General features: G+C 50.5%; 4 protein-coding genes, 2 long non-coding RNA genes and 2 pseudogenes across 20 annotated transcripts in view; 3 read left to right on the top strand and 5 right to left on the bottom strand.

Moving 5' to 3' along the window:
- The window catches only part of EPS8L3 (EPS8 signaling adaptor L3), a 13031-nt gene extending 209 nt beyond the window's left edge, over window positions 1-12822 (top strand). The window contains exons 2-20 of one of the 6 annotated variants that reach the window (XM_077905784.1): window positions 450-693; window positions 3251-3309; window positions 3453-3517; window positions 4873-5031; window positions 5277-5426; window positions 5548-5603; window positions 5996-6138; window positions 6220-6335; window positions 6563-6683; window positions 6774-6835; window positions 7086-7160; window positions 7497-7645; window positions 9847-9928; window positions 10181-10215; window positions 10743-10932; window positions 11123-11251; window positions 11548-11621; window positions 12090-12222; window positions 12497-12822. In XM_077905784.1, the coding sequence (XP_077761910.1) occupies window positions 3279-3309; window positions 3453-3517; window positions 4873-5031; window positions 5277-5426; window positions 5548-5603; window positions 5996-6138; window positions 6220-6335; window positions 6563-6683; window positions 6774-6835; window positions 7086-7160; window positions 7497-7645; window positions 9847-9928; window positions 10181-10215; window positions 10743-10932; window positions 11123-11251; window positions 11548-11621; window positions 12090-12222; window positions 12497-12508 (1782 nt within the window). In that variant the 5' untranslated portion in view covers window positions 450-693; window positions 3251-3278 and the 3' untranslated portion in view covers window positions 12509-12822. Of the gene's footprint in view, window positions 1-130; window positions 694-3245; window positions 3310-3452; window positions 3518-4872; window positions 5032-5276; window positions 5427-5547; window positions 5604-5995; window positions 6139-6219; window positions 6336-6562; window positions 6684-6773; window positions 6836-7085; window positions 7161-7496; window positions 7646-9846; window positions 9929-10180; window positions 10216-10742; window positions 10933-11122; window positions 11252-11547; window positions 11622-12089; window positions 12223-12496 lie in introns of those variants that run through there. The other 5 variants (XM_077905786.1, XM_077905785.1, XM_077905782.1 and 2 more) reach the window with 5 other exon arrangements.
- An 11457-nt stretch (window positions 12823-24279) lies between these two features.
- GSTM3 (glutathione S-transferase mu 3) lies at window positions 24280-27414 on the top strand. Of its 2 annotated transcripts, XM_077905777.1 has the most exons (8): window positions 24457-24617; window positions 24858-24933; window positions 25215-25279; window positions 25998-26079; window positions 26173-26273; window positions 26617-26712; window positions 26800-26910; window positions 27217-27414. In XM_077905777.1, the coding sequence occupies exons 1-8, from the start codon at window positions 24567-24569 to the stop codon at window positions 27313-27315; spliced, it is 681 nt and encodes a 226-aa protein (XP_077761903.1). In that variant the 5' UTR covers window positions 24457-24566; the 3' UTR covers window positions 27316-27414. The 2 variants fall into 2 exon arrangements, with proteins under 2 accessions (XP_077761902.1, XP_077761903.1); XM_077905776.1 differs by lacking the exon at window positions 25215-25279 and having other exon boundaries at window positions 24280-24617.
- Window positions 27415-29290: 1876 nt separating this feature from the next.
- Window positions 29291-44041, bottom strand: LOC144318645 (glutathione S-transferase Mu 1-like). 4 transcript variants are annotated; one of them, XR_013384704.1, is made up of 12 exons: window positions 43881-44041; window positions 43526-43601; window positions 43015-43079; window positions 42647-42728; window positions 42446-42546; window positions 41504-41599; window positions 41307-41417; window positions 39119-39272; window positions 37919-38108; window positions 32448-32531; window positions 30502-30716; window positions 29291-29497 (listed from the first exon to the last, which is right to left on the bottom strand). XR_013384704.1 is itself a non-coding variant. In XM_077905778.1 (8 exons), exons 1-8 carry the CDS (start codon window positions 43914-43916, stop codon window positions 39183-39185), a joined length of 657 nt encoding a protein of 218 aa, XP_077761904.1. In that variant the 5' UTR covers window positions 43917-44041; the 3' UTR covers window positions 38765-39182. The 4 variants fall into 4 exon arrangements, 1 of the variants encoding a protein (XP_077761904.1); XR_013384703.1 differs by lacking the exon at window positions 32448-32531; XR_013384702.1 differs by lacking the exons at window positions 29291-29497; window positions 30502-30716; window positions 32448-32531; window positions 37919-38108 and adding an exon at window positions 38765-38912.
- On the bottom strand, window positions 29291-63292 carry LOC144318646 (glutathione S-transferase Mu 4-like). 2 transcript variants are annotated; one of them, XM_077905779.1, is made up of 10 exons: window positions 63132-63292; window positions 62777-62852; window positions 62266-62330; window positions 61898-61979; window positions 61697-61797; window positions 60534-60629; window positions 60337-60447; window positions 37919-38108; window positions 30502-30716; window positions 29291-29497 (listed from the first exon to the last, which is right to left on the bottom strand). In XM_077905779.1, exons 1-8 carry the CDS (start codon window positions 63165-63167, stop codon window positions 38064-38066), a joined length of 612 nt encoding a protein of 203 aa, XP_077761905.1. In that variant the 5' UTR covers window positions 63168-63292; the 3' UTR covers window positions 29291-29497; window positions 30502-30716; window positions 37919-38063. The 2 variants fall into 2 exon arrangements, with proteins under 2 accessions (XP_077761905.1, XP_077761907.1); XM_077905781.1 differs by lacking the exon at window positions 37919-38108.
- Window positions 31125-32771, top strand: LOC144318647 (uncharacterized). The gene is made up of 2 exons (XR_013384705.1): window positions 31125-32209; window positions 32310-32771. It is a non-coding gene; the product is annotated as an uncharacterized LOC144318647 (long non-coding RNA).
- On the bottom strand, window positions 54477-55058 carry LOC144318181 (nucleolar and coiled-body phosphoprotein 1-like; annotated as a pseudogene).
- On the bottom strand, window positions 55181-59547 carry LOC144318176 (uncharacterized; annotated as a pseudogene).
- Window positions 63293-65353: 2061 nt separating the features above from the next.
- The window catches only part of LOC144318643 (uncharacterized), a 14514-nt gene continuing 12380 nt past the window's right edge, over window positions 65354-67487 (bottom strand). Inside the window, exons 5-6 of one of the 5 annotated variants that reach the window (XR_013384698.1) lie at window positions 66726-66885; window positions 65354-65911 (exon numbers count right to left, since the gene is read on the bottom strand). This is a non-coding gene — a long non-coding RNA (uncharacterized LOC144318643). Of the gene's footprint in view, window positions 65912-66021; window positions 66886-67487 lie in introns of those variants that run through there. The other 4 variants (XR_013384699.1, XR_013384700.1, XR_013384697.1 and 1 more) reach the window with 4 other exon arrangements.

The following is a 67487-nucleotide window of genomic DNA, read 5'->3' as shown; positions in this document are numbered from 1 at the left end:
CCCTGCGGGGTGGGAGGAGACAAGAAAGGACAGAATGGTGTGGCCCTGCCAGGAAGAGTCTCCACCCTCTGTAATGCCCGTGGTGGTCCCAGCCCCTGGTCCCCATCTGCTTTTCCGAGATCCAGGTCCTGCTCACAGGCACCACTGGGCACACGTAATCATGCATCCACACGTGCTGCACTACACCCGCTCGGGCACACGTGCCAGTCCATGGCCTCCCCAAAGCCTGGGGTCCACCTCTAGCCACCTGTCCCCGGACCACAGAAGCCAGACCTCCCTGGGCCAAGACAGTCCTCTCCTTTCGGCCCCAGCCTAGTGCCTGATGTGGACCTGGGGCCTCAGAGGGGGCACCAGGCGGCAGAGGGAGGAGAGGCCACGCCCTAAGCTGGAGGAAGGCAGAGGAGGAGGCTGCGCAGCAGGGTCCCTGGCTAAGCCTGGCGCTGCCACAGGTCCAGCTTCCTTGCTGAGCGGGTGGTGGCCTCCGAAGCCTCCACGCCCACCGGAGTCCAAAGAGCACAGGTGTGGCTGCCTCGTGGCCTCATCATCATAAGGCCCGCCTGCTCCCCAGGGCCCACGGCTCAAGGGCCCCTGTTCACAGCCGCTAACAGAGAAGCGCTGCCTTCCCACCCCCAGCACCAGACCACCAGCTCAAGCACCGGCCCCCTCAGGGGGACAAGCGCCTCTGGAACACAGGTAAGGGCCTGGCCCACAGGAAAATCGGGGCTCCGCCAGCTGCAGGTGATCCCAGGCCCAGGTCTCCAGCGCATTCCCTGCCGGGAAGAGCATGCCCCAGCAAGGCTTGGCACTTGGCTGCAGCTAGCTGGCTAGGAAGCAGGGGAGGGGGAGCCAGGGCTCCAGAAGCAACTCTGGGCTCCTTCTCCCAGTGTCTGCGATGCAGACACCCCTTCCCTGCTCCAAGCCCCTAAGTTCAGAGGATACATCTGGGAAACCAGCCTGCCACAGCTCTACTCCCCCAAGGGCAAGGCAGGCCAAAGCCAGCCGCCTCCCCTCTCCTGCTGTTTGGGATCTTGACAGTTCCCTGGACGTACCCACAGGAATCATGCTGGCATGGGGGAGGGCAGTAGGGCCAACCAAGGCAGAGTTCATTTTCTCTTCTTTCTCTTCCGGATCTAGAAGCAGGAAGTGTTGCAGCCTGGGGGGGTAGAGTAGGGAGGAGCAGGCTTCCAGCATCCTCCTCCCCTTGGAGGGGACAGAGCCAAATTCCCCTTAATTCAAGCTCCCAAACAAGGAAAATAGAGCTAACCATCTCCTCCACAATCCCTCAGTTGTTTCCTAGCAACTGATCTCCTCATCACTGACTCATCTTATCAGACCCACTGTTATTTTCATAACAGTCCTAATAAATGGGTGTGGGCTGCCTTCTTACACTTTGCCCGGGCTATTTCAGGGTTTCTGTATGACGCAGGCACATCATGGGGATGCATGGCACCCACAAACTTGACACCCTATTCATGAAGCATACACACGTCATTCAAATGACACTTACCCCCTGACTCACATGTTCAAGTCACTCCCACCCCACCCTGCACCTGTACACGCACTGCACTTACCTCCATTCCATTTCAACATGTGTGTGCATTCTGGACACACACATACACACACACACACACCCTGTGCCGGGAAGGCACTGGGGAGACAGTGGTAGCAAGACAAGTCTGTCCTTAGCATGTTGCAGCCCCGTAACAGAGACATATATACACAATTAAAGCATGGGGTTTGCAGCCAGACTGGGCTAGGCTCATTTTCCAGGAAATCCTCTCCGGTGACCTCAGGCTTGTTACCCTCTTTGAGCCTCAGAGGCCCCATCTGGTTAATGGAGCAATAACAGCACCCACTGGGTGAGGTTGTTTTGAGGATTAAATGAGCTGATGAGGGTGAAGTCCATAGAACAGTGTTCAACGTGTAGAGCCAAAGAAGTACGAGCAATGGTAGTGAAAATTAAATAGGATGTTTGTAAGGGGCACAGCCCCAGGCTCACACGCTAACCAGAGGGGCTATCTTTGTTAGAGATAAAACTACAAGGCTGGGTGTAGCATCAGGAAGGCACTCTGGGCAGGGGAGAGTGTGGTGGTCAAGGGGGGGCTTCACTGAAGAGGTGATCCTTGAGCTGGATTTAAAGAGCTGGGTAAGGGGCACCTGGGTGGCTCAGTGATTGAGCATCTACCTTTGACTCAGGTCATGATCCCAGGGTCCCGGGATCAAGTCCTACATCAGGCTCCCCTCAGGGAGCCTGCTTCTCCCTCTGCCTATGTCTCTGCCTTTCTCTGTGTCTCTCATAAATAAATAAATAAAATCTTTTAAAAATAATAAAACTTTAAAAAAGGCTGGGCAAGGGGGACCTGGGTGGCTCAGTCAGTTAGGTGTTTGCCTTCAGCTCAGGTCATAATTCCAGAGCCCTGGGATCGAGCCCCACATCAGGCTCCCTGCACAGTGGGAAGCCTGCTTCTCCTTCTTCCTCTGCTTGCCACTCCCCCTGCTTGTGTGCTCTCATTCTCTCTCTCTCTCTCTCTCTCTCTCTTTCTCAAATAAATAAATAGAACCTTTAAAAAAATAAAATAAAGGGCTGGGTAGAAAAGGGCTCTGAACAGAGGGTTCAGTGTATGGACAGATGAAGAGACAGGAGTCTTGATAAGACATTCAGGGAAGTGTAGATCATTGACAAACCCTATAGAGCCACATCATAAACATGCATTAACACGTGCATGCAAACAGATACACACACACAACACACACCCCTCCTGGGTAGGTCTGCAGCTTAAGAGGCAACATGGACCTCCTCCCAATTTGCAGAACTGAAACAGGCTTGGACAAAAGGTTTGCTTTGGCAAGAAAGGCTGTTGTACCTGACACTTTTCCTCCAGAAGCGAGGCATCTTCACATCCAGGCCCAAGACAGGATGTTTCCAGGTGCCTGTCCACAGAACTTTCCTAAGTCCACAGGAATGGGCTTTACTGAACAAATAATAATAAAATAAAGGAGGCCAGGAGCCTGCCTTGAGGCCTCCCAGGCCCAGCCAAAATGGGGCTCCTCAGAGGAAGGCAAGGCTGAATATGGTTCCAGAAAGGCCCCTGGAGCCAGGTTTGGGTTTGATCCTGGAGGCCCCAAGTCAGAGTCTGGCCCAAGCCTCCGGCCTGGGTGAGTGATGAGCTGCAAGAGCAGTTCTCCTGCCAGGGTCTGTCCTGGTATTTTTCTCCCCAGCCCTGATGGCTGTCTCTTTGGTTCAGTGTAGATTCTCAGAGTCATCTAACAGTGCCAACATGTCCCGGCCCAGCAGCAGAGCCATTTACCGTAAGCTCCCCTTCTGGTCCCCTCTCCCCTTCCCTTCCTGAACCCCTTGCCAACGGGCATCTCCCTCCCCTCGCTGACCACCCCCTGTAATTGTGTCTCCCCGGCCTGTTCTGTCTCCATCCCCTTGCTCCGCACCCCTACAGTGCAGCGGAAGGAGTACTTGCAGAACATCTCCTCCGAGCCCACCTGTCTGCAGCACAGGGTGGAGGTGAGTGGGTCCAGCATGGCAGGAGGAAGGAACGTGTGAGGATAACCTTCCCTGCAAGCACTTGAACAGACCACTGTCTCAGAGGTGTCTGGGCTTGAGTTCCCAGGGCAGGCACGGGGCCGCTTGGGGGCTGGAATGAAGGCTCTGGCCCTGCCTGGGCAGACAACACCGCGAGCTCTGGTTGCCCAAAGGGCTGCTGACACCCCAGGGGAAGCACAGGCCGGAAGGGTGTTGTGGGGAAGAGCAGACACCTGATCAGGCTGGCACATCCAGGGTAGACACCAGCCCTGGGCAGCAGCCGATCCAGGCTCTCAGGGAGAAGAAGCAGAGGAGGACACAGGGCCAGTGGTCTGGAGGCTCACGGGGCAGCGGAGGCCAGGCTCCTCCAGGCAGCCGGCTTGGGGCCAGGAGTCCTGGGCCTCGCGGTAGAGGTGGGCGTGGGAGCCGGCTCCGTTTAGGCCTGGCAGGTGAGGTCAGGAGGAGATGTGTCCAGGATGCCAGGCATTTGCTCATGAGATCAGGGGCCCCTGAATATGTAAGCAGCGTGAACTCCCAGAGAGGCACTGAGGGCTGGGCTGAGAGCAGGGCAGGGGATCAAGGAGCAGGAGACAATGGGAGCCCCCCAACAAGGGCCTGGAGGGGGGGCAAGGGGGACTGTGGTGTGTGGGGGTGGAGTTTGGATGGGAAGAGGGAAGGGTCTTCTCAAGGAAGGAGAATAACAGCAAAAACCTGCCAGGGCGATGGGACTAGCAGCGGGCAAGGCTCTGAGCAAGACCGAGATGACCGTGGACCTCATCGGGCAAGAATCAGGGGCAGGGGGTTCTGGATCTTCCTGGGAGACTGGGAAGGGACAGACTAGCAGAAGTGGGAAAAGCATTCAGGGTATAGGGAACAGCATGAGCAAAGGCAAGGAGGCAGGAGTGCTGAGTCAGAGAAGAGAAGGACCAGGCTGGGGTGGTAGATTCCCAAAGGGGGCAAAGGCAGCCAGGGACAGAATTGGAGGGTCCTATATCCCGCCCAGAGGAGTTCAGACCATTTGTTGGGTTATTAGAACCCACATCTACCACCATCCAGCCCTGTCTAGTGACCTGGACTGTTAAGGGCCATGACATCCTTCCTCCAGGGTTCTAAACCCTCTAGTGCAGCTCATCAGACTCTGCCTCCAGGGCTCTATCCCAGCCCAACTGCTTCCAGCCCTCCCACTGGCCCAGAAAGGCTGCTGTGTGGGGATGGCCTGGGACCTCCTGAGCAACAAGGCTAAGAACGTGCCTTCCCCCTCTGCTGCTTTTCCCCCCACCCCTACCCCATCCCGCCACCACCTGTGGGCCCCTGATCCAAACCTCCTTTCCCCTCAGCACCTAATGACATGTAAGCTAGGATCTCAGAAGATCCAAGAACCCAAGGATGCGCTGAAGAAGCTGCAGGAGATGGATGCTCAGGGCCGGGTGTGGAGTCAGGACCTGTTCCTGCAGGTCAGAGACGGCTGGTTCCAACTGCTGGACATCGAGACGAAGGTCAGCCCCCCCTGAACTTGGCAATGGATAACAGCTAACGTGGGGTGTAGAAAAGCAAGCACCTGGCATGGGCTTCACCCTCCCTGCCCCAAAGAACAGCCTGTCCCAGTATACAATACACATTCAGGCCTAGGAAGAGAGGGGAGACAGAGGCACTGGGTCAGAGAAGGTGACACCCCTGCCCGAGGCCATGAGGAGCCACCATGACTCTCAGGGACCTCACCGCCAAACTCTGTGTGGCGCAGGAGGAGCTGGACTCTTACCGCCTGGACAGCATCCAGGCCATGGACGTGGTGCTCAGCATCGGCTCCTACAACGCTATCCTGTCCATCACGGTGCAGGAGTCCAGCCTGCCAGCCACCAGCACTCTGCTCTTCCACTGCCAGGAAGTGAGGGTGAGTGACTAGGGGTAGGGCTGGGAGCGAGAGAGGGTCCAACGCCCATCACTTCCCCCTAACATCCCTCACCCCCCAACATAAACACACACACAGCCTGCCTGACTCCTGCTTCCTCCAGGCAGAGCAGCTAAGGAACAGCCTGAAGAAGGCCCTGGAGGAGGAGCAACAGCAAAGGTAGGCAGTCTCTGCCCCAGCCCACCTGCAGGACCTCTGACCTGGGGCCTGGGTGGGCAAGGCCCTGGCCCCACTTCTGGGGGAGCCCAGAAGCATGTGACCCAACCAACCTGGGCCTGGAACTGGGGAGGGACCAGCCTGGGGCTAGGGTGCAGATGAGCGTGGGGGAGGAGCGGGGGCCAGGCCCAGGGAACACTGGAGACTGTCCCTGGAAACTAATATCGGACTGAGAGGGCCTACAGGGCAGGCACATGCGGTGGGGTGGAGTCCAGATGGAGACCAGGGAGCAGGGCAGGTGGATCTTCTAGAGAGGGATGGTAATACCCTTTGATCTGGGGCAGAGCCTCTGTCCCAAGAACCCTGTCAAAGCTGTGTCCCCATCATGTGCTCAGCAGACCCCACTCTAGAGCCCGTCACCCCAGCCAAGACAGATGGAGGGGGCCTTCTCCAGAGAGGTCATTCTCTAAGGAGCAAGTACCCCCACCAGAGCAGGGGCTCCCTCCAGAGCAGTCCTACTGGATGACCCCAGAGCACAGTAAGTTTGGGGCACGAGGGCAGGTGGAAAGGAAGGTTTGAATCAAAGATCAGAAAGGCTCATGGTCCCCCTACATTGTAGGTACACCGCCATCCCCAAGGCCCCTGCTACGCAACTCCAGTACCCAAGAATCAAGCACCCTCACTTTGCCTCCTCCAAGGCGGACCCCATCTCCCGAGAGCCCAGAGAGGGATGAGGTAACTGTAGATCATCCTAAGCTGGCTGAAGCTTTCCAGCCCAAGGGAAGACCGGGTCCCAGGATGGCCAAGGCAGGCCCGGGACTGAGGAGGGACAGGGAGGCTTGGTCAGACCCTGGGCTGGGCCTGAGGCTCTGGCTGGAGGTAGGGAAGGGTCGGGGGCAGGGTTGGGAGTTCCAGGGTGGACCCAACTGCCCACTCAAGGGCACGGGTTGTTTGGGGTCCAGGAGATACTAAGCCACGTCCTTAGGGATATCGAGCTGTTTGTGGGCAAGCTGAAGGAGGCCCAGGCAAAGAGCAGTCATAAGAAGAAGAAACTAGGGAAGAAAAAAGGCAAGGATCAGTGGGGTGAGTGCTGAGGGCTGGGGGGGAGGGGGAGGATGTGGGGGTGTGGTCTTGGGATGATGAACAACCCCCCACTGTCCCCCTCCCCTATAGGAATGACACAGGCACAGTACATTGATTGCTTCCAGAAGATCAAGTACAGCTTCAACCTCCTAGTATGTGACTCCTCACCAGTTCACAGTCTTCCCCTCACCCCTCCCCAGCCACCGCTTCCTCTCTGGTCTCCTAGAACCCCAAGTCCTTTTCTTCTCCAGCTTCTCCCCCTGGAACCTCCCCTCCTCCACTAAGCACTTTTGGAGATCTCCAGGCTCCCAGCCAAGGCCCTGAACAATTATAGGGTCCTGGGGTCCTGGTGAAGGTGGGGAAGAATGATGGGTAGTAGCACATAATGCCCTGTGTCCCCAGGGCAAGCTGGCCATCTGGCTGCAGGAGAAGAACGCTCCCGAATTTGTGCACATCCTCTTCCAACTTCTAGACTCTGTGAGTTTGGGGTCGAGAGGGTGATGAAGAGGGACAGGCTGGAGTGAAGATGGAGCAGAGGCCAGGGTGGAAGGCAGGGGACAGGGAAGGTTGTGGGGTCTGCCCCTTGCTCATCACAATACAGCCTCCTCATTGACCCCAAGACACCATCCTTGCTGTCTACAGCACCTCTCAACAGACTAGAGGGGCTGGGGTTGGTCCGAGGACCCCAGGGATCTGAGGGAGACAGGAATGTGGCATTACAAGAGTTGGAAGCTCGGAATTCCGGGCCCCTTCCCACTCCTGTTTGGCCCTGGGAGACCTAGGCTGCCTGACGCCTTGCATTCCCTCCCCTAGATCCTGGCCCAGTGCCCTGAGCCTGGTCTAGCAGCCCGAGTGATTTCACCCCTCCTCACCCCCAAAGCCATCGACCTGCTGCAGTCCTGTCTCAGCCCGGCTGAGAGCAACTTCTGGAAGAGACTGGGTGCGGCCTGGACCACCAGCCGGTGAGTGAGGACAAGGCCTGAACTGCCCTGGGTCAGGACATTAGAGATGGTAGGCTCTGTTGTTGTCACAGACCAGAAATATCTCAAAACAAATTTCGGGGGGACCTCTCCGTGGAGTTCCCAACTTTTTATTAGACTAAGTACAAACAATTAAAAAACATTTTTTTAATTAAAAACCCCACCAGTCACCATCACTCACCACTGAAGGAAAAAAAGGACAGCTCTTTCCAAGAAAGTAGAGTTGGCTGCCTGCTATGAGAAATGTTCACATTTTGGTCAAGGACAAAGTGAAAACATTGTCTCACTCCAGCCAGAATTTAAGAATTACTGACATAAGAGATGCCGATGTAACATCAGTAAGACTTGGCAACCGGTCAAAGGGTTGAGGGAGAAAGAGATATTCCACGCAGTGTGATGGTGAGATAGGCCACAGCTGAGCTGGCTGATGGGAGCTGTGGGGAGCAAGTGAGGTGGGGTGGGGGGTGTGGACCAGTGGGGGTCGGCTGAGCTGAGGTGTCAGTGAGACGGTCCCCAGGTACAGGGGGACCCAGAACTCTGTCTGAGAGCAGTGGGCACAGAAGTGGAGCACTCCAGAGGGAGCCCCAAGGACCCGCTTAACCAGCGAGGCCCCCTTGAGCCCACGGGATAGGAAGGGACACTTTCACGTGTAGGTAGCAAAGGGAGCAGAGGGTCAAGGAGGCAAAGAGGAATTCCAGAGAGTTCAAAGGAGCAACCAAAAAGCAAAGGCATGAAAACCAAGAGAGAAGAGGGTTTTAGGAAGAGAGAGAGGAGTCAACCAGGAAATAAGCCAGTTGGGCTAGCGAGTCCCTTGCCTACCAGGGTGCTCTTCTCAGTACAGACTCATTAAAATAATTTTTGTCCAATCCACCTGAAGATGTGGATTATGGTTCAATGTAATCTATTTATTTTGTTGTGGTAAAACATGCATAAGATAAAATTTGCCATTTTAAAGAGTAGAATTCCACAGCGTTAGGTACGTTCTCAGCGTTGTGCAACCGTCTCTACTGTTCATCTTCAGAACCTTTTTCATCATGCCAAACAGAAACTCTGTACCCATGAAACAATGAACTAAACAGAACTCTGTACCCATTCCTCCCTCTCCCCAGCCCCTGATAATTTCTCTTCTCTTTTCTGTCCTAGTTTATTATTATTATTATTAAAGATTTTTTTTTATTTATTCATGAGAGACAGAGAGAGGCAGAGACACAGGCAGAGGGAGAAGCAGGCTCCCCACGGGGCCTGATGTGGGACTCGATCCCAGGACCCTGGGAGTACGCCCTGAGCCAAAGGCAGATGCCCAACCACTGAGCCCCCCAGGTGCCCCCTTGAGCATATTTTTAAGGTAAAGAAAGGGAACCAATTAAAAAGGTTCAGAAACGGAATGATTTCTTCGTTCCTGTTGAATAGATATTTATTAGCTGCTTCCAATATCCCACCCACTACACTCAGGCTGCTGCTCTCAAGGGGCTCCCTAGAGTTAGAAATACAGACTCATGGGAAGCATGTGGGATACAGTGGGGGAGGAAAGTAATTGGGGTGATCCAAGAGGAAGGAAATGCCCCAGTGAAGAAAGAAAGGAACTTGCTCAAGGTGAGCAGGGGTTCCCTGGGACAGGCAAGCGGAGAAGATTCCCAGCAGAACAAGCCTGGACGCCACAAACAGCACTGCCCCTCCTGCAATAGGGGTGCAGCGGGCGATAGGGCGGGAGGCTGGGGAGCCAGGAGCAGCCCCCACTCCGGAGTCAACCACAACAGCTGCTGTGACCTCAAGCCGAGTTCCACCCATTAGTTAACTCAAAAGAAAGAGAGCTGCTGCCAAGAAGTGAAAATCAGGTCAGAAAAGCCCAGCCTGAGCCCCGGGAGGGTCTTCCAGCACTGCCACTCTGTGCTTCCATCCCTTCGATCCAAACTCCCAGGTTGTGCAATAAAGTGTCCAACGTGTTCTTAGGGAGTGGATGCATCTTCACCTCACGCGCAGAGGTGAGGCTGGGCTCTAGAGACCCACGCGGACACATGCATTCTGCTTAACTGGGTGCCCCAGTAAGGGTATCTGGGGCCTTTCATCTTTGCTCACGGGCCATGTCCTCCCTTGTAAGACGTCGAGGCCAGGGCCTGCCATCTCCTCCCTCTCCACATCCGACAGCCTGGCACCAAGTGGACTCAGCTTTGTTCTCTCCCCAGGGCCAACTGGACAGGCAGTGAGCCCCCACCGTACCAACCCACATTCTATGATGGTTGGCAGCTTCCAGAACCCTCCAACCAGGTAAGGGATGCTTAGCAAAGAGCCCTGCTCAAAGCCCTGGGCTCTGGCTATTTTCTGCCCTCCCCGTCCACCATGGTCACATGACAGCTCTAAGTGGTAGGTGGGTTCAGGTAGGTCCCAGATCTGCGAGCTGGGCAGGCAGGGAGGGCGTGTGAGGCAGGCATGTGTGAGTGGGGCTGTGGTCTGATACGCCAGCTCCCATACCAGGCTGGCTGACTCCCTGCTCTTGCTCTCTCTGCTCTTTCCCCCCAGGCACCCTCGGGATACCAGAGCTCTACCTCTCTACGGTATGCCCTGGGCTTAGTCAGGACTCTATGATGGCGGGGGGGGGGGGGGGGGGGTGTGTGAGACTGACCCTATGGATCTGTGGATTCTACAACTCAGAGACCCTCTGAGCTCACTTTTGGCCAGTCACATGCCTGTACAGCACCTCCTCACCCCTACCTTGAATCGAAAAGTGGTTTTTTACCTTCCCAGTCTCCCATCCTGCTTCCTGTGATATGACCTACCATGCCTCTGATTTCCCAGAGCTCAGGTATAAAGCACTCAGAGGAGAGCTCAGACAGAGAAGAGTCCATTGCTAGCAGAGTCTTCAGAAATCAGTGACATTTCAGCCCCCTCCTGCCTACAGAAACCCCCACCCCAAGCCCTGCCTTACACTGACCTGCCATTAAATCCCAGTGGCAGCCGAAGGGTCACCACCAGATTCCAGGCAGGAGATCTCTGGGTCTCTGGGGCTGGGACAGGGACTCAGTCTCTGAGACTCCATTCTCCAGCCCTCCTGACTCTGTGTATGGTCGGGGTGGGGGGGAAGCCCTGGATTAGGGAGCACCTCCTACCTTGCCCAAGAGGAGACACACAACCATGGCCCTCAACCTGGGGACCCCAACCACGTGCCCTCCAGCTCCAGACCCATGAAACCAGCCCTGAAAATGCAAGTCCTATACGAGTTTGAAGCCAGGAACCCACAGGAACTGACTGTAGCCCAGGGAGAGGTGCTGGAGGTGAGACTCGGGCTTGAGCCTAGAAAAAGAGGTGGTGGTGGGTGGGAGCTGTAGGCAGCCTGGCATTGGTGGTCTGGGTGTGGGGCTGCCTAGAGAGAAGGAGGGTGGGGAAGGGCAGGAAGGAAGAAAGCCATGTTGGGGATTGGGCGTGGATAGAGGCTCCGGTGACTGAAGTAGGGACTCTTGGCAGGTCCTGGACCAGAGCAAGCGGTGGTGGCTGGTGAAGAATGAGAAAGGACAGAGTGGCTACATTCCCAGCAACATCCTAGAGCCCCTACAGTCGAGGGCCCCGGGGGACCAGAGCCAGTCGCCTTCTTGGGTACTATCCAGCCTAGACCGTCCAGAAGCTACAGGCCGGGGGTGGGAGCAGGAGGGATTCAATGACAAGTGGAGGAGATAGTCTTGGTTCTATTTAATCGGCATCATCACAGGCTCCCTGTGTGCCAAGTTTATCCTGGGGCCTGAGCAGAGAACAAGGCCTTGTCTCCACCAGACAAGCAAACCGCAGAGTGAGATAAGTGATTTGATGGGAGTCCAGAGAAAGGGCCCAGATGTTGGGGACCGTGGGTAGAAATGAGATGAGACGGCCTCTTACCCGGGCTCCCCTGGTTCCAGGCTCCAGTGCTTCGACCTAGCTCGACGCCTGAGGAGGTGGCGGCCTGGCTACAGGCACAGAACTTCTCCACCACGTGAGTGTCCCGCCCTGCTGTGCTGGGAGCACTTGGGAGGGAGTCAGGTTACAGCCGAGGCAGCCCGGAGCCCCAGAACACCCAGAACATGCACCGCACAGAAGAGACCCGCAGGTGCCACCCTCTGCTGAGTTAGAGAGAGCGTGCTAGAGCACTGAACGGGGAGCCTCTGCCTCGGGGGGACAGTAGGATTCCAGGAAGCCCGAAAGAACTTCAGGTGCCAACCATCCCTTCCTGCCGCAAAATTCTCTTCCAGGGCATTCCTCTATTCAAACCCAAGAGTTCTGAAGTCGGTTTAAGCCAACATGCGTATCTTACTCCGTCACCTCCAGATACACTTTTCCCCAAATTCTGTAACCCCAGCGCCCAAGCCCAACAGCCCCTCATACTCCAAAATGTAACACGCCTCCAACACACAGGCCCCCGCCCTCCACTCCACCTGCCGACACCTCCTGTTTTTGTTCCCAGCACCGTGAAGAGCCTCAGGTTCCTCACAGGGAGCCAGCTGCTTCGCATGAGACCCGGGGAGCTCCAGATGCTGTGTCCACAGGAGGCCCCACGGGTCCTGGCGCAGTTAGAAAATGTCAGAAGGACGTTGGGGGTGAGGACACCCTGTGGCCCTGACCCTCACAGGGAGTGTGGGATGCTCCCTGGGTAGGAGGGAGAGTGCCAGGTGGACAAGCCCGCAGGCCCAGCCCTGGGCTAGGAGCGAGTGTGGCGGGTGCTGGGCACAGGACAGTCCCCTCAGAGGCCCGACTTCCCACGCGCAGCCAGGGTGCTCAAGCCTGCCATGAGGCTCCAAGCTGAGTGTTGACGTGAGCCCTGGGGATCCCTGGCCTGCCACCTTCCTCACCTCGATCCTTTTCTTTCCTCAGATGAGCCTTTAGGCACCAACCCAGACACCTCTGAGACCAAGACCCTCTCGCAAGCAGGATGGCAGATCTGATACTTTTTGGCATCCTGAGAAATCCACACTCACGTCCCCAGTTTGCAGTGAACCCCACGCCCCAGCTCACACAGCAAAGAGGATGAGCAAGCCCGGAGGCTGAGACAAACGGTGCCTCTTCTCGCTGTGTTGAGAGCCCTCCCCAGTGACCACCTATTTATTGTGTGTCTTTCCTAAGACTGGAGCACTTTGTGCTTGATTTGTCAGGACTCTCATTCAGCCCCCCTCCTCCCCAGTAAAAGCATCTGCGAGCTTGGCATGTGCCTCCCAGTGGCTTCTTCTGGGCCTGATGGGAGCCAAGGGCAGGGAGGCTGGAAGCAGTGGGATGCTGGCTGTGAAACAGTGGTAGCCCCACACCCACCACTGGGCCAGACTGTTTGAAGGTGAGTGGGAATTCCCGCCGCAAACCTGGAGCTGAGAGAATTTGAGAATAATGGCCCAAGCTCTCCTTAGTCTCTTTATAAACAAATTCTAAAATAAGGTGATGCCCACCACCTTCTACCTTCTGTGCACACTTCTCCCAGTATGTCCCAAGGCACCCAGAGCAGCTGAGGGTACAGCTCCTCAGAGGAGGAAAGAGTACTCAGGCTGACAGTAGTTGGTGTGGATCACACTGGCTGATGAGCCAGAGAAGCACTAGCAAGTGTGTCAGCTGCTCTAGGCTCTACTTGGCAACTTCCTATTTTATTTTAGTTTTCTAAAGATTTTATTTATTTATTGGACAGAGTCAAAGAGCACAAGCAGGGAGAGAAGCAGGCTGAGGGAGGGGGAAAGGCAGGCTCCCCACAGCCAGGGAGCTGGATGCCGGATCAGGAACCTGATGTGGGGCTGGATCCAAGGACCTGGGATCAGGACCTGAGCCAAAGGCAGACGTTTAACCATTTAACCGGTTAACTGACTGAGCACCACCCCCCCACCCCGCATCCCCGGGGCCCCTGCAACTTTCACTTTCAATGCAACTGTTGTCCCCTCCTGTTGGGGGAGCCAACCATGAGCTCCCTCCTCAGCTTGTCTTTTAGTGGCAGAGCATAAGGAACATTGGACTAAAAGTTGACAGTCCACCAACTGGCTGTTGGAACCATAGCAAGTCACTTCACAGTCTGAATCCCTATTTTCTCAAAGGTGAAATGAGAAGTTTGGACTGTTTGTGGCTTCTAATATTTAGTATCCACAGCCTTTTCAAGTTTCATAAGCTGCCCTAGACTCTCCTCCCTACAGAACAGAGGTTATACTTTTATTGATTTTGTCTCCGAGAAGTGTTGTGCCTATGGATCAATGGCCCTGGAGGGTTCTTAAGATGTTCCCTTGAGTATCTCTTCTGTCTGGGCCCCAGATTACCCTATTTTTGGACTGCCTGTGCCATTCCCTTGAGTGCCTGGCCTCCAAAAATCACCTCTCTTAGCTGGTAACGCTGAATAGGGAAGTAAAAGCTTTTCTTCACAAAAGAGATAAATGGTGAGACTCTTAGAATCTGACTGTCAAGGGTCAGAGCCAACCCAGCAAAGTTAATTTCTTAGATGCGGAGAGACGATAGTAACCCACTGCCCTTTGGGGATTCAGAGAGCTGAAGGGTCCTAGACACAGGAAAAGACTTCAGGGCCAGAAGGAAAAAAGGTGTTTTAGCCCAGGGCTCATCAGATTTCCCAGCAAAGACTGAGATAAGGTGAGGAGCTGCTGGGACACCCAAGCTTAGTGAACTGGCACAAGCTGTGCTGCCCGACAGACCTCGGTTTGGACCCCCGGCCACCCGTGGGAACTGAAGCTTAGAAAGGCAACTTAACCTCGCCAGGCATTGCTGATCTTCTAAAAAGTGGGCATAAAACCTATTTCACAAAATTGTTGTGAAGCTTAAAATGGAATTAATCAGCCAACCTATGGGAAACAGTTTTTTTTCTTTAAGATTTTATTTATTTGTTTGAGATAGAGAGAGAATGAGCAGGGGGAGGCGTAGAGGGAGAGGGAGAAGCAGGCTCCCCGCTCAGCAGGAGCCGAGCATGGGGCTCTTCCTGGGACCCTGGGATCATGACCTGAGCCAAAGGCAGACACTCAACTGACTGAGCCACCCAAGCGCTGCAAAATACCTAGATTCTTGTCTGACATATCATAGGTGTTCAAAACATGTTTGCCTTTTTCCTCCGGTTAATTTGTGACTGGCCTTTTGTTACCTTGGAAGAGAAATGCAGGCATTTTAAGTCATCTGTCCCTATGCATTTGTACTTTTTTCCTTCTTCCTTTTAGTAAGGTGGCCTTTTAAGAAGTCTCAACCTTGGGGCACCTGGGTGGCTCAGTGCGTGAGTGTCTGCCTTTGACTCAGGTGGTGATCCCAGGGTCCTAGGATCAAGTCCCACATCAAGCTTCCTGCTGGGAGCCTGCTTCTTCCTTTGCCTATGTCTCTGCCTCTTTTTCTCTGTGTCTCTTATGAATAAATAATATCTTAAAAGAAAGAAGAGAAATCCCAACCTTGCTTCAGCAAACTAAGGGGGAAATGTGATTTCCCACACCAGGGCTAGAGGGTTGGGAGCTCAGTGTCCTGACGAGCCACGCTGTGGAGGCCGGGCCAGAACCTTCTGCGTAAGCTGCCTTTCTACCATCCTCAATAGCAATTCCTTGGTGGTCAGAGTCTCAGTCCCTCTGCCCATGACAACATGAACAAACTTTTTAGAATTGCAAAAAAAAAAAAAAGGGGAGGGGGGCCTGGGTGGCCTCAGTTGGTTGAGATCATGACCTCAGGGTCCTGGGATGGAGCCCTGCATCAGGCTCCCTGCTCAGAGGGAAATCTGCTTCTCCCTCTCCCTCTGTCCCTCCCTCTGCTCATTCTCATCTTAGGCTTATTTACTTATTTTTAAAGATTTGATTTTATTTATTCTCAAGAGACAGAGAGAGAGAGGCAGAGACACAGGCAGAGGGAGAAGCAGGCTCCCCCTGCAGGGAGCCCGATCCTGGACCCCAGGATCACGCCCTGAGCTGAAGGCAGATGCTCAACTGCTCAGCCACTCAGCTGCCCCAATATCTTAGGCTTTTTACTATGTGCAAGGCTGCAGGATTCAGAGGTACGAGACAGAACTTAGGGAGACTTTTACTCTTATCTGTAGTTTGAAATATTTTTTTAGGTTATTTGCTAACGGACAACGTGTACTCAGGGCAGAGAGAGAACCCATGCTTTGAAGTTTGGTGAAGTCATTCTGACCTTGGTAAGAGTAGAGTTTCCCTGGGAGCCCAGGAGTAGGGCCACTGACACTGAAAGTTGAAAATTTCCTTTATCATTTCCCCCTTTTGATCACTAGTTTTTTCTCAGAAAACATTGAAAATCAACCTTATTTTATGTCTCTTGGTGCAAGGGTGACTGGCTCGTCTGCCCTGGGTGCATCAAGTCCCTCGTTGTTAGGTACGAAAATATATTTTTTTTCTCTCATGAAATAAATGAATAAAATCTTTTTTAAAAAAGGCAAAATTAAGTCCCTGATATCAGGAGGTTTTTTCTTAGGATAAAGAGAGGGGGCTATGGGCATGCTCCAAGAGCTGATGATATGGATGAGGTCTCTGGAAAGGAATGCAGAGCCTTGTTCATTCAGAGGCTAGAACCATATCAACTAACCTTGAGTCCAGGCTTCTACAGGAACAGCTAGTGAATTAGTGGGGTCTGAAAAGACACAATAGGGGGTTGGGAGAAATGGTTGTTTAAAAAACAAGTTTCAAACTTTTTGTTAGTTTTAACTTCATTAACCCCATGGGGCACAGTTGCAATTCTCCTGGGTTATGATCATTTCTCCATCTTGAAGAACTGAAATGATGAGCACTCTGGCCACTTCTTTTTCTTCAGGTGAAGTAGGTTCAGGGTAAAGAGCAGTCTTGGCAGATCTTATCTGTAACACGCCTATGTGCCGGGCTAAGCAGAAGTTTTTAACTTAAAAGCCATCGCAGCAAGGGAAATAGAAGCAACACGGGGTCGGGCATACTAAATTTTTTTCCAGTTGTAATTTCCCATTGTCAGTCTTTTGCTACATTTCTGTGGGATATGGGCAAAGATCCGTCTCCTGTAACTGCTTCAAGCTGAATCAGGGTGCAGTAGAGGCTTTGCAATGGAAGGAGTTGCCATGGTATAGGATGCCGCTCTCAGTCCCTTGTGGTAACAGAAACCAACTACCAGAAATGGTTCCTTATCTAAGAACTTGGATATTTTCCCACATAATTTGGTACTATATGACATCATTAATTTTATCCCCAGTATATTTTAAGGGAAAGTAATAGTACAGTTAAACCTACCCGTCCCTCTAAAATTGATAACAATGGGTATCCAAGAGAATAGATCAGTAAACCAGTCCCAGCCACCTTAGAGAGGGCTTCTTATAGCCAAGTGGCTTGGGCCTGCTTCTATCTATATGGATTCTTATTTCCCAGGAGGAGTTCATATAGGGGCAGCAAGTGGTATTAGCCATCATATAGACTCTGCCTTAGTTAGCAAGCAATCAAGTAATCAGGAAGAGGCATTTTTATGAAAACAAAAGTAAAACACAGGTTAATGGTTGGAGCAAATGATAAACCCAGCCTCTGAGTCTCAAATGCTGCCAGTGAGATTTTCAGATGTCAAGCTTGAAGCATCCTCAGATGGAGTGGGAATAGGCAGTGGAAATCAAATGGGTTTTTCCAGTTTATAATTCAAATGTCTCCCATGATCTTTTTGTTTTTTTTTTTTTTCTAAGATTTTATTTATTGGGCAGTCCGGGTGGCTCAGCCGTTTAGTGCCGCCTTCCGCCCAGGACCTGGTCCCAGAGACCAGGGATCAAGTCCCACGTTGGGCTCCCTGCATGGAGCCTGCTTCTCCCTCTGCCTGTGTCTCTGCCTCTCTCTCTTTTTAACTTAGTTAACTCTCTCTCTCTTTAACTAAGTTAAAAAAAAAAAAAGATTTTATTTATTTAATTGACAGAGCAAGAGCACAAACGGGGAGTGGCAGAGGGAGAAGCAGGCTCCCCGCTGAGCAGGAGTCTCCATCCCAGGACCCCAGGACCAAGCCAAAGGCAAACACTTAACAGACTGAGTCACGCAGGCGCCCCCTCATGATCTTTTTGAATGACCCATAGAGCAACAGGCACAAAGATTGTCTATGAATGAGTTTTGTGGCAGTTACTCTGAAGCTGACTTCAAGTTGTCCAGCATCAATTTTTAGGGCTTTAGGAAAAAAAGGCAGTTTTAGTTAGGAGAATGGAAGCAGACTAGAAACCTTAGCTTGGAGAGCCATAGCCAGATATTTGAGGAAACCAGAATTCAGGACTAGTCTAGTTTATAATAAATAGTATTAATATCTAATATCTACAAAGATGTGTTACTGAAACGCATTTTCTCTATATAGTCACCCTCAGTTTTAAACATAGCCAAATCAAAACTAATTTGTTTGTAATAAATTTTTTAATAAACTTGGCCTAATTATTTACTCAACAAGAGCAGTGACTGACCATGCAGATTCTTTTAAACTTGTGTTACTAGAACTTTTTTTTTTTTTTTTTTTTAACCAGGCTCCATGCCTAACGTAGGGCTTGTACTCATGATTTCCTTCGAAGGATCAAAAGTTGCATGCTTGGGACGCTTGGGTGGCTTCTCCTTCCCTCTGCTGCTCCCCCTGCTTGTGTTCTTTCTCTCTCTCTCTCTCTCTCAAATAAATAAATACAATCTTTTAAAATTTTTAAAAAGAAAAGGAGGGTTACGTGCTTTACTGACTAAGCCAACCAGATACTCCTAGAACTTTTCATAAGGCATCTCTAGATTGAACTTTAAGTAGCCTCTTGAGGCCAAAAGCCAAGCCAAATATTGCCATCAGACTTGCCTTGTGATACCTGTAGATTTGAGTGGATTCCTCTTCTCAAGGTCCCCAAAATATCCTGAGGTTCTTGCACCTGCTGGGAAGCAATATTCTTTACTTACCTGGTAAGACTGCTGAGAACCCTATAAACAAGGGAATCAGACCAACATTTCCAAGGGGCTGTATTGGCTGGCTTCAAAAAGTCAACCTTAATTCCTTAAAATTATCTGGTCGTATGAGTCTATGCATGTCTCTCTCAAATATGATATTTCTGTCAAAGCGTTGAAAATACAACCAGTGTTTCCAAGGTGTCCTCTTATACGGAGAACAGATTTTTATTGAACTTATGTAAATAATTATAGATGCCATGAAAGAAAGAACACTCACTGAGAGTTTCTGAATTTCAGAGGTTTCAGGTAGGGAGAAAAGTTAAATGTCTCAATTTGTTCTCAAAGGAATATTTTATTATATTTCTGTAGATCACGGATATAATTAAGAGAAGGCTTCCTTAATCTGAAAGAGCAAACATTAGAGAATCAACAATGTTTTAAATAAGAGTCATAAAAAACTATAATCATCTTTTTTGATCCATTTAGCCTCATGTTATTAATTCTTATTTTGTTTGAATGCAATTTTTTCTATTAGTTCTGGAAATTTTTATTCAGCTTACATTTATGATCTTAAAAATATTAAACAACTGTATTTGCCAAAAATTCCTTTTGTGAATCTCCTTGAAGACAAAACACATTTTGTAAGAGCATGAGAACAATAACTAGAAATGACAAAAGACTCAAAAATGAACATGAGGGATCCCTGGGTGGCGCAGCGGTTTGGCCCCTGCCTTTGGCCCAGGGCGCGATCCTGGAGACCCGGGATCGATTCCCACGTCGGGCTCCCAGTGCATGGAGCCTGCTTCTCTCTCTGCCTGTGTCTCTGCCTCTCTCTCTCTCTCTCTCACTGTGTGCCTATCATAAATAAACGAAAATTTTAAAAAAAATGAACATGATTAAAAATCTGATATGAGTTCATTATAATATAGCTGGCAAGGAAATCCAGTTATTTCTGATATATAACATTTCAAAAATCATAATATCAAGTGATGATCTAACCCAGGACATAGTAAAACTTTAGGAATTTCATATATCTTCTAGAACAGTTATAGCATTTATCCATAAACTATAACCTAAGATTTATCATTATTTGTTTGACAGTGCTTTCTAAGTAACTTAACATACCAAAAAGACTTCATTTAGGATTTGAATTTCTGGGAAGTGTATTTAAAAAAAAAAACTAACCTCAGAATGTTTTAAAGCATGTGTCTACATAGGATCATAGGTTATTACAAAATTTAATATTTAATTAAATATTACTAATATTACTAATATTACTAATATTTAAGCCTGCCCTCCAGGCTTAACTAAGGTGGCCATAAGAGATTTTATGGAAGGATATATAGTTCTTTTTTTTTTAGGATATATAGTTCTTAGCAAAACTTAGCTCCTTTAATATTGAGAAGATTTAGTTTTGGGATTTTTTTTTGTTTGGTTAGTTTTTTTTTTTTTTTTTTTAGAAGATTTAGTTTTTTTTTTTTAAATAAGCAAAGACCTGATAAAAACAACTATGGAAACCTTGTTTTTCTGGGCAAATAGGGAAGAAAAACCACCACCTTGTTTATAATTTCTTATCAAGAGCAGACCAATAATCCAAGAAACTTTTGTCTTTTTATTAACAGAGAGAAAAGCCAAATTTTAATTTTATATCAGGGTTTTTTTTAAGACTTTATTTTCTGACAAGGAGAGAGAGAGAGAGAGAGAGAGAGAGAGCGCATATACAAGCAGGGTCTACACTGAGCAGAGAGCCTTACTCAGGGCTTGATCCCAGGACCCCAGGATCATGACCTGACCTGAAGGCAGACACTTAACCGACTGAACCACCCAGGCTCCCCTTATCAGTATACTTTTAAAATTACTTTATTCCAATCTTAGTCCTGACCACACATAAAATTTTTTTTCAAGGATTCACCTTCACAAATCTTCTACAACTTTCTTTTTTATTTAGATTTCATCCTACATTTTACCTCTCTAAATAACCAGTCTCATTTCAGGATAAAATTATTTTCTTTTCCATCAACAAAAATGTTTTTTCATTCCTTATATATTCTAATATACCTCATATTTTCCTACATACAGAGTTGCTTTTTAAAATCATTTTCTAGTAGTCTCAGGCATATTTATCAGAATCCTAATTCTGGAAAACTTATTCTCCTGTGAAAACTAATTAGTAACAAATTGTGAGTCATGATCTCAGAATTCTTTAGATTGGCAAATTTATGAATATATTTTATAATTTCTCTAAACATTTTTTCTTTTCATAGTACAATCTTTCAATAAGGCACAAAGCATGTTTACCAACTAACTCGAATATCTTTAATTTCTCTAAATAAGAAGCCAAAAGCAGACAAACACATTCAGTGGTATTAGTATTTCATCTTATTTGGATAAGATTAGATATTCAACGAATTTAAACTTATCATTTAACTTAGCAAAACTTCAAAGTTTTGGGTAACCAATGATTTTTTGGAAGCTATTTTTTTTTAATGTTTTGTTTGGAAGCTATTTAAAAGTTTATCTGTAAACCTTTTTATTTATTTGACCTACTTATTCTTAACAATTAACCATAAAAACTTCGTGACAAATACAAAATTAACAACATTTTAAGTCCTCTCCAGCTAAGAGATTGAAACAGAGATAACACAAACTTTAAAAAGTCAGGTAGAGGGCTCCTGGGTGACTGAGCAGTTGAGCATCTGTCTTTGGCTCAGGGTGTGATCCCAGAGTTCTGGGATCAAGTCCCACATTAGGCTCCCTGGGAGTAGCCTGCTTCTCCCTCTCCCTATGTCTCTGCCTTGTCTCTGTGTCTCTCATGAATAAATAAATAAAATCCTTTAAAATAAATAAATAAATAAATAAATAAATAAATAAATAAATAAAATTCAAGTAGAACAAAAGTGAGTTATATGTGTAATATTTGACATTGGTAACTCTAAAGGCATGTTTATTTTAGTTAAACCAACAGCCTTGGTTTAGCTTTAATACTGAATATATTACATCTGTATCCCCTGAAAAGTCAGTTTGTTTCCCAATGGTCAATTTCCTTTGGACTTCTGTGGGGAAATCTGAAGTGAGTGGTTTAGTTCAAGGGAGTCCTTGGGCTCCTTCATGTTGATTTGGGAGGTGCTTCAGTTTATTTTAGAATAGGAATCTTAGAATAAAGCCCTTAAGGAGGTAGCCCAATAGCTTGGGGTGCCTTTTCCTCCTTGATAGTGAGGGTAGGAGGAGAAGGTGGTAGAGGCACCAGGGATGGCATAGGAGCTGGCCAGGTGGGGTCCAGGGAACAGGAGGAGGCAGAGACAAAGGAAGCAGGGGTGCTGCTGGCAAGGCTGGAGGCAAATTTAAAGTTTTGGAATAACATTAAAAAAAAAAATCTCCATCTCCTGCCTCGTTGCATTTCAGCCCTCTAGAAGAGATGGAGGAGCAGGCAGTGGATTGGGCACTGACGCTTGTGCTTGGAGAGCAGGGGTGGATTTAGAATGTCTAGTGGTGGCCTGTCTTCGTCCTCCTCATCCTCATTCAGAGAGGGGTCGTCTCACATTTTTGTTCATCCGTATGTCTTTGGATCATCAGTTAGGTCCCTTCCTGTGATGTGTCTTTATTGTGGAATAACATAAAAATTTGAATTTGGAGAATTTTATCCCAGATCATGTGAACTTGAAAAGCATTTGGGTGAGTTTTTATCCTTTGAGTTTTAGCATGCCCAATCTTTACAAGTGCTAGCCTTTAAACCAATTAAATCGAGCTCTTCCACAAATTAATTTTAGCAAACCATTGGAAGGTAGAGCAAATATCTTATGTTTACAATGCACATGGAAACCTGTACACAAACAATGATTCAAATGCTTTTAGTCTATGTTTCATTATTATTTGTGGAGAGGACATTAGAGACCCAATTTCCAAATATTCCCCTTTTATTAAAACCAACCTAATTATAAGGTGGCATTAAAACTTACAGATCTATTAATTAGTTATTTTCCACTTCCAATTAGAACAAGGTCGGTTGTGTACAAAGATACCAAAAGTTGTAACAACAGACAAACCAAATGAAGCCAGAGCACCTCTGTAATTGTTGGTTCCTCCCCAAAAGCCAGGGACTTCATTGACTGAACCAAATGACTTCCTAATTTCTGGTTATTAGTCTTATAGCTGGCTTTCTCTGTGCACACAAGAAACTAATTCAGACATGTCGAAAGAACCCTATTTGGGCCATGTGAGACTCAGATTATCCTTAAATTTTCCCTTTTAAGTACATACTTGCAAGTATAGGCTCATGTGTACTATACATATAGCCTGCCAGAGTTTCTGTGGGTGGCTGCTGGTTCTCTGGGAGTTGTTCTATCCTTTGAAGCACGGTTCTCCTATTTCTTTTAGTTTCAGCTTTATTGTTAGAATAAGGCTTGAATAAAATCTAAGGATATTAAGTGTGGTGGATCAAGAGGGTACTATTCATGGGGGGCACTTTCCCAACAGCTGTGATACACTCTTAGGTGTCTCAGTTTTTCCCAGCAAGCTCTAAGACCACCAAGAGGGATCTGGAGCAGTGGATGAGCAATCCTTCTGTCTGCTACCCCAGAGGAGCCATTACCTTACCAGATGGATGGGACCCTAACAGGGCTTGAGGAATATCCTCAGACGCTTCTTCTAGTTATTCAGTCACCTGAAAGCAGGACTGGCTTTGGCTGGAAGGGACAAGTGTCCCTTCTCTTCAGAACTGAACGGTTTAGTCTCTCCTACTTCTAGCCAGAAAATTTATTCAAACTTTAATGATATTAGTATAAAGCCAAAGTGAAACAACCAACGCATGAACTCCCCCCCCACCCCGGGCTATTCCCAGCTACAGAACATTACCAGGTAGACTTTTTTTTTTTATGATTTTATTTATTCAGAGAGAGAGAGAGGCAGACACAGGCAGAGGGAGAAGCAGGCTCCACGCAGGGAGCCCGACGTGGGACCCGATCCCGGGTCTCCAGGATCACCCCCCCGGGCTGCAGGCGGCGCTAAACCGCTGCGCCACCGGGGCTGCCCTCCAGGTAGTCTTTAGCCACTAGAATAAAAGTCAGGAGCTTCAACTGATTGACGAGTCCGGATACCAGGAGACCTCGGCAGATACACCTGTGAGCACTGAGAAGTCAGAGGGGCAAGAGGGGCACAGGGGTCCGAGCATCGAGTTCCAGGAGGCCCCCACTGTTCTCAGATAAGTTTCTCTGATACTGTGCCTGCTACGCCAGGAACTGCCAACGCCTAACAACAAACCTTTTAGAACTGCTTAAAAAAAGAGAAAGGAAAGGAAAGGAAAAAGGAAAGGAAAAAGGAAAGGAAAGAGAAAAGGGGGCGGGGGGAGAGAGTTTTATTGGAGCCCAAGTCGGGACAGCGGCCCGGGATACACTATCTGCAGAGAGAAGAGAGTACCCCTGAGAAGGAATGCTTACTACAGGGTTAGATGTGGTTTCTTGTTACATCAAGAGTCACAAAATCACCACGATGACGGACATTTCAGAAAATCACAAACTTTATCTCAGGCTTTTACTGTGTGCAAGGTTGCAGGCTTCAGAGGTGTGAGAACAGAACGTAGGGAGATCCTTACTCTTATCTGTAGTTTGAAATGTTTCTTTTAGGTCACTTGCTAACAGACGGACAACGTGTGCTCGGGCGGAGAGGGAACCCGTGCTTCCAAGACTGCTGAAGCCATCGTGACCCCGGTAAGAGCAGAGCTTCCCTGGGAGCGCGGAGCGGGGCCACCGACGCTGCAAGCTGAACCGTTCCTTTATCACCTCTCGGTGCTTGTCTACAGCGCCGAGCCCTCCGGCTGGAGAAGTGCTTATGACCAGGCCGTCACCGTCCGGGGTTCACCAGGGCCCTCAGCCGGGCCGCCGGCCGCCCGCGCAGTCCCAGTCCGCGGAGCGCAGAGCCCGCAGCCCCGGGGCCGCCCGCGGGCTCGCGGACCGAGCGGAGGCCGGCGGCGGAGGCGGGGTCAGAGCCGGCGGGGGCGGGGTCAGAGCCGCGGCGTTGGCCCCGCCCACTGGCGTCGGGTATAAAGCTCCGCCCGTTCGCCGGCGACTCCCAGTCGTCGAAGGAGTGGAGGCGCCGTCGCCATGTCGTTGTCCAAGTCGAACATGGTTCTGGGGTACTGGGATATTCGCGGGGTGAGTGCCGGCTCGACGGCCGAGCCGCTGGGTCGCGGAGGCAGGGGCCCCGCGACCGGACCACAGGGTGGCGGCCCCCGAGCGGAGCTGAGGCAGCCGGCCGCCGAGGCGATGTCGGGGCGGCGGCGGGCGGCCTAACGAGCGCCGCGGCTGCGTGCGAGGCGGGATGCCAGGCGGGCAGGGGACGTTGGGGGCGGGGCGGGGGCGCCGCGCAGGCGCTGACGGGGTCTTCTGCCCCAGCTGGCGCACGCCATCCGCCTGCTCCTGGAGTTCACGGATACCTGCTATGAGGAGAGACGGTACACGTGCGGGGAAGGTAATGCGGCCCGCGCGAGCCCCCGCCCCCCGTCGCTGTGCCCAGAGGGGCCCCACGCCTGAGGCGGGTGCGAGGCGGCCCCAGTCACCCGGGAGCGCCGAGCCCCCCGCCGGACGCACAGATGCAGCCTCTTCCAAGCCGCGGTCCCACCGTGTGAGCGGCCCACCGAGTGGGCCCGGAGAGCAGAGGCCACCCTTGGGGGCCCAGGGTGCGAGGTGCTAGATCTCTCCACTCCCCTCAGGCGGGCTGCTAAGGAGGTTGGGCCCCGCATTCTCTTTCAGCTCCGGACTATGATAAAAGCCAATGGCTGGATGTGAAATTCAAGCTCGACCTGGACTTTCCTAACGTAGGTGGCCTCAGGAGAAGAGGGGTCAGACGGCAAGGCCGTCCAGTATAGCCGTGCCGCTTTCCTCTCTGGGCTAGGGACACCGAGAATGGGGGCTCGGAAGCTGGCTAAGAGAAGTAGAAAGCAAGGGTGCCCGAACTCGAATGGAGAGAAAAAGTTTTCATTAACAGTAACCACTAAAAAAGTTAACAATCCCTTCTATTGTGAATCTAGGTAATAAGTGACGATGCTGATTAGCCATGGCTGTGACTTTGTCACTAGTAGAAATTGAGTATTTTCATATCACATATGTGGCAGATACTGTGCAAAAATATTATTTACACGCATCATACTTTGAAATTATGATAGTTGTATGCCTTGCCTTGTTATTTAATGCAATAGGCACATATTACTTGATTATGATTTTGTTGCTTTGATGTTTTATAAATTTCGAAAGCATGTAATTTGCTTTATGCATTTAAAAATCTTATTCTGACAAAGGGTCTGTGGTATGCCCGTACACATGCACAGAGAGATTAAGAACTCTGGTCTAGAATCAGGTGGGGACCCAATTGCTACATTCCACATATTTTCTTCTTCCTCCTAGCACAGCATCTTCTCTCTACTTTTCACTTCCTGCAAGTCTCATGTTCCCCGAGAGAGAGAGAGAGAGAGAGAGAGGGAGGCAGGGAGGCAAGAGAGAGTTGGTTGTTCATCTGACATGTCCTTTTCCTTCCAGCTGCCCTACCTCATGGATGGTAAGAACAAGATCACCCAGAGTAATGCTATCCTGCGCTACATCGCTCGCAAGCACAATATGTGTGAGTGGCGTAGGGCCAGGGAGGGAGGCCAGGCTGGCAGTTTTCCTGGAAGTGGATCATTCCAAATGTGATTTCTCATCTTTTGGCGTACAGGTGGTGAGACTGAAGAAGAAAGAATTCGAGTGGACATCATGGAGAACCAAATAATGGATTTCCGCATACAGCTGGTACAACTGTGCTACAGTCCTGACCTTGTGAGTTTCCTTAGCAAGCAGGCATCGAGGAGAAGGAGTGTTGAGAACCCAGGGGTTCATCCGCTGCTTCCTGCCACTTCTGCTTTCCCACCAACCCAGTCTGCAGATCTGCAGAATAGGAAAGAACTGTTTTATGGCAGGGAGGGGGGGGCTGGGGGGGTCCATTTGTTATAGGACTCTGGTGTTGGCCCCTCCCCCTTTCTGTCCTGCCACCCCTACTGCAGGCAGTAAGAGGGAGGCACACGGAGAAGGGACCACTGAGTGTCCCCCACTGGCCCATGCCCTGACTAGCTCTGAAGACGCTGACAGCTGTGCTCTTACTCTCTTTATCCTTCTCTCCCAGGAAAAACTGAAGCCTCGGTACTTGGAACAGCTACCTGGACAACTGAAACAGTTCTCCTTGTTCCTGGGGAAATTCTCCTGGTTTGCAGGAGAAAAGGTAGGAAGAAAGGAAAGAGGAAAGATGCCTTTCTATCTCCCAGGATTAAGGATCTCTGCAGACCTGACCATCTTACTGTTCTTCTAGCTCACCTTTGTGGATTTCCTCACTTATGATGTCTTGGATCAGAACCGTATGTTTGAGCCCAAGTGCCTGGATGAATTTCCAAATCTGAAGGCTTTCATGTGCCGTTTTGAGGTGATGCTCCCTACACTTTTCCTGTACAGAAACACTCGCAGGCTCTCCTGGTTCCCAAGGGACCCCACTGTGGTAGATTCTCAACACCAGCGTTTGTGTAAAGGGATCAGTGGTGGTACACTTCTAAACCTACGAGTCTTGAGAAAAGGCCTCGGCTTCTACACCCTAAAGCACTGTCTACATGAAATGGTAGTGGAGGGAGGAAGGGGGGATGGTATAGAGGCAGGCAGTATGTGAGTGTCACTGGTTCGGCATGGGTCTTTTGGACTGGGTTAGAGTATCAGGTTTGGTGTGCTTTCCCTTCAGGCTTTGGAGAAGATAGCTAACTACATGCAGTCTGACCGCTTCCTGAAGATGCCCATCAACAACAAGATGGCCCTGTGGGGCAATAAGAGAATATGTTGAGCAGGAGGTGGACTTGATCTGCTTGTTTTATTCCATCCTGTGCCTAGGGAGCCTGTACTCTCTCTTCTCTGCTCTTTTCAATAAATAGCGTTTAGGCTACTGGTGTCTAGCTGGATTTCTCTTGGGACTAAAGGCCAGGGGAGAGTAAGGATATATGGAAAATGTCCAAGATGTGAATACAGTCACTGTAACACTGACAATCCCCCTACATCTCAACTGTGTTCAAAGCTAGAGGTTCTTGTCCAAGCACTAAAAACAAAGGTGATATTGTACAGTTGTAGAGGACAGATACATTAAATGGGACTGAAGCCCTATGAAGAGGTGGTGTAGATACCAAGCAAAACTATATGGAACTGTCGATTTTACAGAACTGAGTTCAGAAATGGATCCTTTTACACGGGAATGTAGTATGATAAAGATGGACTTTCAAACTGGTGGACTAACCAATAAATGGGATTGTATCAGTTACCAATTAAAAATAATAGTGGGGAAAAAAATAATAATGGGGCATTGGGCTCCTGCATGGAGCCTGCTTCTCCCTCTTCCTGTGTCTCTGCCCGTCTCTCTGTGTGTGTCTCAGGAATAAATAAAATCTTTAAAAAAAAAAAAAAAAGATGGGGGGGATCCCTGGGTGGCTCAGCAGTTGAGCATCTCCTTTTGGCCCAGGGCCTGATCCTGGAGTCCTGGAATCAAGTCCCACGTCGGGCTCCTGCATGGAGCCTACTTCTCCCTCTGCCTGGGTCTCTGCCTCTCTCCCTCTGTCTGTGTCTCTCATGAATAAATAAAATCTTTTAAAAAAACAATAATGGGGCACCTGGGTGGCTCAGTTGGTTAGGCATCCAACTCTTGTTTTGACTCAGGTCATGATCTCCAGGTCATGGGATTGAGCCATATGTTGGGGCTTGTGCACTCTCGCTCGCTCACTAAAAATCTATAATAATAGAACCTTACCTCACACTATTCACTAAAACTAGCTCATCTACAACTTAAGGCCCAATATTAAAGCTGTAGAAGTATTAATGAAAACAGAATATTTGTGATTTTATGATAGGTTTCTCTAAATGAGACCTAAAAACAAAAAACCATAGGTATACCTGGGTAGCTCAGTGGTTGAGCATCTGCCTTTGGCTCAGGTCGTGATCCGGGGTCCTGGGGTCGAGTCCTGCATCAGGCTCCCTATAGGGAGCCTGCTTCTCCCTCTGCCTATGTCTCTGCCTTTATATGTCTCTCATGAATAAATATTTTTTTAAAAGCCATGAAGGGAAAGATTTATAAGTTGAACAGTTAATCAGATTTAAGAATTTTCTAGTACAAAGGCACAAATACACAAAATTGAATGGCAAGATGGCAAACGAGACAAAAGGACAAAACTGACAAGAAGTCCCAACATAAAGACTACAGAAAGAACTCCTATAAATAATTAAGACTTATGGACAAACAAAAAGGAAAAAAAGAAAATGGACATGAACACATGATTTAGAGAAATAGTTATGGCCAAAAAAAATGTTAAACAGATGTTTATAATCCAAAAACTGCAGATTACAACAGCAAAAGACCATTTTCTATCTAGCAGGTGAACAAAAAGAAGTTTGTGAAGTGTTGGCATTTCCTGCCAGTGAGCTTATAAATCGGTATACTTATATTGGAGGACAGTTTGCTAATATCTTCTAAAAATCAAATCATGTCCTTTAACCCAACAATTTCTGTCCTGGTGAAAACTACCCCATGTACCTAAGCTATATAACTAAGATTGTGGTATTGTTTGTGAGACCAGGTGAAAATCCTGTCCGTGCCCATCAGTACTGTGGAATACCATAAAGCAACAAAAGAATGAGATTTAACTGTGTGAACTAATGTGGAAAGATCCAAGACACATTGGTGAATTTTCTGCAAATTAGATTGCAGATGAGCATGTACAGTAAAATACCTTTTATGTTTTAAAGAAGGAAACCACGAGGTAGGCATTTTCATCAGATACATTTATGTATTGAATGGCTAGAAAAACAACTGGAGGAGGTCTCCTGGGTGACACAGTTGATTAAGCATCCAATTTGTGGTTTCAGCTCAAGTTGTGACCTCGGGGTTGTGAGATCAAGCTCCGCATCCGGCTGTGCACCCAGCATAGAGTCTGCTTGAGATTTTCTCTCCCTCTCCCTCTGCCCCTCCTGCTTGTGCTCACTCTCTAGAAAGAAAAAAAGAGAAAGAAAAGAAAGAAAAAAAAGGAAAAGAAGAAAAAGAAAGAAACATCGATCGATCGATCTGGGAGGACACACTGAACCATGCTTATTCAGGCAAATGGGAGAGAGGCCCAGGCTTCAGGATGAATGGGGATTTTAGAGATAGGGCTAAGGATTTCTCTCTATTTTTCTAGAACCATTGTGCACTGGGGACCATCTGTACTGAAATGTCCATTTTAAAAGGCTGAATTTCAGGGCGTCTGGGTGGCTCAGTGGTTGAATGTCTGCCTTTGGCTCAGGTTGTGATCCTGGGGTCCCAGATTGAGTCCCATATCAGGCTTCCCATAGGGAAGTCCACCTCCCTCTGACTGTCTCTCACGAATAAATAAAATCTTTTTTAAAAAATGAGGGGAGTGTATTCAAGTATTTCTGTGTAAGAGAAACTAGCTTTAAGAAAAAGCAAACCAAAAAAAAAAAAAAAGAAAAGAAAAAGAAAAAGCAAACCAAGAGGAAGTGAACTCCTATGACTGAATTGGCACCAGCTCCATTTGCAGAGCTCCATTTGAGTAGTTTCCAGCCTTAAACAGGGACTTGAGGGCCAGATTGCTTTCCCCGGTAGACCAGAAGGCAAAGATCTCTCTAGGGAGGGAAAGACAGAGGATCTAAATGGCCAGGTGATATCAGGAGGACGACCTCAGAAGATATTAGACACAAAGTTTTAAGCAGGTGGTTCACCTGCCACGTGTTGCCACCCCTCGTGACAGTAGTTAGATATCTAGGGCCATATTTTGGGTATGGGGAGGCAACGGCCAGAAGAGGTACAAAGCTAGAGATTGTTTATTGCATGAATTTCAATAGTGTGAGTGAGTAAAGTGTGCCCTAGGGGAAGGAAAGGCTTTGTGGATTTAGGGAAGGCCAGAGGAGCTGAGAATGCCTCTCTAACTAGACAGAGGATGTGGCCAGAAGTCAGAAAGGGAATGTATGAGTTATTGCTGTGTAACAATCTTACCACCAATTTAGCAGCTTAAAACCACACACACTATCCCATAGTTTCTGTGGGTTAGGAGTCTGGGCACATCTCTTACAGGGTCTTCTGCTTCAGGGGCTCATCTGAAACCCACAGTCCATGTGTCAGCCAGGGCTATGATCTCATCCTAAGGCTCAACTGGAGAAAGATCTGCTTCTGAGACACAAGACTGCCAATAGAATTTAGTTCCTTGTGACCTGTTGGACAGAGAGAAGGCTTTAGGTTCTTGCTGGCTGTCAGCTGGGGCCACCCTCGGTTCCTTGAAAAGGGGGCTTCTTGCTTCATCAATACCAACAAAGGGGAAAGTCTCCTGGGGAGTCAGATACTACAGCCCTATGTAATGTAATCATGGAAAAACATCCCACCACCTTTGGGGTCCTCTATTAGAAGCAAATCACCAGTCCCACCCACACTCAAGGGGAGAGGATGGGATTATGGGGGACTGTCTGTTCACCACAGGGAAGAAGGCAAGAAAACAGGAAATTGGCCCTGCAGTCCTCTGAGAGAAAATTCCTGGGACAGAGAGATGACGGAAGACAGCAACGAGGAAGTCAGAAGGGAGGGATTTTTTTTTTCTAAAGATTTTATTTATTCATGAGAGACATGGAGAGAGACAGAGACCCAGGCAGAGGGAGAAGCAGGGTCCATGCAGGAAGTGCCATGCGGGACACGATCCCAGAACCCCAGGATCATGACCTGAGCCAAAGGCAGGCGCTCAGCTGCTGAGCCACTCAGGTGCCCCAGTCCGTGCTTTTTAAATCTCTCCCTTCTGGGGCCCCGGGTGGCTCAGCGGTTGAGTGCCTGCCTTCAGCTCAGGTCATGATCCTTGGAGTCCTGGGATCGAGTCCCGCATCGGGTTCCCTGCATGGACCCTGCTTCTCCCTCTGTCTGGGTCTCTGCCTCTCTCCGTGTCTCTCATGAATGAATAAATAAAATCTTAAAAAAAGAAAATAGAAGGAAATAGCTTATGTGATTAAAGAAAAATGAGTCATAGAATCATTTCATTGATGGGCCGAGTGGACTAGGGGACATTGATGGGTATGGACATGGATCTGCCTTCAAAGCTAGCTTGAGGGCCTGTGAGAATGTCTGGACTTTGCACAGAAATTGCACATTCCTTATCCTTCATCTGCAGGACTGGGTGGATCAATGAGCCCCACGAACAACATGGATTTAGGGAGTTCAGATGGACAGTAAGGAAGAGAAAAGGAATTGACCATTAGCCAGTGATTTCTCTAATGCGGAAATGTGCTCACATCCCTCCCCTCCTTTAATTATCCTTCATAATCTCACCTCTGTTTCCTTTCCAGTGACATCTCTGGGCTTGTGCCTGCCCCTGCCCTGGAGCCCTGGGTGCCAGCCTTGCTGAATTCCCTAGGAAGTAGCACACCCTCTGGAGTTTGGAGGCTGCTTGGGTAGAGATCCTGGCTCTGCCCCAGTGCACTCTGGCCTCCTGTGCCTCAGTGCCTTCTCCCATCAATGAACCCTCCCTCACTGGGTTGTTATGAGAATTAACCCAATATTTCTAGAGCACTCAGAACAGACCAATGTTATATAAATGTGTAAATATGAATTATCCAAAAGTACCGTGTTCTCTTTTATCTTCATGCCTTTATACTTGCTGTTCCCTCTGCCTAGACTGCTTTTGCTCCAGCCCTGCCTGCCTAATCATGCCCATGCGTCTTCTAAGGTAAGCTCACAAGTCACTGCCTCTGGGAGGCCACAACTGATAACCCCCATGAAAATGGTTAGTGATGGTCACCAAAGATTTGTGATCATTTTCCTTTTAGGAAAGTTTCACCACCCTCTTGAAATTAAGTGCAGCTCCATGACTTGCTTTGGTCAATGAAACATGAGGAGAAATTACACCCATTTTCCAGGCAGAAGCGTTAAGAGCCAGGATGTGAGTTTCCATACCCACTTCCTACCATTGTGATGACTGTGAGCAGGTGTCAACCTGAGTCTCCACCAGTCAGACAGACTGCAAAACGCAGGGCTCCTGTTGACCACATCTGACATGAAGCATGAGTAAGAAATAAACATGTATAAACCACTGAGATTTAGCTTAGAACTGACATTTGTCCATCTCCCCCCAGGCAAATTTAAATGCATTTATTTTAAATCTTTATTCCCTTAGGATTAAATGTTTTCTTCCAAAAAAAAAAAAAAATGTTTTCTTCCATCAACTTACTGCACTGAACTATTTGCTTGTTTAAATGTCTGTCTCTGCCATTAAACTAGAAGTTGTCTGAGAGCAGGGACTGTGTCTTTTTTTTTTTTTTTTAAGATTTTATTTATTCATGAGAGACACAGAGAAAGAGGCAGAGACTCAGAAGTGGCAGTTCCCTACTCGGACCCCAGGATCATGCCCTGAGCCAAAGGCAGATGCTCAACCCCTGAGCCACCCAGGTGCCCCATCAGGAACTGTGTCTTTAAAAAAAAAAAAAAAGATTTTATTTATTTATTCATGATATATTTATTTATATCAGAGAGAGAGGCAGAGACACAGGCAGAGGGGGGAACAGGCTCCATGCAGGGAGCCTGACATGGGACTCAATCCCGGGTCACCCTGGACTGAAGGCTGCCCAGGGATGGAGTCTTAAGCAAATTTTTATATCTAGTGCTTGTATAGAGCCCAGCACAAAGCAGGTACTCACTATTGCATGATTCCACTTTGTTCTGATGAGAATTGGAAGGAGAAAAAGGGTTTGCTTCAAATAAGTGCTTAATGCTCTCGGAAAACTTTCTCAAATTCTCCTCTGTTTGGGAGATGGTTCAGGTAGAAGTGCTTAAAGTCAGGACAGAAGTTCAGGTTCAGGTCCAGAGAGGTCCTGAGGACCAACAAAGAACTCCAAGCATGCGGAGTGGGTTTTAGGATTTCGGAGTCTCGCTTGTTCCTTGCTTAGGCCAGTTTGGAATGGAACATTTCTAAAAGCCAACAGGGAAAGGCTGTCAGCATTCTTTTGGCATTTTCAATGGAAAGAATTACAGGTGGCTCACATGGGATTTAATCCAGAAGAAAAGATTAACTGAATATGTGTTTATTTGAATTTCAAGTGAATAGGTGCTGCCATGTTGCCCCACATGGAGACAGAGGGCCAACTGAAGGTTATTAGCAGGGAGTGTTTTCAGTGGTGCGGAGGATAGGATTAAAGGAAACAGGGTAACGTTCCGGTTGGTAGAGGCCTGAAGGACAATTAGAACAGGCCTGTATTTCATCTTCTATGGTATAATGTTTCCAAATTGCACTAACAGATTAAAAAAAAACAAACAAAAAACTGTGACTGAAGGGGCACCCAGGTGGCTCAGTGGTTGAGCTTCTGCCTTCGGCTCAGGGCGTGATCCCAAGGTCCTGGGATCGAGTCCAGCATCAGGCTCCCCGCAGGGAACCTGGGTCTCTGCCTTTCTCTGTGTGTTGCGAATGAATGAATGAATGAATGAATGAATGAATAAATAAATAAATAAATAAATAAATAAATAAATAAAACCTTTAAAAAAAAGAAGAAAAAAAAAAAAAACTATGGCTGAAGCCATATCTGCTTCCTTCCAAAATTATGTTTCAAATGGGAAGAGAATGGGGAAGAATGTGGGAAACACAGGGTATGCGGACTCTGGGTGTTTTTGATGGAACTGTGCTTTTTTGGGAAATTGTTGGGGCTACCTCACAAAGTGAAGTCTGTTGGGAAAAGCCAGATCTGGTTAACTAGGAATGTAGCAATTAGCACTACAGGAAGAGTTGTTCTGGAACCCACAAGGATTGGCCCTTCTTATCCTCTGCTTCCCAGGTCTTGAGTCATGACGTAGCAGCCGGCTGGTCTCTGTGTATCTATCTGCCTTCAATAAAGATTTTGTTCATCATGTCACCTGAGTTAGGAAAATGTAGGCTAACAAAGTGGGATGACAGTGAACCTGGAAGTGTGGTTATCAGAGGGATGGAGACAGAAAAAGCCAATCGGGAATACCTCTACGCTGTTGATACCCAAGTATAAAAGCCTTATTATGCAACATCTCTTTGGAATCTCAACAAAGAAGGGCAATTAAATAAATGCAAGATATAAATAAGTGCAAAATGGCTTATCTGCAGATCTGAGTGCAGGTTACTTTCTACTACATTATTGAGCTCATCTCATTTCCCTTTTTCCTGCCTCCCATTCCTTTACTATTTTACATAGGGCGAATTGGAGGTCATTGGCATTACACTTCCGACCGTCATTTTCAAAATATCAGTGAACATTTCTCAGAGATCTCCAGCTTGGAACTGGATGCAGTACTTGATGATCCTGAGTTGTTCCTGTTTGGGGTAAAATGTGTTTTTGTTTGTATCAGGGATGGTTGCATTACGTTAGGCAGGAGCATTTTATGGTGGTGGCTATTGCTTGGAAATGCACATATGGAAAAGAAAGTGTTTATCTGGGACACCTGGGTGGCTCAGTGGTTGAGCATCTGCCTTCAGCTCAGGGTGTGATTCCAGGTTCCTGGGATCGAGTCCCTGCAAGGGGCTCCCCGCGGAGAGCCTGCTTCTCCCTCTGCCTGTGTCTCTGCCTCTCCCTCTGTGTCTCTCATGAATAAATGAATAAAATCTAAAAAAAAAAAAAAAAAAAAAAGAGAAGAAGAAGAAAGAAGAAAGGTGTTTATCTTAGGCACCTAGAGGTGGGGAATTTCTTATGTTTTAAGCCCTACCTCCCCAAAGTCGTGACTGCTAGTTCACTCTTGAGATCCATCTCCCCAGCTTCTGCTGTCACGACCCTCCGTGACTGCCGGGCACATTACTTCTCAGGCAAAAGATGTCATTTCCAATCTGATTAAATTCTGGCCAAGGAGGTATAAATGGAAGTGTTCTACTTTACTTCCAGAAAGTTTCCTCAAGACGAAAAGAGAAACCCCCATTCCTCGTTCTTTCCCTTGCTGTTTGGAATGCAGATGTGATGGGGCTCTAGCAGTCACTTGGGGCCATGGTGACATAAAGAATGGGTACCGCATACTGAGAATGATGGAGCATAAAGTTAAACTAGGTCACTAAGGCTACCATGAAGCCAACGTTAACGAGTGTTTACCTCCAGGTCTTTTTTTCAATGAGAAATAAACATCTGCCCATTTAAGCCACTGTTACTATTTAGTTACATCCAGCAGAACTTAATCCTAATTAATCCAATTGTTTTTCCAGCCCCCTGAGGCTGAGGCACAGGCCTGTGACCCGGGCTCTGGTCATTGTGCACAGGAGTGCAAGACTTCAATTCTAAAAATCAGGCTCTGGGATTCCTGGGTGGCTCAGCGAGCGGTTGAGCTGTTGAGCGTCTGTCTCTGGCTCAGGGCATTATCCTGGAGTCCTGGGATCGAGGCCCACATTGGACTCAGCCTGCTTCTGTCTCTGTCTCTCTTTGTTTCTCATGAATAAACAAATAAAATCTTTTTTAAAATAAATAAAAAATAAAGAAGCAGGCTCTGAAAATTCCTTTTCTGGCAAGGACAGGAGTGGAAGGGATCGGGGTTTCGAGGCAGCAATGGTGAGAGGCATTGGCATCTGGTGCCACGTGGCAGGGGTAGGAGCTGTGGAGTCTGCGGCCCACAATGGCTGTGGGGCTTTCTCTAGAATGTTCTCACATGTGGTTAGCCACACCTCCTGGCTGCCCAGCTTCCAAGGCCAACTCACTGCTCCTCTCAGGGATTCCGTGAGCAACCTGATACCTCTAATAAATCATTTTCCTGTTTCTGCGGCAAGGAGCCTCAGGTTTATCAAAAATAAAGATCTTTTTTTTTTTTTTTTTTTTTTAAATAAAGATCTTGTGTTTCTTAGGACCTCAGCTAGATCCTAGTCACAGGAAGATCATCTTTTCTGGTTGCCTCAGTTTGAAGTACATACATTCTACTACTTCTACCCCCAGACTTTAAAATATACTATTTTACCTTTTATGATTTTGGCCACACGTTTAGAAAATTGTTTTTGTTTGCAATTATCTCTATCACATCGTCCCTCTATTCTTTGCTAATCACCCCTCTGTCCTTTCCTCCTCCCTCCCTCCCCATTCCCTCCCTCTATCCCTCCCTTCCTTCTTTCCTTCCTTTTCTTTCTAAACTCTGCCCCCAAAATGGGGCTTGGACTCATGACCCTGATATCAAGAGTCACATTTTCTTCCCACTAAGCTAGCCAGGTGCCCTGGTAATCACCTTTCTTATTTCAAATTTCACATTTAAACTTCCATATAGCTAATTTAAGCTTCTGGATCAGGAGTCAACTGTTTCTATAGAGAAGTTTGGAAACTATAGCCACCTGTTTTTGAATTTTCTTGGACTACATCCCCACTCACTCATTTCTGTATTGCCCATGGCTGCTTTTACACAGGGTTGGGGCAGTCATCCAGAAAATGTGGCCTCTGGTTGGCCCCTGACCTGGACCCCAGCAATCAGAATCTCCTCATTCCCTGTCCCTGGAAGGTACATTCCGTTGCTTTCCCTGCTCCCAAAAGCTGTCGCAAGGACAGAGTCTTCAGATAGTGATGTGATGTTGAGACCATCTGGACAGTACACATGACTGAACCCAGTTAAGGCCTCTATATAAACTTATGATTTGCCAGGCGGGTGTGCAGATCTACTCATCTTGCGGCCACCCAAGACAAGCCTCGTATGATCCGTTCCCATGCTTGGGTAACCTCCCACCTACCAAACTGGAGAGACCTGCCTCTTCTGTCCCTCCCTGCCCTCCTAGTACAGGGAAAGGGCTCAGATTACACCCAGGAAGCTTCCAAGGAGCTCGCAAACAGACTACAAAAGAACTGAGGTTAACTGTGACTGAGATGTGGCCCACAAAGCCAAAACTATGCACTATTTAGCACCTTACAGAAAACATGTGCCAACTCCTGTTCTAGATCTATTTTACTATGATCTAATATTTTTGTTCTGCTTATCTTTTAACTTAACGCCCCTCCTAGTTTCTATTACATCTTTCCTTTTTATTCTTAGCCCTTCTTATTCTATTGAGATATGTACGTTGACCACTGGCAGAGCTGAAATAAAGCAAAAGCACGTATTTAGGGTCTCAGAATTGTAACTGAGGGAGCACAGATTTGGGTAGCAACCCAAACTGTGTTCCCCTAGAGAACAAAAGTCAAAGGTTTTAAAAGACACTTGTATCAGGGTGCCTAGGTGACTCAGTTGGTTGAGTATCTAGCTCCTGATTTTGGCTCAGGTCAAGATCTCATAGTGGTGAGATTGACCCCCTGTGGTTATGGGACCACACATGCTCAGCAGGGAGTCTGCTGCCCCTCTGCCCCTGCCCCAACTCGCACACGCACTCGTGCACACAAGCACACACACTCTACAATAAATAAATCATTAAAAAAGAAAAGATTTGTATGTATTGTTTACAAAGAATTGTGATTGGTGTTGGTGGCAGAAAACTAACCTTGGCCGAATATAATTGGTTTGCTAAGGCTAATACTGAGCAAGATTTCTTAATTCAAGAAAGTTGCAGGTATTTCGGCAGAGTTCTTGGAATAGTTGCAATTTGTCCGGTTCAAAGTTCACGGTTTCATTAATGAGGATGAGCATTAGGTCCATCTCCTTAATAGCCTCCCAGCTGCTTTTGAAAACCCCTGAAAAGAAGTCATTACATTTCACTTCACTTTCCACAGTTATCTGAGCATGAAGGAAAGGTAGCCAAAGCAGGGAAAGCACCCAGGAAGGGGTGACAGTATGTCCTCTGCAGTGGACTCCTCAAGCCCCCAGGGCCCCCAGATCACGACACAGAGTGCTTTCTGCAAGCTTATAGGCGGCACCCCATGAATGCTGCATTAAGGAGGGACTCAGGCACAAAAGGGCCTCCCTCTTTCTATAAGACCCCAGGCTGAGGCTCAGCAGTGTATGAAGTGGGTAGAAATGAGCAAGAATCCTTAAAATCCTATGTGTCCCGGGCAGCCCCGGTGGCGCAGCGGTTTAGTGCCGCCTGCAGCCCAGGGCGTGATCCTGGAGACCCTGGATCGAGTCCCATGTCAGGCTCTCTGCACGGAGCCTGCTTCTCCCTCTGCCTGTGTCTCTGCCTCTCTCTCTCTCTCTCTCTCTGTGTCTCTATGAATAAATAAATTAAATCTTTAAAAAAAAAAAAAACCTATGTGTCCCCTTTCTTGGCACCACACACACATCCCAATCCACTGAGCTGATACAACAGACGCCAGAAAAGGGAACTCTCATGTTCCCAAACATGGTCAGTCCTGAATCCAAAGGCCAGAAAGGAAGAACACAAGCCAGGTCATAGTGCTCAAGGCTTTACTGGGGATTAGCAGGGCTGGGCAGGGACCACCCCGGGGGAGCAACATGGGCACACCAGGTCACACCAGGCTTCAGGGCAGTGCTCCAGAGCTCAGGGGCAGGCTCTGCAGGCCAGAAGTCCAGGCCAGTTCCTGCAAGTGGCACAAGCACCGAGGGAAGAATGATCTGGTTGGCTTTAGCGTAGGAGGGGTAACACTGGGGGAGGAGGAAAATTGCTGAAGTGGATAGCTGACGTCAAGGGCCATTGAGGAAAATAGGGTTGGGAAGGAGAAAAAGGAGTCAATAGGTATTTCATGGGGACAAAAAAAAATGTAACAAAGGGGAAAAAGCAGGACACCTGTTCTGGTACATGGAGCAAGCACAGCTCCAGCTCCTTGCTGGCATCTCCTCCTATGCCCCCCCTACTTGTTGCCCCACATGGCAATCTTTAGAAACAGAGGGCCTGGGACGAAGCGGCTGGACTTCATGTAGGCAGATATGTTCTTCAAGCCCTGAGGGTGGAGAAAGACATGTCAGATTTCAGGTCTGCTGACCTACTGAGCAACCTGAGGTGAGGAATATTCCTTGTGACATCCGGTATTGAGATTACAGACAATCAACCTGGGGTCTGCAGATCTCCTAATTCACCTCTCCAGCAACCTCTAACTACTGTGACATCTCAAAGAGTTACCACATCTGGAGACTGTCCCTGCACTGGGTGCTTTCAATCCACCAGAGATGACAGTACAGGTAAAGGACCCCCATCAACCACCCTACAAGACAGGTCCTACTATCTCCCTACAGCAGAAGGCAAACAGGCACAGGGGCTGCAGCGGCCTCCTCAGGCTCCCAAGGCTAGCAGGTGGGAAGGGCTGGAGGGCAGCTGGCTCTCTTTCCAGAGCTGAGCTCTTTCTGCCTCCCCCCTCCTCCTCTCCCTCCTCCACCCTCTCAGGAGGCCCTATCCCTCCCTGTCATACAAACATCCCCAAGTGCAGAGGGAGGCTCCTGGCATCTCAGGGTTTGACACACACGGAATCCCAGCAGAACAGGGGCGCTCAGAATGTGCCACACAGCTTGCAGGAGAGCCCAGACCTCACCCAGTGACTCAGCAAAATCTGGAGCAAAGAGGAGAGGCTGGGGAGCATGAAAACCAGCCCAGGCCAGACTCTATTTACGCCTCAGAAAGAAGAAGATCCAACTGCTTGGCCTGGTAGCTGAGGCCAATGTCATGGGCACCACTACCTCCTCCCTAGTGCTGCTGCAGCCAGTGGGCACAGGACACTCAGGGCTGTCTGAGGCCCTCCTTCCCAGCACACGGAGGGCCCAGTGGGTTCTAAAGGACTCAAGATCCTGGGACTGCCTGTACCCAGCAGGCCACACACTGCAGCCCACGGATGTCCTCTGTCCCTCCTGCCAGCCAGTCCCCGGAGCTCTGGCACAGTCCCCAAGGCCAGTCACCCAAGCCCAAGCCAGGGCTGATAAGGACCAGCTGAGAAAGCAGATCTCTGGATGAGGAATGGGGAAGAGACTCAGACTGCAGGCTGAAAGTCCTGCTGGACAAATGCCTCAAAGCCGCCCATGGCTCACAAAGCACACCCGAAGCCCTCCAGCCAGTGACATCGGGTGAGGTCCAGGCTGTGCTCCTCCAGCACCCAGCTGGCAGCACAGCACACACACCACACGGCGGGGTGCTCCTCTAGCTCTCCAAGTGCTCTGAGCCCCAGGATGGTGGCCCCAGGCCCGGCTCACCCTTGCATCCCCACTGTGCCTGGCACGGTGCCTCACACCCCAGGGGAAGATTGGATCGGCCAACAGGACTTAAAATAAACGGACTGCCCGCCTCTGACACGGAAGCTTCACTAATGGAAAAGAAGAAGGGAAGGGAGTCAGGGAGGGAAGGAAGGCGCCCACCACAGAAGACGCAAGGTGGTCTCCTTCCACGGGGGCACCCACCTAGGCCTGCACACCCAGGACCAACTACATTCCTGGGGATCTCAGGGTGGCTCCCAACAGGGATCGGGTGGCTGCAAAGCTGCCTGGAGATGCAGAGTAAATGCCGTCTGTGTCCTTCCTACGTAGTATCATCCCCACCATGGCTCTGCTCTACTAATGCCAGCTCCGTACACACCCCCGAACATCGGCTTCATTCACGCCATCCTGAGCCGCAGAGCCCAGCATAAATAGATCCAAGGTGTACCAACTGGCCCAGGAAAGGGAAAGCCACTCACTGCTGCCCACCCCAACCAGCCGCTACCTGGGAGCCCAGGACAGCCTCACTGCCCCTGACACACTCTGCAAATGACTTAGCCTTTCTGCCTCATTGCTCTAACCTGTAGTATGCAGGCAATAATTCCTCTGCCGTGTAGAAATGTTGTAAAGACTGCATTTCACACACTATACGTAAGATGTGAGCATGGGTCCTGGCATAACCAAATCCTCTATAAATCCTACTTCTTTTTCTTTATTTTAGCTGTAAAGCTAAGAAAGCCTTGGAGAAAAGAGAGAAGACAAGAGACCCATAACTAGTAAAGAGGGTCGAGAATCACCTCAAAGCGAGCCATGAACTCCTTCAGGTTCAGGAACGCGTCCAGGGAAGTGGGCTCAAATATGCGGTGCAGGTCAAGGATGTCGTAAACCAGGAAATCCACGTAGGTGAGCTAAAGAAAGGCAAAGAAGGAATGAGCACCTAACTCTGAACCTGGGCAAAATGACAGCCTCCCATCGCCCATAGCCTTCCCCTTACCTTCTCCCCTGCAAACCAAGGCCTCTTCCCCAGAAACTGTGAGTAGAGCTTCATCTTGTCAGGGATTGCCTTCACGTACTCAGGCTTCAGTTTCTCCTGAGACACAGAACAGCCGTCACCACCTCAGACACAGGCCCCCCGGGCAGACAGGCCGGTCTCCCCTGGGCCGTGCATGATCCCAGCTGCCGGGGGTGAGCAGCTGTGTCCCCCCCACCAGAGCCGAGTCACTGTCCAGGCTATGATTTAGCGAAGCTGTGCTCAGCAGAGTCCTCCTGGGTCCCACCGCCCACCTGTGAGAGACTGTGGAAGGCAGAGAGCACCACCTCACTGTCCCTGAATCTGCCACGGCTCCTCTCCAAACGCCCTCCCAGAGGTCACACCCAGGTGTCTGTGAGAACCCAGCAGCGCTCTGCACTCAGATGGCGGGCAGAGGCAAAGAAGCACACAACTGAAATGGCCTAGGGAGACACGGTCTATCGCCTTCTACTTGGCAGGTGATAGGTAGGAGTGGACACTCGAGTAGTTTCTGGAAAGATGTAGAATTTGAGAGACTGAGAGGAAGGAGAGGGAGTACAAAGCCCTGGGTCTGCCCCTGTGCTGCCTGCTGGGCAAATGTGCTCAGGTCTGGGGGTGTCAGGAAGACATTGCTGAGCTAACAAGGTAAACACACTATCTAGGAACTGAATTTCCACCCTGGATACTGAGTCACAGTACTCATCTGATGCATTAAATTATATGGGTCAAAAAATAAGTAAATAAATAAAAATAAAAATAAATAAAAAATAAATTATAAGGGTCATTCTGGTGAAAGTACAGAGAATGATTTGCAGAATCAGCAGCGCCTTGGGATTCAAATGGCAAAGGAGACCAAGGTAGATGGCACAAAAAGTCCACTCTCCCTAAAACACCCTGTCCATCTCAGCCCACAGGTAGGAGACTCACAAAATCAGGGCTGTAGCAGATCCTGGCAAAGTATATGCGGGTGTCCATAACCTCATTCTCCAAAATGTCCACACGAATCTTCTCCTCTTCCGTCTCCCCACCTGAGGCCCACATAACAAGAGACTCACCCTCTGCATCCCACCCAGGCATCCCCAGGGGCATGTCACCTGTTCCCCTGCATCCCCACCCAGCCCCACTCACAGAGGTTGTGTTTGCGAGCAATGTAGCGAAGGATGGCGTTGCTCTGGGTGATCTTGTGAGCCCCATCAATTAAGTAGGGCAGCTGCAGGGCAACAGGGGCAGGTGGGTAGGCCAGGGGCTCCCCTGCAACCCCTCCCCCCTTGAACAAGGGCACTTCCAGAGTCTGGCTCGTGTAGCCACTCAATCAGTACACTGTAAAATGACTGAATGAACTAGAACGTAGAGCATGGGGGACAGGCAGTGACAAGAACTAGAAGGCTGAGAGGCTGAGCAAAAGGCAGCAAATCCTGAAACCTCTGAGCTGGGAAAGCAGGTGGAGTAGACACCCCCCCACTTGCGCCCACATCACCCCCACCCCCTGCACCTACATTGGGGAAGTCCAGACCCAGCTTGAATTTTTCATTCAGCCACTGGCTTCTGTCATAGTCGGGAGCTGTGGTGGAGAAGATGGAGTGAAACAAACCTCCCCAGAGCCCACCCTCACTGGGCCTGGGGCGGAGGTAGGGCCGGGAACACCCCCCACACCCCAAAGATCAGTGGCAAACCCCTGTACCAGTTGCATCTAGAATCTGGACCACGGAGTCTCACGTCCCAGGTCAGGGGACAGTGTAGGCTTACAGGGCTCTGGGACTTGCGTGAGTAAGCTTACAAAACGTTTAGAGCAGCCCTAAGGGGAACCCATCCCAGTTCCTGACGCCAACGTCCAGCAACTCCCTCTCCCGTCCCGCCTGGGGACCCTAAAAGGCGTTAGGGTAGGGCAGGCCCTGCTCCAGGTGGTGGTGGGTGACGGAGTCAAGCCGCATGTGGCTAAGGCAATGGCTGCTGGGGGACAAATCAGCAGCAGGTGGGCCAAAGCCAGAGGGCACGGGGCTGCGTTACCGTCCCCCATCGTGTACTTCTTCTCCTCGTAGTGCGAGTCCGTGTACTCCAGGAGCAGGCGGACGGCGTGCGCCAGCTGCAGGACGGGGTTCTGGCTTGGTGCTCGCCCGCGCGGGGAGCCTCGGCGGCCCCGGGACCCCGGCCGCGCGCGCGCCCACCTGCCCCCGCCGCACCCCCGCCCGCTCACACACACGCATGCGCGCGCGGAGTCAAGAACACGCCCCGTGAGGACAGACTACGAGGAAGGACTGAGCTGCAGAAGCCCTGAAGCGGACTCTGGTACACACGGTCCCCAGGACGCAAGATTTCTCTCCAGGAGCCTCCATCCACCCAACCCGGCAGCCCCAGCGCTCACCCCGCGAATGTCCCAGTAACCGAAGATCATGACCATGGTGCCGGATTTTTGCGCTGAGTGGAGGGACTGGGCACAGCCGAGCTCGCAATTTATTGAGCTGATCTGCGGCGGGCCAGCCCCCGCCCCCGGCTCCGTCCCCGGCCCCTCCTCTCGGCTCCGCCCCCTCGGCTCCGGCCCGGCCCATCCTCACGGCTCCGCCCCGCCCCGCCTCCTCGGCTCCGGCCCCCTAGGCTCCGGCCCCCTCGGCTCCGGCCCCGGCCTGTCCGAGCCCCGCCCCAGCCTGCCGCGGAGGCGCGACGACCCGGCCGAGGTACGGCCCCGGGCCACTCGGGCTCTAGGTCCCCCAGCCGCCGGGGCCGGGCCGCCTCTGAAGGCGGGGGGCTGCGGGCGTCTGTGCTCCGGCTCCCCGCGGCTCCCCGCGCAAACCAGGGCTCTGTTTCTAGGTCTAGGACCTGACGGAACCCTCGGGACGCGCGGGGCCCCGGGATGCGCCCCCGCCCCCGCCCTGCACTTGGCTCCGCCCCGCGCTGCCCGGATCCCACCTGCGCTGCGCTCTCCGCCCAGGTGCAGAGCCGGGAGGGCGTCCTCCGTCGGGGTGCAGAGCGGCCCGGGGCGGGGGCCCAGGACTCAGACCCGCCCCAACGGCCCCCCCCGGGACGGGTCTCCGGAACACGCGGTCCCTGCGTGGGAACTGCCGCCAGGACGACGTGGTCTCCGTGTTTGCTCCTTGGCCTGCGGAGGCCCCGGCCCTTCGGGCACGTGCCTGAGGGCCCTTGGCTCAGCTGGCAACGGAGCCATTACCATTAGGACCCAGGCTGCGAATCGGAACCCAGAACCCAGCCGTCCCAGCAAAGGGCGGGGCTGTGGGGTGCAGCCCCAGAGATGTCGTCCATGTCCAGCACAGCGACAGGGAGTGTGGTGCTCACACACAGCACGGGGCTGAAGCGGCACGGGAGCCCTGACGGCCACAGAGGGCAGCGGGGGTGGGGGGGTGGGGGGGGAGGATGGGGGGAGAGCAGGAGGGTGGAGGGCGCCCCACAGGATGGCAGTCGGGCCGTCCCTGCGCTCCTCGGCTATGTGGGCCCACGCATTCCAGCCTGACCCTAGCTGGCGTCCACGTGTGCTCCCCTGTATGTCAGGGTGGCTCAGATGGCCTTTGAGGCTCTTCTGTGACCTCTGACGTGTGGCACGACGTCTACAACCACGGTGTCCTCCCTGCCACCTTTCTTCTTTGGAGGCAGAAGACTATTTCAGAACTAGGTGAGTAGGCCAGAGCTTGGCCTGTGCTCGTTTCCCTTTGGATAAAGGATATTGCAAGGTCTGGTGGGTATGTGAAAACAGAAGCAGGGACCTCTTTTTTTTTTTTTTTTTTTTTTTTAAGATTTTATGTATTTATTTGAGAGAGAGTGAGAGCAAGAGCAAGCACACGCAGGAGGTGCAGAGGGAGGGAGGTGCAGAATCCACACTGACGAAGAGCTGGCCCCGGGGCTCCATCCCAGGACCCTGAGATCATGACCTGAGCCCAAACCAAGACTGGACGCTTAACCAACTGCATCACCCAGAAGAAGGGAGCCTTAAAAAGCAAATGGGGGGCACCTGGGTGGCTCAGTTGGTTAAGCATCTGCCTTTGGCTCAGGTCATGATCCCAGGGTCCCGGGATCGAGCCCTGCATCGGGGTCCTTGGTCACCGGTAGCTTGCTTCTCCCTCTGCCGCTGCCTGTGCTCCCCCTGCTTGTGTGCTCTCTCTGTCAAATACATAAATAAAATCTTTAAAAAATAAATAAATAAAAATTTAAAACAACAAATGACTTCTTTTTTAAGATTTTATTTATTTACTCATGAGAGAGAGAGAGAGAGAGAGAGAGAGAGGCAGAGACACAGGCAGAGGGAGAAGCAGGCTCCACGCAGGGAGCCCGACTTAGGACTCCATCTCGAGGTCCAGGATCAGGCCCTGGCCTGAAGGCGGCGCTAAACCGCCGAGCCACCCGGGCGGCCCAACGAATGACTTTAAAACTCATTTAAAGCACAGAAAAATGCACTACAGAAAAATAAGCCCGAAATGACTTAACACTGTGTTAGGACAGCAAAGTGCGAACCCGGTGTTTGATAAGGATTTCAAAGCACCATGATCAAGTGTGGAGTGGGGAAAGAGGAGGACACAGAGGCTTCCCCTAGGGGCGCCTGGGTGGCTCAGTCAGTTAAGCATCTGCCTTCAGCTCAGGTCCTTATCACAGGTCCTGGGATCCAGCTGCGAGTTGGGGTCTCTGCTCTGTGGGGAGTTGGCTTGTCCCTCTCCCTCTGTCCCACCCCGGCTCATGCTCCTGCATGCTCTCTCCCTCTCAAATAAATAAATAAAATCTTTAAAAATAAATTAATTTTAAACATTTAACAGACAAAAACACCCACAGGCTTCCCCTGATTGATCAGCTATCGCAGAAGTCAGAGGTCTGTCCATCTGTGCTAGGCTGGGGAGCTGGGAGGGTGTGTCGCCTGAGGCCAGCAGAGCTCAGTCCCTGTTGCACGTGCTGCCCACCCATCCACCCCCAGCCAGTCCTCAGTGCTCCAGGGCTGGGTCCAGGCTCAGGAAGTAGCCCTTGGGGTCAAGGTGAATTCCAGGTAAGTCTGGCCACGGGGAGGTGATGGGGGCCAAGTGCAAACACACATGAGTGGCCCTCGACGTGGCTACACGTTCATCATACATTAAGGAGTTGTCCCTTTGACTTTTACACATCCTCAGCCTGGAACGGCAACATCACAAGATTCCACTGAGAAAGTTCTATTTTTGAAGCTAAGGATAAGCAGAGTAAGAACATGTAAGAGTGGGACAGATGTTGGTCCACTGGCACTCATCCCTGAGGTCACTCCTGTAGTGACCAAGAGTCACTGAGATGCTGTCACCAGGTGGGCACCGTGAATAAGATGATCCTGGCTGCGAATGCTGGGAGTCCCAGGGCACTGCCAGGGAGAGAGGTTTTCAACTGGGGGACACATTTCCCCTGTAAACACCAAGAGGCAGTGAGAGGCAGAGAGGAATCCAGGGAGGGATTCCTGGGGGGGGGGCGGGGGGGGGGCAGTGTGTGGCAGGAAAGGACACCGAGGCAGGCAACAACTGGAGATGGACCCAGAGCTCCCATGGCGCCTCAGAAGAAACAGGGCAGTTCTGCAGGGGTGCAGGAGGAGGGCTGGCCTGGGTGCAGGGGCCCAGAGGGTCAGGGCGGGGATGCAGTGGGTGCAAGGAGAGGGGAGCAGAGGGCTGGGGAAGCGGGAGGCTGGGCTGAGGGGCGCCAGTGTGGCCAGCGGGCGCCAGGGCTTCCGGATTCATCGGGGTTCTCTCCTGATTTTAAAATACTGCCGAGTTGGGGCACCCAGGTGGCTCAGTAGGTAAGTGTCTGCCTTAGGCTCAGGTCCTGAATCTAGAGCCCTGGGAGGGAGCCCTGCATCGGGCTCCCTGCTGGTGGGGATCTGCTTCTCCCTCTCCCTCTGCCCCCACCCCCCCCCCCCGTTCTGTCTCTCACTCTCTCTCCCTCAAATACATAAGTAAATCTTTTTAAAAATACAATCAAGTAAAATGTTTGTAAGTTCTAATATATTAAAGAACACATTCAGTTCAGAAGTCCTGTGTCTGGTATGATTTCTCAGCCTCACTGCTGACACTCTGACCTCTCAAGGGAAATTAGCAAAAATCCTGTATAAAATAGGCTCAGAATTCAAAACTACTCATTAGAAATAAATGCCAACAGTGCTATTAAAATATTCTACATCGTAATTTTTTAAAGGCTTATTTATCCATTTGAGAGCGAGAAAGTGCAGGGAGAGGGGCAGAGGGAGAGGAAGACAAGCGGACTTAGGGAGCCTGACAAAGGGCCTGAAACAGGACCCCCAGGTCAGGCCCTGAGCAGAAATCAAGAGTCCAACGCACAACCAACTGAGCCTCCCAGATGCCCTGTCATGATAATTTCTTAAAGTCTTTAAATATTTTCTGGGTAAACTTAGGCAATCCAGAACAAGAACAATTTTTAGTCTGAAAATATTACAACAAACAGACAAATTTACAAGATGCTGCCACATAGGATTGAGAAAGAAAATTTTCTACAGGCTTAGCTCATTTTGTATAAGGAAAGACCACTGTGGTCTCCCAAATTTAGGAAAGGAGCAGCATTCAAGGTGAAAAATATAGAATATAAGGAAACAATACTTCAAAGAAAAATATCAAAGTAGAGATCAGTATGGTCATGAAACCATTAGCTAATTTCCTGAAAACATTAGCTAAATTAGTAGAGCATTAGCCCCACAATAGAAACAAAAAGGGAGTTACAAACTAATAAAAAGCCACTCAAATGATTTGCAAAACCGGGGAAACAGTCTTCTCAGCTAATGGTTCTTTAATGTTACTACCACGTGGAACAAACACAAATACATCATATGTGGTAAAAGAAAGAAAAGTTCTGAATCTAGTGAAGAGCCTAATGAAAAAAACTAATAACACAGAGGACAGTTGGTCCTCAGGAATTTTTTTAATTTTATTTATTTATTTATTCATGAGAGACAGAGAGAGAGAGGCAGAGAGAGAAGCAGGCTCCATGCAGGAAGCCCACCGTGGGACTCCATCCCGGGACTCCAGGATCACGCCCTGGGCTGAAGGCAGGCGCTAAACCGCTGAGCCACCTGGGCTGCCCAGTCCTCAGGAATTTTCTAGAGAACTTTTCAAACTTTCACAAAGGACATGCATTCTGGAATGTGTCCTAAGCTACATTCAGGTATGACGTGAACACCCTAGCCTGGAAGGGACACAGGTGAGGAGGACTATGAATCATGGTCACTTTGCCCCTAAATTCTAACGCCAGTGATGTCAGCTTAGAGGACAGAGTATGGAGTTTCCTTAACAAATGCCTTTGTGCTCTGGCACAGCTGACTGGGCAACGGAGAAGGGATGGAGGTAGGAGGAGAGGGAGGAGAAAAGCACATGTGGAAAGGTTAACTCCTGGGGTCTACAGGAGCTCTTTCACTATTCTTGCCCATTTACTAAAAGTCACATGTATCCAGACTTAAAAGCAATACATTTACCGCATGATCCAGAACATACAGACACATACATACTCTTAATTGAAATAAAAGTTTCATCAAGGAAGACTTACCTCACTACTTGATGCACTCTGATGTCTTAAAATTCTATTCTCTTTAGATGCCACTCTCCATCCTCTCCATGAGCTGTCTTCAACTGGGGGCGATTTTGCCCCTCAGGGGACATTTTGCAGTGTGTGTAGACATGGTCAATTGTCATGACCAGGATGAGCCTCTGGCGGGTTAGAGGTTAGGGATGCTGCTAAACACCATGCTACGCACAGGACACCACAATCAACGAAGAATTCTGCACTCCAACGTGTCAGTACTGTTGAGGCGAAGAAACTCTAGCTTGGGACGCCTGGATGGCTCAGTGAGTTAAATGTCTGACTCTTGATTTCCACTTTGGTCATGATCTCAGAGGCCTGGGATGATGCCCTGCTTCGGCTCCTTGCTCAGCACAGAGCCCACTTGAGGATTCTCTCCCTCTGTGCCTCCCCCTGCTCCCACTCTCTCTCTCTAAAATAAAGAAATCTTTAAAAAAACAAAAACAAAAAAAAACCTCTAGCTTTATGATTGTTGAAAGCTAGAGGTTGAAAGCTGCAACTGGACAAACACTGCCTGGGCAATGCTAGCAACAGAAAGGAAACCAGAGCACCCCCTGCCCTCAGTGACCAGCTGGCAGAGAGGGCTGTCTGCAGGGAGGACATGCAAACAGTCCTTCCCTGGGAGCTGGCACTGCAGGCCCCAGGCTGCAGATCAGGGACAGGAGGATGACAGGTGGCCAGGGAAGGCAAGGGCCTGGGCCCAGCAGCCGGGGTACAGGGTATGCAGTGGTGCAACTATGGCTGTCAGACAACAAGCACCTCCAAGCTCTCTGCACATTGTTTGGGGTCAGGCAGCACTGAGTCCTGTGCCAGGATACTAACTCTTCAGGAGCTCTGGGGACATGGTGACCCAAGCAGAACCGAATTGATTTTTTAAATGCACCTACCATGACCGAGAAGGGGGTATGCACAGTTCCTACAAATAACTGCAGTAACTGCCAGCTCACAATTTCTACACTGGGATCGTGTTTTCAGCACCCTAATGGCGTGGCCAAATGTTCCTTATCTAAGCACCCATGCCTGCCACAGACATGGACATCCAGGATGGAGTCCTCATACAAACAGCTGAGTTCCCCCAGTTTATCCTATATCCCCTTATCATGCAAGGCCTCCCAGGGACACTCAGGCACGTCAGATTGGCAAGTGCGCAGGCAGACAGGTTATGGGCCCTTCAAAGCCATAACAGTGAAAATGGTCAAGGAGATTTACCAATGAGAAAGGATGACATCTTCACTCCAACTCTCCTTAGGTTGGGTTAGAAGGCCTCTCGGCCTGTCCAATCTAACACACGGCTGTGCTTTAGCTTTTTATGTTCAGTGAGTTTACAAACATACTCATTGATAATTAAGATGAACTTGTTATATGATAAGCTTATTATATCTGATAAGCCTATTATAAAACCACCATTAAGTCCACTGGGCCCATAAAAAAAAAAGGTTTTGACTGCTGCCCCCTCATCTCGTCACTGTGATCCAGGAATCAAATCATCCATGGGTAGAGAAAGATTACACAGAGTTCTCCACAGGGAGACTCACAGGCAGTGGTTCATCAGGCGGAAACATGCACAGCCACTAAATGATTAGCAGAAGGTAAAGGGTGGAAAACCTCAAAGGATTATCAGGAACACGTAAAGCTAGCATAGGATAAGATTGTGGAGCACCAGGTATCTACGGCATTGGAGAAAGAGATCCAGTTGCCTTCTGGTGGCACCACAAAATAAATTAGTCTCTGTAGAGCAATAAAATAATTTACGACGAATGCATAATACCATTCTTGCTCTTTGCCTTCAAGTGTCTGCTTGGGGATCTACCCAAATTAAGTAACCAAAACCAGAGGAAAGCATTACCTTAAACATGATCAGAGTGTTGTAAGTAAGGCAAAAATCAGAATACCCCGGTAGTATCAAACTGACTTTATCTGCAGGAAGGAATGCCTCATAGCCATTAAATATTTAGAAGGACATGTGGATGTGGATTGCTAATATGTACAAATTTTGACGTGAAATGTGAAGAGAAAAAAGGGCAGAACCTAAGAATATGTGTGCTCACCCATCTCACCTACCCAAAGCAGCAAGCATGAAGAAAAACCAAAAGAATATTTGCAGTGACCTAAGATAAGCCTAGAATTAGCTTAATAACTAACCATTGGAAATAAATAAATAAATAAATAAATAAATAAATAAATAAATAAATAAATAACCATTGGGCACCCACTAGGTTCCAGGTTCTGTTCCAGGTGTGGTACAAACACTTGAAACACCCATTACATAATTGCACAGTTGCACCAGAGGCAAAAGTATTTACAGCCTATGGGGAGAGTCAGATGATGAAGAATAACACATAATTTGGGACACCTGGCTTGCTCAGTTGGTAGAGCATGCAACTCTCAATCTCAGGGTTGTAAATCTGAACCTCATATTGGGTGGAGAGATTACTTAAAATCTTAAACACACAAGTAATGTAATATACAAAATAATACACGTTGTCACATGCAATAAAGTGACAACTGTTAAGTGTCTAACTCTATGGGCTTTTACATATGTATACTCATGGAATCACCAACCAGATCAGGATAAAGGACCTTTCCCATACTTCACGAGGTCCCTTCCACGAGCAACAAACACATAGCCCCATTTGGCTGACCTCTATCACCTTGGATTCATTGAGCCTGTTGACTTTCATCTAAAGGGAATGATATAGTATATCCCTTTTTGTGTCTGCATCCTTTAGGTCAACACTGGTCTGTAAGATCATCCATGTGTTTCCACGTAGCAGTAGTACAATTACCTTCACCATAGTATATTCACGGCAGGATAGTATTCCATTTTGTGAATAATGGAATTGTACTAAGAAACTTCAATTTACCCATTCTCCCACTGATAGACATTTAGATTGTTCCAGCTATTGGCTATTTCAAACAAGGCTGTTGTGAACATTACTGGATAGGTCTTCTGGAAGATCTAAGCACTCACCACTGTTGGTATATAACAAGGAACGGAATTGTAGCACATAGGGTAGATATAAGTATGTTTCTAGAAGGCATTGAGGGCATTCCAAACGGGTCCCTGTAGCAGTGAAATGACCATTCTAGTTACTCCATAAATTCAATCATTGGTCCTTTCAATTGTAGTCTACATGGATATGTTATAGGATCTAACTATGTATGTAACCTCTCCAAAATATAATGATGCTGAGCACCTTTTCATATGCTTATTGGCTTTGGATATTCTTTTTGGGAAATGCCTGTTCTAGACTTAGCCTTTTCATTAGATTGTAGTTTTGGATATATTGTTTTTATATGAGAGTCCTCTGTTGATTTGCAGTTATTTTCTCCCAGATGAGCCCTGCCTGAATAGCAGACCCACAAAAAGAAGAACTATCTATGATGGCATGTTTGTGGAACTCCTGAGCTACTAGAAGCTTTCTCTTAAGCAGCCCACTCACTCTACACTATGACTTAAAGTTACTTCCAGAGGATGTTGGGGCGCCTGGGTGGCTCAGTTACTTAGAAGAGTTCAACTCTTGGTTTTGGCTTGGGTGACAGTCTCGGAGTCATGAGATCAAGCCCTGTGTTGGGGCTCAGCATGCAGTGTGCATGGGTTTCTCTCTCCCTCTCCCTGTGCCCTTCCCACCTACACATGTGCTTTTGCACGCTCTCTCTCTCTCATGCATGAATAAGTCCTTAAAAATTAATAATAAAGTGACTTCCAAAGGATGCAGTGCAGATGGAGGAATGATGACTGGTGAGTCAGGGTAGAGGCCTATGCTTAGAACACCCATGGAAGGGTGTGAGGTGATAATAAGCCCCGCAATCCCCACATGGACCCCGGATAGAGACCTCAGAATGACAAGAAGAACCTAAAGTCTTAGAATTTTTTTTCACATTATAAACCAGCCAGTCTATTGTTTTGTAGTAAGATGGATAACATTTACCATGCAGAATGATGTACCTGTGTCAGCATGAACAGTGCATATTCCTCCCAAAGGCAGTGACATGGAAAACCAAGTTATTATCAAGTTACTTGGCAAGTATGGAATCCAAACAAGGAGAGGCTAATCTTAAAATCTATGCCTCCCTCATCCATGAAGCTAGGGCATATTCTCCAGGAACAGATCAGTCTCCAGAGTTTTGCTGTTGTCTCTTCCCTCCCCATCTTGCTCTGGCCAAGCACTGTCATCTCCTACAGTTTTAGGATCAGCCGGCTTGGCCTTGGAGTCATATTGCTGCTTACTGGTTTTTACTGTTACCTCCACTGCTACTGACAGGTTCTGAAAGGGCCACATCAGTTGCTCCCATGTTTCCAACTACAAGACACAACAATCTTGTTGGGATGCTCTCCCAACCCCACCTTACTCAAGTTTTATGCTTTATAAAGGTTCTTCCCATTTCCATTAGTATATACACAGGCTACCTATAAATTAGCCAGACTAGTACAATCTGATTCCTACCGAGAATTGAGGTTTTTAATTAGAGTTTTTATTTTTTCGCTTTCTTGATCAGTGATTTCCAACCACGCAGGAGTTCATGAAACTCAGTTTGTGTCACCACTGTTACTGAAACAGAAATAGCAAATCATATGTACTGCTCATATTAATGTTGTTTTGTTCTCTAAAATGTAAAAAACAAGAAAATGCCATCCTCAATTTAGTACTATTAAGGGCCATCCAAAAAACTCCTTGAACAATAGAAGAGTTTACACTTTCAAATTAAAAAAACTAAACATGTATTGCAAACATTAGACAATGTTAAAATTACAGAAAAAGAATATTCAGACTAACCCCACAGCATTCACATTACACCGGAATTTCGCCTGCAACAAAAGTGAATTTTATCCCAAAAAGTAGTTAAGTCCATGCTTGCTGAAAACATCGGTCCTAAACCTCCTGAATGAGGATGAACTCCGCCGTGCATGCCTAGCAAACATATACATTAACCATTCCCAAAGCTGTGGGGGGTAGGACAGACGAAGTGTGGACACGTGCACAACAGGCACAATTCTCCAATTATAAAAACTCATACATGTGACCTTTACTATGTCTTGGGCAAGAGTGAAGATTTTATCTGTGGGAACCCACCTGCAAAAATAACAAATACCACCAGGAAATGATTTAATATAAAATATACAAATTTCCCAGCATGAAGACTTCCACAGGACAGGGAGAAGGGGACGACAAACTAAAATTTTCCCTTTTCTTTAAAAAAGAACACTCGCCTTATGTTGTCCTGGCTTCTCAACACTCAAAAACAAATCTGTACAAAACTACGAACACCAGAAAGGGACTGAGAGGACGTTCAGGGCAAAGTCTTCAGACCTGTTCTAAAGGGCTGACGCGGCCGAGCCCTCCCAGAAGAAAGCAGACGGTTTCCGGGGGCGGCGGGGGAAGGGGTGGTCTCAGATCCTGCCCTCCTTCCCCGCAGATGGCCCAGGTCACTTGCTGTCAACCTTAACGGAATCGACCTGGAAGGAGAGGGAGCCTCCCCAGGGGCTGCCCGGCTTCTTCTTGGTTTTCTTGTGCTGGAACGATTTGCCTTTGGTGAACCTCAGAACCTGATGGGCACGCTGCCCCCCCCCCCCGCCTCCAGCTGCACCCCACTTGGCATCAAAGGAACGGTCTGGGGCTGGAGCATCCACCTCAATCCCCTCCTCCCTGATCCCTCAGAATGGGGTGATGCCCTCTTCTCTCCCTCCTTCCATTACAGAAATGTGTTGGGGGTCTGGGGCTTTATCTTCTCGGCTTGAGGAGTCTCGGCCTCCTTGGCAACCTCGTTCTGCTCCGCTTCTTCCCCGACCCCGGCTTAGAAACCGCTACAGCTGCCTTCTCCCCCCCGCCCCCCGTTGCCCCCCCTGCCTGCTTGTCCATCCTGCGTAGGCTGCAGCGGCCTTGAAGGCTGTGGCTTCTGCTTTCCTCTTCCTCACTGGAGTCCTCAGAGGAAGACCCGACCTGCTCTCGGTCCTTGCGTCCCTCTGCGGCTGCCCGGACGAGGCTCCACTCGGCTGCCTCTGCGGCATCTCTTTCACCAGGACTCGGACAGGTGCTCTCCGTCCTCCACCGCGGGCCACCGAACCAGCTGCCGGCCCCGCCCCCTGGGGGCCTGCTCGGCGGGTGAAGAGCCAGCTGCTTTGGCCCTGCCTCAGACCCAGGGGGTGACCACAGTCTGCTCTGTCCTCTCCTCTGCACGAGGATGGTTGTTGCCCTCGCCCGAGCTGCTACCGCCTCCCGGTCGGACGCTCCTGGCCACACACGCAGGTGCCTGGGAGCCGTGGCTGCTGCAGCTGCAGGCGCCTGGAGCGGTAGCTGACCGTCTTGGCAGATTCCTGGTGGCACCTGTTGGCTTGGCAGGAGCTCCATCCTTGGAACTGTCAGGGTCCGAGCTGTCCGAAGAGCTCTCTGCTGCCTTCTTTGCTGGAGCCGGTCTGATGGTTGCTCTGGAGGTGGCTGCCTTAGCTGCGGGCTTCTTTTCTTTCTCTGAACTCGAATCAGACTCCTCGCTGCTGTCCTCACCGCTCTCCATAGGCTGTTTCTTCTCTGCAGCTTTCTTGGGAGCCTGGGTTTCCAGGGGCTTCTTGGATGGGGCAGCAGAAGGCGGGGGGGTGGGGACTGAGCTTTAGGGACCTGGCTTTTTTCTTCGTGGGTGTTTTCCTGTTCTTCCTTGTGCTCCTCCCCACTGGTGGAGTCCTCACTGCTGGAACTCTTTTGGGCAGTGGTGGCCGCTGCTTTCACTGGGGCTTGGCTGCAGCTTACTTTTTAGGTACAGCCTTCTTAGGTCTGGCTGCTGCCACCTCCTCCGAGTCATCACTGCCACTGCTTTGTCATTGGCTAGTTTAGGTGCTACATGGGCTGGTGTACGTGGCGTGGCTGAGGCTTTAGCCTGCCACAGGTGTCGTCTTTGGCTTCTGGTTCTTTGGGGACTCATCTTCTGAGCTTGAGTCTCCATCAGAATCAGGGCTCTTGGCTTTCTTCGGAGGAGCTTTAATTGCCTTGGGTTAGGGCTTTACTCCCTTCTGAACAGGCTTTTTCTTCTTGTCCTTCTTCTCATCACTGGCTTTTTTTTTTTTTTTTTTTGAGATTTTATTTATTTATTCATGAGAAACACAATGAGAGAGGCAACGACATAGGCAGAGGGAGAAACAGGCTGCCCGCCGGGACCCCGATGCAGGACTCGGTCCCAGGACCCTGGGATCATGCCCTGAGCCGAAGGCAGCCGCCCAGCTACCCTTCATCACTGGATTCTTCACTGCCGCTGCTCTGGTGCTTTGGCTGCAGCGTCTCCAGGATGCCGAGGCAGACTGGCCCACATGGCAGGTACACCAGTTTTTTAGCTGGAGGCCCCTGGGCTTTCTCCTCCTCACTGCTGTCCTCACTGCTGTCACTGGATGAAGTCTTCTTAGGCTTCTTAGTCACTGGTCCGTTTGCCCATAATTTCCACTTCAGGGCTTTAGTAGCCCTGTTGAACTGGAAGCTGTAGATGTCCAAGAGGGAAGAGGTGCTGGCACTAGCCTGTTGCCCTGGCGAATTTATTGGCCACCTCTGAGAGCTGGGTGCCGTGCAGAAGGCCGAGTACGAGGGGATGCAGGTGCTGGCAACCACGCGGTGCGAGCTGGTGTCCACCATCCTCCAGGTAAAATGTATCACTTGCTTCTTACATTTAAATAAAAGGAAAAGGCCATTTATGAAGGGATTCAATCGGATACTGCCTTCCAGTCAGAGGGCAGCACCCCTTCTCATTAGCAATGCACGGTTCTAGAAGCTGTAATTCCCTCAAAGGTCCAAAGAATCCCATACCCAACCAAAGTATTAGTTCTGTGTATACTAAGATAGACATTTTCAGATACATGAGGACTACAAAAATGTATCTCCTGATTACCCAGGAAAATGAGGGTGTAAACAGAGAAACAAGGTCATGAATGACAGCCGTGAAGCCAGCCTGGAGAGGATGTCGTGAACATGTGAGAAAAGATATCACAGAACTGATCAAGTCAGGACACCTGGGTGGCTCAGTGGTTGGGGTTCTGCCTTTGGCTCAAGTCGTGATCCTGGGATCACGGGGTCCTGGGATCGAGTCCCTCATCGGGATCCCCTGCAAGGAGCCTGCTTCTTTCCTGCCTGTGTCTCTGCCTCTCTCTCTCTCTGTCTCACTCATGAATAAATAAAATCTTAGGGCAGCCCGGGTGGCTCAGCGGTTTAGCACCGCCTTCAGCCCAGGGTGGGATCCTGGAGACCCGGGATTGAGTTCCATATTGGGCTCCCTGCATGGAGCCTGCTTCTCCCTCTGCCTTTGTCCCCGCCTCTCTCTCTCTCTCTCTCTCTCTCATTCATTAATAAATAAATAAAATCTAAAAAAATAAAATCTTAAAAAAAAAAAAAGAAGGGATAAAGTCAGGCAGTGCAAAAGAGAAGGAGATTCCTGGTTCTCTGCACTGGGTTCACCGCCACCCCTGGATCCTGCTCACCAACCACACAGCCCTAAAAGCCAAAACCCTTAGTAACAGGATGAATAAAAGGAAGAAAAGGCCCAGAAAGAAGCCTCTCCTCTACAGAGAGCCCAATAAGGCTTCTGGCTCTAAGAGTGTCAGGAAGAACAAGAAGTCTCAAAACACTTGACTAATGCAGGATCCCCTCACACCCAGCGTCACCAGTCAGACCTCAAAGGCAGCAGGGTCAGTGGAGAGTCCAGGCGCCCAGGAAGGAAAAAAAAAAAAAAAAAACAAACAGACAGGACATGGCAAATGGGATTAAGGCTTTACTGGGGTTCAGGCAGGACTGGGAAGGGCCCACTGGGCCTGCACTGTCCTGATGGCAGCACTGAGGGAACTCACCACTGAGCTCTACAGCAGTGGGCTACTAGTGCAACGAGGGAGGGGCAAACTGGCTGGCTGGCTAGAACGTGGGAAGGATAATGTCAGGAGGAAACTTCTCTGAAGAAAAGTGGGGTGCTGTAGGGCTTCAGTGGCCCCGGATGAACTTGCATTAGGGAAGGTAAAGGGGTGATATAAGGCCTGAGTGGAAGTTACCAGAAAGTAATGAAGGAGAAAGAAAGAACACAGTTGGTTCTGGGGGCACAGGGAGGTTCAGCTGTTCCCCCTTCCAGCCCAGGCACAGCAAGCCCTGCACCGGTTCCTTCCTCAATCTCGCCTCACATCCGCCCTACTTGTTGCCCCACGTGGCAATCTTTGTGTACACGGGGTGTGGGAGGAAGCGGTTGGACTTCATGTAGGCAGAGATCTTCTTCAGGCCCTGAGGGTAGAAAGACAAAGTCCAACATCAGGGTTTGTTGCCTCCCTGGGATTCATGCAGCCCCACGGAGGCACAGCAAGCCCGAGACCCTGCCCTGTGAGGTCCAGTGGGAGACAGCAGGTGGTCTTCCTGCGGTCCCCTGCCCTGGCAAGTTAGCCTTCGCCCTTTCACTTTCCTGTAAAATGCGGCAGCTGACAAAGATATGGAGACTGTCCCTGCACTGGGTGCTTTCAATCCACCAGAGATGACAGTACAGGTAAAGGACCCCCATCAACCACCCTACAAGACAGGTCCTACTATCTCCCTACAGCAGAAGGCAAACAGGCACAGGGGCTGCAGCGGCCTCCTCAGGCTCCCAAGGCTAGCAGGTGGGAAGGGCTGGAGGGCAGCTGGCTCTCTTTCCAGAGCTGAGCTCTTTCTGCCTCCCCCCTCCTCCTCTCCCTCCTCCACCCTCTCAGGAGGCCCTATCCCTCCCTGTCATACAAACATCCCCAAGTGCAGAGGGAGGCTCCTGGCATCTCAGGGTTTGACACACACGGAATCCCAGCAGAACAGGGGCGCTCAGAATGTGCCACACAGCTTGCAGGAGAGCCCAGACCTCACCCAGTGACTCAGCAAAATCTGGAGCAAAGAGGAGAGGCTGGGGAGCATGAAAACCAGCCCAGGCCAGACTCTATTTACGCCTCAGAAAGAAGAAGATCCAACTGCTTGGCCTGGTAGCTGAGGCCAATGTCATGGGCACCACTACCTCCTCCCTAGTGCTGCTGCAGCCAGTGGGCACAGGACACTCAGGGCTGTCTGAGGCCCTCCTTCCCAGCACACGGAGGGCCCAGTGGGTTCTAAAGGACTCAAGATCCTGGGACTGCCTGTACCCAGCAGGCCACACACTGCAGCCCACGGATGTCCTCTGTCCCTCCTGCCAGCCAGTCCCCGGAGCTCTGGCACAGTCCCCAAGGCCAGTCACCCAAGCCCAAGCCAGGGCTGATAAGGACCAGCTGAGAAAGCAGATCTCTGGATGAGGAATGGGGAAGAGACTCAGACTGCAGGCTGAAAGTCCTGCTGGACAAATGCCTCAAAGCCGCCCATGGCTCACAAAGCACACCCGAAGCCCTCCAGCCAGTGACATCGGGTGAGGTCCAGGCTGTGCTCCTCCAGCACCCAGCTGGCAGCACAGCACACACACCACACGGCGGGGTGCTCCTCTAGCTCTCCAAGTGCTCTGAGCCCCAGGATGGTGGCCCCAGGCCCGGCTCACCCTTGCATCCCCACTGTGCCTGGCACGGTGCCTCACACCCCAGGGGAAGATTGGATCGGCCAACAGGACTTAAAATAAACGGACTGCCCGCCTCTGACACGGAAGCTTCACTAATGGAAAAGAAGAAGGGAAGGGAGTCAGGGAGGGAAGGAAGGCGCCCACCACAGAAGACGCAAGGTGGTCTCCTTCCACGGGGGCACCCACCTAGGCCTGCACACCCAGGACCAACTACATTCCTGGGGATCTCAGGGTGGCTCCCAACAGGGATCGGGTGGCTGCAAAGCTGCCTGGAGATGCAGAGTAAATGCCGTCTGTGTCCTTCCTACGTAGTATCATCCCCACCATGGCTCTGCTCTACTAATGCCAGCTCCGTACACACCCCCGAACATCGGCTTCATTCACGCCATCCTGAGCCGCAGAGCCCAGCATAAATAGATCCAAGGTGTACCAACTGGCCCAGGAAAGGGAAAGCCACTCACTGCTGCCCACCCCAACCAGCCGCTACCTGGGAGCCCAGGACAGCCTCACTGCCCCTGACACACTCTGCAAATGACTTAGCCTTTCTGCCTCATTGCTCTAACCTGTAGTATGCAGGCAATAATTCCTCTGCCGTGTAGAAATGTTGTAAAGACTGCATTTCACACACTATACGTAAGATGTGAGCATGGGTCCTGGCATAACCAAATCCTCTATAAATCCTACTTCTTTTTCTTTATTTTAGCTGTAAAGCTAAGAAAGCCTTGGAGAAAAGAGAGAAGACAAGAGACCCATAACTAGTAAAGAGGGTCGAGAATCACCTCAAAGCGAGCCATGAACTCCTTCAGGTTCGGGAACGCGTCCAGGGAAGTGGGCTCAAATATGCGGTGCAGGTCAAGGATGTCGTAAACCAGGAAATCCACGTAGGTGAGCTAAAGAAAGGCAAAGAAGGAATGAGCACCTAACTCTGAACCTGGGCAAAATGACAGCCTCCCATCGCCCATAGCCTTCCCCTTACCTTCTCCCCTGCAAACCAAGGCCTCTTCCCCAGAAACTGTGAGTAGAGCTTCATCTTGTCAGGGATTGCCTTCACGTACTCAGGCTTCAGTTTCTCCTGAGACACAGAACAGCCGTCACCACCTCAGACACAGGCCCCCCGGGCAGACAGGCCGGTCTCCCCTGGGCCGTGCATGACCCCAGCTGCCGGGGGTGAGCAGCTGTGTCCCCCCCACCAGAGCCGAGTCACTGTCCAGGCTATGATTTAGCGAAGCTGTGCTCAGCAGAGTCCTCCTGGGTCCCACCGCCCACCTGTGAGAGACTGTGGAAGGCAGAGAGCACCACCTCACTGTCCCTGAATCTGCCACGGCTCCTCTCCAAACGCCCTCCCAGAGGTCACACCCAGGTGTCTGTGAGAACCCAGCAGCGCTCTGCACTCAGATGGCGGGCAGAGGCAAAGAAGCACACAACTGAAATGGCCTAGGGAGACACGGTCTATCGCCTTCTACTTGGCAGGTGATAGGTAGGAGTGGACACTCGAGTAGTTTCTGGAAAGATGTAGAATTTGAGAGACTGAGAGGAAGGAGAGGGAGTACAAAGCCCTGGGTCTGCCCCTGTGCTGCCTGCTGGGCAAATGTGCTCAGGTCTGGGGGTATCAGGAAGACAGTGCTGAGCTAACAAGGTAAACACCTCGTCCAGGAACTCGATGTCCCAGTAACCCCCAACTTGGGGATGGACTCTTATGATTAAAAGGAACTGAGTGGGCGCCCTGGTGGCTCAGTGGTTTAGCACCACCTTCAGCCCAGGGTGTGATCCTGGAGACCCAGGACCCAGGATGGAGTCCCGCGTTGGGTTCCCTGCATGGAGCCTGCTTCTCCCTCTGCTTCTCCCTCTGCCTGTGTCTCTGCCTCTCTCTGTGTGTCTCTCATTAATAAATAAATAAAATCTTTAAATAAAATAAAATAAAAGGAACTGAGTCAAAGTTTTCTTTTCTTTTTTTTTTTTTTTTTTTTTTGAGTCAGTTTTCATGCCATGCATTGTCACTCTTCTGACAGTACAGGGATTGGCCTGGGGGATCAGCAGCTCCGCAGTGTTCAAATGGCAAATAGATACAAAGTGGAGGGGATACAAGACTTCAGTGTCCTGTTGGACTCTGTCCATTGCAGCCACAGGGAGGAGACTCACAAAATCAGGGCTGTAGCAGACCCTGGCCATCTCATTAGAAGTATCCATAGCTTGGTTCTCCAAAATGTCCACACGAATCTTCTCCTCTTCCGTCTCCCCACCTGAGGCCCACATAACAAGAGACTCACCCTCTGCATCCCACCCAGGCATCCCCAGGGGCATGTCACCTGTTCCCCTGCATCCCCACCCAGCCCCACTCACAGAGGTTGTGTTTGCGAGCAATGTAGCGAAGGATGGCGTTGCTCTGGGTGATCTTGTGAGCCCCATCAATTAAGTAGGGCAGCTGCAGGGCAACAGGGGCAGGTGGGTAGGCCAGGGGCTCCCCTGCAACCCCTCCCCCCTTGAACAAGGGCACTTCCAGAGTCTGGCTCGTGTAGCCACTCAATCAGTACACTGTAAAATGACTGAATGAACTAGAACGTAGAGCATGGGGGACAGACAGTGACAAGAACTAGAAGGCTGAGAGGCTGAGCAAAAGGCAGCAAATCCTGAAACCTCTGAGCTGGGAAAGCAGGTGGAGTAGACACCCCCCCACTTGCGCCCACATCACCCCCACCCCCTGCACCTACATTGGGGAAGTCCAGACCCAGCTTGAATTTTTCATTCAGCCACTGGCTTCTGTCATAGTCGGGAGCTGTGGTGGAGAAGATGGAGTGAAACAAACCTCCCCAGAGCCCACCCTCACTGGGCCTGGGGCGGAGGTAGGGCTGGGAACACCCCCCACACCCCAAAGATCAGTGGCAAACCCCTGTACCAGTTGCATCTAGAATCTGGACCACCGAGTCTCACGTCCCAGGTCAGGGGACAGTGTAGGCTTACAGGGCTCTGGGACTTGCGTGAGTAAGCTTACAAAACGTTTAGAGCAGCCCTAAGGGGAACCCATCCCAGTTCCTGACGCCAACGTCCAGCAACTCCCTCTCCCGTCCCGCCTGGGGACCCTAAAAGGCGTTAGGGTAGGGCAGGCCCTGCTCCAGGTGGTGGTGGGTGACGGAGTCAAGCCGCATGTGGCTAAGGCAATGGCTGCTGGGGGACAAATCAGCAGCAGGTGGGCCAAAGCCAGAGGGCACGGGGCTGCGTTACCGTCCCCCATCGTGTACTTCTTCTCCTCGTAGTGCGAGTCCGTGTACTCCAGGAGCAGGCGGACGGCGTGCGCCAGCTGCAGGACGGGGTTCTGGCTTGGTGCTCGCCCGCGCGGGGAGCCTCGGCGGCCCCGGGACCCCGGCCGCGCGCGCGCCCACCTGCCCCCGCCGCACCCCCGCCCGCTCACACACACGCATGCGCGCGCGGAGTCAAGAACACGCCCCGTGAGGACAGACTACGAGGAAGGACTGAGCTGCAGAAGCCCTGAAGCGGACTCTGGTACACACGGTCCCCAGGACGCAAGATTTCTCTCCAGGAGCCTCCATCCACCCAACCCGGCAGCCCCAGCGCTCACCCCGCGAATGTCCCAGTAACCGAAGATCATGACCATGGTGCCGGATTTTTGCGCTGAGTGGAGGGACTGGGCACAGCCGAGCTCGCAATTTATTGAGCTGATCTGCGGCGGGCCAGCCCCCGCCCCCGGCTCCGTCCCCGGCCCCTCCTCTCGGCTCCGCCCCCTCGGCTCCGGCCCGGCCCATCCTCACGGCTCCGCCCCGCCCCGCCTCCTCGGCTCCGGCCCCCTAGGCTCCGGCCCCCTCGGCTCCGGCCCCGGCCTGTCCGAGCCCCGCCCCAGCCTGCCGCGGAGGCGCGACGACCCGGCCGAGGTACGGCCCCGGGCCACTCGGGCTCTAGGTCCCCCAGCCGCCGGGGCCGGGCCGCCTCTGAAGGCGGGGGGCTGCGGGCGTCTGTGCTCCGGCTCCCCGCGGCTCCCCGCGCAAACCAGGGCTCTGTTTCTAGGTCTAGGACCTGACGGAACCCTCGGGACGCGCGGGGCCCCGGGATGCGCCCCCGCCCCCGCCCTGCACTTGGCTCCGCCCCGCGCTGCCCGGATCCCACCTGCGCTGCGCTCTCCGCCCAGGTGCAGAGCCGGGAGGGCGTCCTCCGTCGGGGTGCAGAGCGGCCCGGGGCGGGGGCCCAGGACTCAGACCCGCCCCAACGGCCCCCCCCGGGACGGGTCTCCGGAACACGCGGTCCCTGCGTGGGAACTGCCGCCAGGACGACGTGGTCTCCGTGTTTGCTCCTTGGCCTGCGGAGGCCCCGGCCCTTCGGGCACGTGCCTGAGGGCCCTTGGCTCAGCTGGCAACGGAGCCATTACCATTAGGACCCAGGCTGCGAATCGGAACCCAGAACCCAGCCGTCCCAGCAAAGGGCGGGGCTGTGGGGTGCAGCCCCAGAGATGTCGTCCATGTCCAGCACAGCGACAGGGAGTGTGGTGCTCACACACAGCACGGGGCTGAAGCGGCACGGGAGCCCTGACGGCCACAGAGGGCAGCGGGGGTGGGGGGGTGGGGGGGGAGGATGGGGGGAGAGCAGGAGGGTGGAGGGCGCCCCACAGGATGGCAGTCGGGCCGGCTGCGCTCCTCGGCTATGTGGGCCCACGCATTCCAGCCTGACCCTAGCTGGCGTCCACGTGTGCTCCCCTGTATGTCAGGGTGGCTCAGATGGCCTTTGAGGCTCTTCTGTGACCTCTGACGTGTGGCACGACGTCTACAACCACGGTGTCCTCCCTGCCACCTTTCTTCTTTGGAGGCAGAAGACTATTTCAGAACTAGGTGAGTAGGCCAGAGCTTGGCCTGTGCTCGTTTCCCTTTGGATAAAGGATATTGCAAGGTCTGGTGGGTATGTGAAAACAGAAGCAGGGACTTTTTTTTTTTTTTTTTTTTTTTTTTAAGATTTTATGTATTTATTTGAGAGAGAGTGAGAGCAAGAGCAAGCACACGCAGGAGGTGCAGAGGGAGGGAGGTGCAGAATCCACACTGACGAAGAGCTGGCCCCGGGGCTCCATCCCAGGACCCTGAGATCATGACCTGAGCCCAAACCAAGACTGGACGCTTAACCAACTGCATCACCCAGAAGAAGGGAGCCTTAAAAAGCAAATGGGGGGCACCTGGGTGGCTCAGTTGGTTAAGCATCTGTCTTTGGCTCAGGTCATGATCCCAGGGTCCCGGGATCGAGCCCTGCATCGGGGTCCTTGGTCACCGGTAGCTTGCTTCTCCCTCTGCCGCTGCCTGTGCTCCCCCTGCTTGTGTGCTCTCTCTGTCAAATACATAAATAAAATCTTTAAAAAATAAATAAATAAAAATTTAAAACAACAAATGACTTCTTTTTTAAGATTTTATTTATTTACTCATGAGAGAGAGAGAGAGAGAGAGAGAGGCAGAGACACAGGCAGAGGGAGAAGCAGGCTCCACGCAGGGAGCCCGACTTGGGACTCCATCTCGAGGTCCAGGATCAGGCCCTGGCCTGAAGGCGGCGCTAAACCGCTGAGCCACCGGGGCTGCCCAACGAATGACTTTAAAACTCATTTAAAGCACAGAAAAATGCACTACAGAAAAATAAGCCCGAAATGACTTAACACTGTGTTAGGACAGCAAAGTGCGAACCCGGTGTTTGATAAGGATTTCAAAGCACCATGATCAAGTGTGGAGTGGGGAAAGAGGAGGACACAGAGGCTTCCCCTAGGGGCGCCTGGGTGGCTCAGCAGTTAAGCATCTGCCTTCAGCTCAGGTCCTTATCACAGGTCCTGGGATCCAGCTGCGAGTTGGGGTCTCTGCTCTGTGGGGAGTCGGCTTGTCCCTCTCCCTCTGTCCCACCCCGGCTCATGCTCCTGCATGCTCTCTCCCTCTCAAATAAATAAATAAAATCTTTAAAAATAAATTAATTTTAAACATTTAACAGACAAAAACACCCACAGGCTTCCCCTGATTGATCAGCTATCGCAGAAGTCAGAGGTCTGTCCATCTGTGCTAGGCTGGGGAGCTGGGAGGGTGTGTCGCCTGAGGCCAGCAGAGCTCAGTCCCTGTTGCACGTGCTGCCCACCCATCCACCCCCAGCCAGTCCTCAGTGCTCCAGGGCTGGGTCCAGGCTCAGGAAGTAGCCCTTGGGGTCAAGGTGAATTCCAGGTAAGTCTGGCCACGGGGAGGTGATGGGGGCCAAGTGCAAACACGCATGAGTGGCCCTCGACGTGGCTACACGTTCATCATACATTAAGGAGTTGTCCCTTTGACTTTTACACATCCTCAGCCTGGAACGGCAACATCACAAGATTCCACTGAGAAAGTTCTATTTTTGAAGCTAAGGATAAGCAGAGTAAGAACATGTAAGAGTGGGACAGATGTTGGTCCACTGGCACTCATCCCTGAGGTCACTCCCGTAGTGACCAAGAGTCACTGAGATGCTGTCACCAGGTGGGCACCGTGAATAAGATGATCCTGGCTGCGAATGCTGGGAGTCCCAGGGCACTGCCAGGGAGAGAGGTTTTCAACTGGGGGACACATTTCCCCTGTAAACACCAAGAGGCAGTGAGAGGCAGAGAGGAATCCAGGGAGGGATTCCTGGGGGGGGGGGGGGGGGGGCGGGGCAGTGTGTGGCAGGAAAGGACACCGAGGCAGGCAACAACTGGAGATGGGCCCAGAGCTCCCATGGCGCCTCAGAAGAAACAGGGCAGTTCTGCAGGGGTGCAGGAGGAGGGCTGGCCTGGGTGCAGGGGCCCAGAGGGTCAGGGCGGGGATGCAGTGGGTGCAAGGAGAGGGGAGCAGAGGGCCGGGGAAGCGGGAGGCTGGGCTGAGGGGCGCCAGTGTGGCCAGCGGGCGCCAGGGCTTCCAGATTCATCCGGGTTCTCTCCTGTTTTTAGACCATTGACCAGTTCATATTGAAAAGCAAATTGTGTCAGATTTTGGCTAAGGGACTTTAATCTGACCTCTGGCTTGTATTCCATAACTCCTCCCAGCTCTATATTCTAAACCCTCAAGGTAAAAAATTTTAAATCTATGTAAAATATCCTCAGGATATAAAATGACATGTTAGAAATAAATACCAACAGTATAGTATTAAAGTTCCCATGTCCTGGTGATTTTTAAAATTCTTTTGAATATTATTTGAGGGGCACCTGGGAGACTCAGTGGTTGAGCATCTGCGTTCAGCTCAGGTCGTGACCCAGGGGTCCTGTGATCGAGTCCCACATCGGGGTCCCTGTGAGGAGCCTGCTTCTCCTGCTGCCTTTGTCTCTGCCTCTCTCTGTGGGATTCTCATGAATAAATAAATGACACCTTTAAAAAAAAAAAAAAAAACAGACTTTCAGAAAATGACTCTTTAGATCCCCTTAAAAACATATTGTGGTAAAATACACAGAACATAAAATTCTCCATCTCTACCTAGACCACACTTTTGGGGGCCCCCATAGAATGGCTTTAAGAGAGCAGGGCTTTGGTATTTTGACAACCTGCCTGCTATGCTGGGAGACCTGGGGAAAATCTCTATGGGACTTGAGCCTTGAGCCCCTCTGACGTCAAAGCGAGCAAGCAGAAGGGATCAACAGCCCCTGGCTACTGTTTATTGCTCTTACAATAGGAACTCAAATGCCTGTGTGACCCTTCCCTTGGGCAAAAAAAGAATATCAAGTGTTTTAAGTCCTCCTGGCCTTTTTTTGCGTTCCCATCAGAGAAGCAGGAGGAAGCTGTGGCTCTGAGGTCAGGAATAAGAGAGAACCAGGCCTCGCTGGCACCTGCGGCCCACAGGACCTGTGCTGAGGAAAGCACTAGGTCCTTCACCTCAGTGAGCTGCCCACAGGGTTCCAGGGAGGCCCAGAAACAGGTAACGGGCATTCCTCAAAGCCCGGGATGGATGGATCCCGGGATCATCCATGTTCCCA

This window comes from Canis aureus, chromosome 8, assembly GCF_053574225.1.
Source record: "Canis aureus isolate CA01 chromosome 8, VMU_Caureus_v.1.0, whole genome shotgun sequence".
Lineage (NCBI taxonomy): Eukaryota > Metazoa > Chordata > Mammalia > Carnivora > Canidae > Canis > Canis aureus.
The sequence above is the reverse complement of the archived record's forward strand: the minus strand, read 5'-3'. Positions and strand labels throughout refer to the sequence as shown.

Coding starts and splice junctions, on each gene's coding strand:
- LOC144318645 (XM_077905778.1), bottom strand. CDS start 43,916: ATGGTCATGATCTTCGGTTACTGGGACATTCGCGGG. Junction 43,080..43,525: donor GAAGTACACGATGGGGGACG/GTAACGCAGCCC, acceptor TCTCCACCACAG/CTCCCGACTATGACAGAAGC. Junction 39,273..41,306: donor AGTTCATGGCTCGCTTTGAG/GTGATTCTCGAC, acceptor CTCCACCCTCAG/GGCTTGAAGAACATATCTGC.
- LOC144318646 (XM_077905779.1), bottom strand. CDS start 63,167: ATGGTCATGATCTTCGGTTACTGGGACATTCGCGGG. Junction 62,331..62,776: donor GAAGTACACGATGGGGGACG/GTAACGCAGCCC, acceptor TCTCCACCACAG/CTCCCGACTATGACAGAAGC. Junction 61,798..61,897: donor TGCTCGCAAACACAACCTCT/GTGAGTGGGGCT, acceptor TGTGGGCCTCAG/GTGGGGAGACGGAAGAGGAG.
- GSTM3 (XM_077905776.1), top strand. CDS start 24,295: ATGACCAGGCCGTCACCGTCCGGGGTTCACCAGGGCCCTCAGCCGGGC. Junction 26,080..26,172: donor CGCTCGCAAGCACAATATGT/GTGAGTGGCGTA, acceptor TTTGGCGTACAG/GTGGTGAGACTGAAGAAGAA. Junction 26,274..26,616: donor TGTGCTACAGTCCTGACCTT/GTGAGTTTCCTT, acceptor CTTCTCTCCCAG/GAAAAACTGAAGCCTCGGTA.